The sequence below is a fragment of the Leptopilina heterotoma genome, unplaced genomic scaffold (genome assembly GCF_015476425.1).
Source record: "Leptopilina heterotoma isolate Lh14 unplaced genomic scaffold, ASM1547642v1 Lhet_66, whole genome shotgun sequence".
Taxonomy (NCBI): domain Eukaryota; kingdom Metazoa; phylum Arthropoda; class Insecta; order Hymenoptera; family Figitidae; genus Leptopilina; species Leptopilina heterotoma.
Window position 1 is genome coordinate 1,167,703 of NW_025111153.1, and position 72,089 is coordinate 1,239,791.

The following is a 72,089-nucleotide window of genomic DNA, read 5'->3' on the forward strand; positions in this document are numbered from 1 at the left end:
AAAATTCAAAATGGCGGACACAATATGGCAGATGATTTTTTAAAAATTGATTGTATTTGGCTAAAATATGCCATCTTGAATTCCTTAAATCTGACATCGAATTCGTGTTCAGTAATATTGAAAAACCGCAGAGCTATTTAAAATTTAAATGATTGTAGTTATATTCTTCATTATTATCGAAGTTTTGTCTGTTTCTACTCAGTTTTCGAAGAATTCGCTAAACTCAGAAAATTCAATGAACGATTATTCAGAGACAAATAAAGATTTTTTAAATTTTCAAACTGTATATTAAAGGGAAAGAGATGCACTTTTAGATGCAATATTGAACTTTTAGAGAAAAAATTATCTCTTGATGTTGCAGCACATCAAATATGACTGAAAACATCTTTTTGCACTTTTACGTTTAAATACTACGAAAACCTGATGTGTAGGGTCTATTTCGAGGCCGGATTCGGATTCGGCACGTCGAAAACCTTTGAAAAAGTATTGTCTTATTCTTGGAAAGTAAATCTTGTTGGACTGTGTTATAGAAAACTCAATAAATTAAGCGACATAAAAAATTAAGTTCTATAATAATGTTTTAAACATTTATCTGTATAAAAATTAAATATTGCAAATTACCAATCAATAGAAGTTTTTGATGAATAAATTTTGTGGAATACTCACAAATATAAACACTTTAGAAATTAATTATTTAATTATAAAAACAATTATCCAAAACTACAATAAGAAATCAAAACTTCTATTCCTTAAAAATCTATTATTAATTAATGTAGACATTTTTCGATGACAATTTATTTATTTTTTATCCATTGTGTGCAATAATGGGATCACCACATCACCTTCAGAAATTAAAATTCTTCATGCTTTCGATAAAACATCCATTATTACAATGTGTGTTATAAATATTTATAAGCCTTAAATTAGGATTGTTGCACAAGCTTCTTTTAAAACAAAGCTTGTAACTTATAAATCTAATGTCATCAACAGCATATTTTATAATATTTTCAACTGTTGGGAACGTTTCATGTTTTAACAAGAGGCAACTATTTTTTTCGTCCTTACAGTTTATAAAAAGTACTCTATCTTCAAATGTGTCATATTGTTCGGGATATGCTTTAAACTGAAATAATTATTAATTGTCAAGAAATTTATCAATCCTCCAAGTCAAATATCAAAAACTCAATTTAACGTTTCGACAGCCCTGCTGTCCTCATCAGAAAACTGAAAATATTTATTAAAATTTAAAATATTATTACAAAATTAGAATATAACGTTATAAAAAACATAAATTGATAAAAGAAAAATTTACCGCAAAATAATTTAAATTTTGTGCGAACAACACAACCGGCTTAAGTTGACTGACAAATATTATAAATATAAATGTATAAAAGTACGAACTCGAGGGTCAGTGAACTTATCATAAAACGAAGGTGTCAATCATCGAAGAAATACAATAAGTATCAATGAATACACACACACACACATACACACTTGACACGGAGATCGAGTATTGATTTCTGAAAATTAAAATTTGAATTTTTTAAAAAAAGTATTATAATGTTGATTTAGATTGTTAGTGTCATCTTTTTTATTAAGCGATTTTTTATTCAAGTTAATATGAATCATTTCAGAAATCAATCTCTTTTGCCACACTGGTTCATTGTCGAGAATTTGAAATTTATCATAGTCAAAATCATGTTTAAAACTATTCTTATGTTTGAAAATTACATTTGTTTTTGACTTCATGTGTTCCATTATTCTTTTTTTAATCACTTAATCAATAATTATTAACTGAAAAACATTTATTCTGCAGTTTCTCCATTTCCGCGTATCGCTGAGCTATATGTTGCAATGGCTTGTTACCTTTTCTGAGCATTCTTTTTATCGTAGACATATAATTTTCAAATCGAAAGGAGCTGAATTTTCCTATAATTTCCATATCGTTTTACATCGTCACAAATGTGCAACAACTTGTGCACATTGTATCTACTGGATTCTATTCCATAAATTTTTTCAAAGTCTTGTACGAATAATTGCAACATTTCATGAGCAGCATCATTGTTGCTTAGAGGTCAGGAAGGTGAATGTCACTTGTTAATATGGAAATAGTTGTATGAAGCCACAAAAAATGAGAATTAACTTTATGCGGGAATGCTTCTAAATTTTTAAGTGCATCAATTCCAGTATACAATAAAAATGTGCGAAATTCAGTATCCTTCCAAAATTTGTACTCCCATAACGTCCGCAGCCTTCTGTTGAATTCCTTAGGTGTAGAACTTTTCAGGTGCATTAAAGTTATTAATTTCTTTATAACTCCTAACAATATTAGATGCATATAATTAAGGCGGATACTACTAACACAACCAAACACAGGAAGCTTCCCGTGTTTGGTTGTGTTAGTAAGGACTGTTTCTTTAGATGATGCAGACTTTTGTTAATTATTTGCTAAAAGATCTTTGTCATTTTTTAACAAAAAAGGTCCTGTTCCAGGGAATCTAATCTAACAACCGAGATCAAGCTGGATTTTCCTAAAGAGGGGAAAGTAAGCACCTAGATTAGAAAACCCATTGAACCATACTCCAGCTCGCTCGTTTATAGCAACCCCTTTAGAGTCCTGTTCTTCTCCAAAAGTCCAGTATCTCTTCTATCGAAAGGTTGCTCACCTGATTAGGGTAAAGAATTGCTTGAGTCCAACTAGATAGCCTGATCCTAGCTAACGCTGGGCATTCAGATAATATGTGAGTCGGAGTTTCGTTACTCTTCTCACACAATCTGCACATAGATGAAACTTGTCTACCTATTTTATGCTGATGGTAATTCAATAGTCCATGACCAGACGAACCCAGGAAACCCAGGAAGATTTATTAGGACTGTTTCTGTAGATGATTCAGACTTTTGGTAATTATTAGCTAAAAGATCTTTGTCATTTTTTAACAAAAAAGGTCCTACTCCAGGGAAGCATGCTGTCCCTTTTTGAAACTTGTGGTCTGTAGCATTCTCGACCCTCTATTTGACAGTTAGGACAGCAATTATAGCCAATATGTATATATAGCATACATAGCATATATAGCCTTTTAGATATAAAATGAAGGATTTTGCTGGAGCGTCACAAACTCGAGTAAAACGGGGTGAGAAAGCCAAAACTGCACATTTTGGTTTGCGAGGCAGTTATTTGAATAGGGTTTTTTCAATTTTAATGTCGCGTTAGAAAGCTTGTCATTTTGGCTAAAAAATCTCCATGGAACATTTTGACGTAGGTTGCACTTAAAAATTTCTACAACCCTTTTCCGAAAAGACCACGTTTTTGGCAAACTTGCAAAAACGTGGGGTGAGGCAGCCAACTATTTTAATAGTTAAAAAAACATAACTTAACGTTAAAATTAGTGAAATATAACAAGGTAGGCAGTTCAGATAGAATTTGTTGACAACAGATTGAAGGGGTTTGTCTTATTTCCTATGAGAAGTTTCGATTCGCAACATGTTACAAATACTGAAACTATTTTGGAGAAAGATGTTCTACCATACTTGAACACTTAATCAAAAGAAGGTGGTTGAAGTAAGTGAGATAAGACGAAAGTTGAGAGAACAAGATGAGAAAAATAAAATAAAAAACACGAAAAGGGGAAGGCTGCTGTGGAAAAAAATTTGTCAAGTTGAAACCGTCAAATAAAAGAAAGAAGAAAAATCATTATGCCCGATTTGTGGGTCTTGATCCAGGCTTGATGGCAATACTTGGTGGAGCAGTGTTTAATGGCGATCCGCATATAAAACTTGATAAATAAAAAAAAATTAGGAAGACACAGGACACTTCCATTTACATGAACGCTAAAATGTTCAGATTTCGTGCTGTAGAGTATCGACGAAAAAAGTTGTTGCACAAATACTCAAAAGACATCGAGGTGAGATACAAGAGTTTTTTTTTAAATGAAAATTACAACGATGTCGAGAAAAGATATTCGAGAAAGTATTTACTAATAAGTCACATAAGAAAATTCCACTTAAGGGCTCTAAATTTAAAATTACCTTGTGGACGTCCAGGTTGCCCTAAAATCTTTAAATCGTTTGGATCTCATTTACTCATATTTTCATAGAAAATTTTCTATTTTTGAAAATGGAAATTTTGTTAATATGGACACTGATGATACAAATGTAACAAGTAATGAGTTTTAAAAAATTTGTCCGTTATATTGGATCCGCCATCTTGAATTTATTTTATTTATTAAAAAACAATTTATAAAATACATGTACGTAAATAATTATAATAAAAATGAAAACTTACTCATTGTAAAAGTGCAGTCCCATGCTGGTAGAATATTGGAGTATTGTAATAGATTTGACCAATCAAAATAAGTGTTGAAAAATCCAGTCATCTGATTCGTCAAAACTGTTCCACTATTCTACTATTATACCACCATGGGACTGCACTCTAAGTTATTCAAAATTTTTATTGAGAATGACAATATCTTCGTGCATCGAACTTATCACTATTACATTTCTTACAATACTGACAATAACTTATAATAAAAGTGGTAGTATTTCTTCTGTCTTAATAGAAAAATAAATAATTATATTCATAGAAAAATATTATGTAGAAACCTTTCTTTACTCAATCAGTGAATTTTCATTGTCCAACTTTGATAGGCTGCAACTTTTTGAAAAGTGTTCAGAAAAATTTGACATTTGTACTAAATGAAAGCTTGTATTTTCAGCTTTATGGGCAAAAGAGCATTTAAAGTGGACAGAAGAAAATTGGAAGAAAGTTTTTTTTACCGATGAAACGAAGTGTGAATTGTTTGGTAGTGGTCATCGCAGAGTTAATGTTTGACGCACTAAAGATGAGAAAATGCTGGAGGACTGCGTCGCACCAACAGTTAAAAACGATGAGGGAAGCATAATGTTGTGGGGGTGTTTTGGAAACCATCAAATTGGTGATCTCTTTAAAATTGAGAGAATAATGCGGAGAGAAAATTAGACCCTAAACAAACCTCCAAATTATGTAAAAACTATTTAGGGAAAAAATTAGATGACAAGGTTATTAATCTATATGACCATCCTTCTCAGTCTCCAGATTGCAATCCTATAGAATACTTTTGGGACGAACTTGATCGACAATTGAGGATAACAAAAATAAGAAATCACCAAGATTCATGAAAAGCTGACAAAAGAATTTGGAAAACAATTTCTGCAGATTATCTACAAAAATTGACAGCCAGGATGCCGAGAGTATGTGTAGCTGTCATTAAGGCACGAGGGCCGAAATAGGCTTTTGCCAAAAGAGGCTTTAGTTTTTATGGTCAATTGCATTAATCAGGCGTGGAAAATTCCTGTTGCTTACTATTTGATAGACGGATTGAACCTTTGGCGACTTTAACCTCACATTCACGCATGGCCACGAAAAGGAAGGTGGATCATTCTTATTTTAATAAAAAAAACAAAATTATCAAAACAATATTAATAAACCAAGTGGACCAAGTGCTAAAGAAGAAGAAAGATAGGGTAAGTACATATTTTTTAATTGTTATTATATTAATTTAACAATATTAAGTAATTTTTGATAGTTTGGTTCAAAGAATGTGTACATCAATGTTTTTGAAAATAGGTATATCAAGAATATATTTAAATAATGCATAAAATTATTTTTATAGTCCTTTTTTGTGAGGAATTCAATGATTATAACATAAAATATATCAGAAAATCTTTTGATCTCTTTCATTTTTTGTTTCTTGTTTTTTTCTAAACATTCATAAATTTTGAGATTCATGCGTAATTTTTTTAAAAAAGTTACTGTATCCACAAATATTCCTAAAAAAATTGTTCTCATTCAATTTTTTTATTTGAAAAATTATGTGAATGAAATGAGAATAGAAAATTGTGAAGTAAATTTCAACACTAAAAGATCTCTTCATTTTTAGAAAAAAATAAAAATTCAAAAAGGGTCAAAATGCTTCTCAAAAAAATACAAAAAAAATAATTTCAGAGAATATTTACAATATTTTCTTGATATTAGTTAAAAATGTTGGCATACTCTCTGTTTAAAGCTTTCCATTTTTCTGTACAGATACGAATATTTGAAAGGAAGAGGAACTGTGCAGTTTGTATTTGCTGTACCTAGAGTCATTCACTTTTATTAAGAAACGAGAAAAAAAGTGCTAAGGAGAATTAGAAGATATTCCCAAAGGTAAGGTTTTATTCAATTCAATGATAGCGCGCGGAATGTGGTATTTAATTTATTATTATTCATATTCATATTACAAAATTTTCTATTTTCAAAAATTAATTTTTAAATAATTTCATAATCAAACATGTTTAAAATTTACTTATCAAGTATATAATTAATTAATATTGTTTATATTTTCAAAAATTTTAACACAATTTTTCGCAATAATTTAATTATTTTCATAAATAATAAAATTGTGCAATGCAATTAAATTATTCTCAAATTTTTTGACAATATTCTTTGCAAGAATTTAAGGATTTTCAATACAACAATTTTTTTGAAAATATTTGAAAAGAAAAATTATTTGAAAAGTTAGGAAACAAAAAAGCAAACAACAACTAACTTGAAACTGCGAACAAATTACTGTAACACAAAGATTATTAATTGTGAATTATTATAGGTATAATAATATCAACTTAATAATTTTCTAATAAATGAAAAAGTAACAGGACTTCATATACTTTAGATGCATTGTTTTACAATAAATATTGAAAATATTTAATAATTTTCTTTGTGATCCTAATACCTGTAAAACCATTCCTGCAAAATATTATAATTTTTTAAAATTAGTCGGCGACGACTTTAGTCGAAATTTTTTATAAAAATTTTTTCTTACGAATTTTAATTTGCACCAATATTTGAAAGAAATTAATAAGAAAAAATGATTAAAAACGTTAAAAAAAGTATAACAAACATTACATTGTAGATTCTTCAAATATTATCGTTTGTATTAGTATGATTTAATTTCGAAATTAAATTAATTTTTTGTAATTTCAGGTTACATATACCAAAATGACAAACACAAGTTTGAATCCTGATATATTGCCAGCCATTCTTGTTATCATTCAAATTTCATGTTTACTAAAATTTTTAAAAGCTGAAAAGAAGTCAAGAAGATGGGGTGTACGACCTATAAATCGACGTAGAGATGTTCTTGGCGAATATGAAACTCTTTTCCAAGAAATGCAAGAGGACGAAGATTATTTCTTTAAATACACAAGAATGAGCAAAGAGAGCTACCAATATTTATTAACAGAAGTAACACCGTATCTTCTTAAAAGAAGTCGAAGAAAACCGCTTACTCCTGGACATCGACTTAGCATGACACTCAAGTAAATTATCCAATTTTATATTTTCATTATTAGAGCAATAATAATTATTATTTTTTAAAGTTGAATTATTCTCCATATCTTCAATTATACATTTCCAAAAATTTAAATATTTATAAAAATTATTTTTGATTTTTTAAAGAATCGAATGTATAGTTCAAGATTTTATAAATAATTAAATTTCAGAATGTAATTATTATTACAGGCTTCACAGTCTGTCTCCTGTTTCTTTAAAAGTCCCCTTTTTTTAATTTTGACCCCTAAACGTACCCTATTTTGAAAATTTTCCCTAAATTTCCCCTATTTTTCTCGTCGCAGGAAATTAATTTTTTTTCATTTATTTTGAAGTAATTCTGCAAAAGAATTCTGTTGGAATATTGTATATTCGCGCCTAATATCTCGCTTGACTGTAACAGTAGTTGATTCTACGTCACTGGCGTGTGCGCACGCACTCCTTCTACTTCTCGATATCGCTTCGACCGTGAACGTCTCGATCGTCAACGAGCTCTTAATAAACGACCGATTTCATCCGTATTTGTGTATTATTATTGACTACATCCTGCTCTAAATAATCTACATGCCAACAAATTCAATTATCTTGATAACCAACAAAATTCTCCGCATAAAATCAATTATTTTAAGGATTTTTAATGAAATTCTTTTCCAAAATTCAATTATTTTAATAAATATCAAAATTTTTCTCAAGAATTCAATTATTTTCGAAAATTTTAATTAAATTCTTAGAAAAATTTCAATTAGTTTTATAAATTTTAATGAATATCTCGTCAAGAATTTAATTATTTTTATAAATAGAAAAATTTTTCGCAAAAAATTCAATTATTTTTAAAAATTGAAATAAAATTCTTTGCATCATTTCAATTATTTTTAAAACTTTTTCGCAATTCAATTCTTTTAAAAATTTAGTATTTTCAAAAATTTATCAACAAATTTAATTATAAAAAAACTTGTTGATACAATTTTACGAAAAGATTCAATTATTTTCATAAATAATAAAATTTCATTTACGAATTTAATTATTTCCATCGTATAATTTCAAATATTTTTTATACAATTTTAAATAAATTTCTTGAAAATGCAATTATTATTACAAATTTTATTAAAACTTGAGGAAAGAATTCAATTTTAAGAAACATTCAATTATTCAATAAAACAACAAAATTCGTTGCAATAATTCAAATATTTTCATAAATAACATTTAATTCGCCGCAGAAAATCAATTATTTTCAAAAATTTTTAATTAATTTTGCAAAAGAATTCAAATAGCTTGATAAACAATAAAATTGCATAAATTCTTCCCATAAAATCAATTATTCTAAGGAATTTTAATAAAATATTCTTTTCCAAAATTCAATCAATTATTTTGATAAATATCAATATTCATGGCAAGAATTTAATTCTTTTGAAAAGTAATAAAATACTTTGCAGAAATTAAATTATTTTTAAAATTTTTTGAAAATTCTCGTCAAGAATTAAATTACTTTTATAAATAGATAGGGAAAATCTTCGCAAGAATTAAATTATTGTCAAAAATAATAATAAAATTCTTTTTATGAATTCAATTATTTTCAAAAATTATTATTTAAATTCATTTTTACGAATTCAATTAATTTTAAAAAATTTAATAAAATTCTTCAAAAAGTTTTTAATTACTTTAAAAAATTGTTATAAAATTCTTTAATATAATAAATTTTATTGAAATTTTAATTAAATTCCTGAAAAGAAATGAAATATTTTCAATAGTTGTTAATACAATTCTTCGTAAAAATTAAATTTTAAGAAACATTCAATATTATTTATTTTTGTATTTAAATAATTGATTTCTTGTAAAATTAAATTATTTTTTTTCGTACTTTTAACTAACAATTCTAAAGAATTAATTTTTTTGAAAAAGTTTAATTAAATAATAATTGATGCTATTGATTTAAAGTAGAATTTTAGTTACAAATTCTAGAAAATGTTAATTGAATTGAAATGATACAAATAATTTTGAAGAAATTGCAGTAACAATATTCTTATAATAATAAAATAATGATTTTGTCAGTCGGTCATCTTTATGCTTTATAATAATATTCTTATGAGTTGTTCAGTTTGAAATTTTTGAACATCTTAATTCCAATGGAAAAAAATGTTATTATTAAATATTTATTTTAAATAAAACTATTAATGTTCTCGAATAATTTTACTTTTGAAGAAATTTTCGAGAAATTAGATTAAAAATGTATTAAAAATAATTGAATCACTGTAAAAAAATTTCATTGAATTGAGAAAAGTTTTTGAAAATAATTGAAATTTTTTCAAGAATTTTATTAAAATTTTTTTAAATAATTAAAATATTGCCAAGAATTTTATTAAAATTTTTGAAAATAATTGAATTTTAGAGACAAATTTTAATATTTATGAAAATAATTGAAATTTTGACTATAAATTTTATTAAACTTTTGACCATAATTAAATTTCTGCTAAGAATTTTATTACTTTTGAAAATAATTGAATTCTTGAGAAGAATTTTTTAATAATATTTCCTTTTAAATCCTACCTAAATATTTTTAATACAAAAATAAATAGTTTATTGAATAATTGAATGTTTCTCAAAATTGAATTCTCATAAAGAATTTTATTAACAAATTTTTAAATAATTGAATTCTTTTGACGAATTTTAATCAAATTTCAAGTATAATTACATGTTTCAAGGAATTCGATTAAAATTGTATCAAAAATAATTGAAATTCTGCTATGAGTTTTATTATCTATGAAAATAATAATTCAATCCCTGTAAAAAATTGTATTACATATTTATAAAAATAATTGAATCTCTGTAAAACTAAATTGAATATTTTTGAAAATAATAGAATTATTGCGAAGAAATTTATAAAAAAATTTTAAAATAATTAATTTCTTTTGGAAAATTTTATTAAAATAGTAGATATTGAAAATCATTGAGTGGAGGAGAATTTTTGAAAAAAAATTGAATTTGTTAAAAAGAATTTCATTAAATTTTTTGAAAATAATTGAATTTTGGAGAAAAATTTTAATATTTATAAAGATAATTGAAATTTTGACGATAAATTTTTTAAACTTTTGTCCATAATTGAATTTTTGCAAAGTATTTTATTACTTTTGAAAATAATTGAATTTCTTTGATGAATTTGAATAAAAATTTTAAGAGCAATTATACATTTTTCGAGAAATTCCATTAAAATTATATTAAAAATAATTGAAATTTTGCGATGAGTTTTATTATTTATGAAAATAATTGAATTATTGCGAAGAAAAATTGTAAATGCAACTCTTCTAAAATTGAATTAAGAAATTTGAATTAAGAAAATTAAATTAAAGAAAAATTAAATTTCAAGAATAAGCACAATAACTTTAGAAAACAATAATTTTCCAGGATTCCAATCAAAATTCCTTGACTTTTCCAGATTTTTTCAAGGTTTATAAAAATTCCCTAACATTTCCAGGTTTTCCAGGTTTCCAGGTTGCGTGGCAACCCTGCAAATATTTATGCTACATTTGCATGGCAATATTGATAATTATAATTTTAAGTTATACGTCAAAATGATAAAAATTTCAAAATTAAAAAAATATCATTAAATAATTTAGATCTTAAAATTATATTTTCAAATAAAATTCTTCCTTCATTTTCAATAGTTCTAAAATATATTTATGAATGTTACAGTATATCCAGAAGTTTTTAAAAATATTCACCGAGTCTTCTGAAAGAAATTTATAAATTTTCGTAACTTTTCAACGATTTTAGAATTTTTCTAAATCTTTTAAAATATTTTTGAATTGAAAAAAGTAATAGATATTACAATCATATTATGACAATGTTTATACAGTTCTTTAGTATAGTTTTATTATACATTTTTTACATAAACTTATGCAAATTGAAAATTATTTACATTAGGTATTTATATTAGAACAATTGATTTGGTTTTAACATTAATTTTCCTTTAAATAAAAGTTAAACGAAAGCGTCAAGTAAATTACTTTGCAATTAAAATGACCCTTCGTTAACTCGGTCGTTCTGACAATGTACACTACCTTCGTTTAAAAAGTAGTTCATTAAACATTCTCGAATATTAATAGCACTTAAATTTTGATTGTAAGCATGAGGAAAAGGAGCAAACGCGTCCATGCGAAAGTCGTGCCTCCATGCTCCTCCAATTTCTACCCCTTCTTCGAATCTGTCAACAAAATTTGTGACGCGATCTGAAGAAAGGGACCTTAGAAGCAAATCATTTTAAGGTTGGGTTAGAGTTACTTTTTTCTTGTTTGAAAGTTTCTTTTTACTTATTTCGAATTAAAATCAGTGTTTATTAAATATTTTAGTTTTAATGAAGACTTAAACTTTAATGATTTATATTGACAGTTGATCCTTTTTTTGTATTTTCATTTAAAAAATTGCAAACATAACCTATAATTTTTTGCTTCTAAGGTCCCTTTCTTCAGATCGCGTCACATTTATTGGGCAATAATGTCTGGCATCCTCGGGATTATTCTCCTCTTTAGATCGAAGGTAATTATGCAAGCACGCAGCTGCAAGAACGATCAATTGTATGTGGTACTCCGGCATTTATTGGCAACCGAAAAATTCTCCATTGAGAATATAAAATCCCAAATGCATTTTCTATTGTTCTTCTAGCTCTACTTAATCTGTAATTAAATACTTTTTGATTAAATGGCATGCGACCAGTTGAACGTCCTGGAAACGGACGCATGATGTTCCTATCCAAAGGGAAAGCCTCATCCGCAACAATGTAGTACGGCAAAATTGGACCACTTGGAAAAATCTCAGAAGAAATGGGAAGGTTGAGGCTTCTATTTAAAAGCCTTTTTCCAAAATGACTCTTTTTCAATACTCCTCCATCACTTTCTTTGCCTCTTGCCCCAATTTCTACTGCTATGAATTTGTAATTGGCATCGCAAACTGCCATTAAATTAAGGCTATGTTGTTTTTTATAATTTAAATTAGTAGATCCGCTGTGGGGTTGAGCCTGTTAATAAAAAAATAATTCGTTTTTAAATTTCAATTACCACAATCTAGATTATTTGCATTAGAAATATATACAGATAGTAAAAAAGTGTGCGATTTTCTTATAATCAACATAAATATTCTTTTAACACTTAAAAAATTTTTTTTTTAATTTTACAAAGTGTGCTAAAATCGCTTGAATAATTATACAGGAAAATTTAAGAACTATACAAATTATACAAGATAATAATCTTTTGGACATTATTATTTTCAGATAAATATAATTTTCAAAATTACATTTATTATTATATTTATTATTATGATTACAAGTAATTAATTTAATTAATTTACTGTAATTAATAAATTCTTTTTGAAACAAGAGGAATGAAAATTTTTTTGAAACCAGTGTTTTAGCATTAGAAAGTTCAGAAAAAATTACTTGCAATCAATTATTTTTATAGAATATCTATAGGATATTACATTGATATGACAGCATAACCATTTTTACTGTAGGATTAAGGTTTCTTAAATATCTAATATTTATATTTCAAAATAAAGTGTATGAATTTAAAAAAATACTTGCTTGCATAACAACATGCTTCCCATCCATTGCTCCTATAGTATGAGGAGATTGCCAATTTTCTTCAAAACCTTCTGATATCTTTTTCCATTCTTCTGGAGTTTCTGGAAAACGCATTACCAATGGCTGCAATTTATTCCATAAGACTTCCATAGTCTTATAGACGCATTTAACTGCTGTAGAATTTCCCATTCTGAATTGCATACTGAGCGACGAAAGACTCTCCCCTGTGGCTAGAAATCTGAAATAATAATTTAAAAAATGAGTTTCAACGAAATTTGGACTCGCACTATATCTAGAGATAAAATTTATTTACTATTTGAAAATAAACAGATGATTTGCGATATTGGTCTTCGAAAAGTAAATATATGTTACCTTAATGTTAGCATCAATTTTGTGGAGGGACTAATGATGTCTCTGCGAGTTGGTTGGCTTAATAACTCAAGACCTACTTGTTGAAGAAGCTCTTCATACTGTAATACTGTAAGCCTGGTGTAATTTCTGAATAATACGTCATCCAGCAACGCTGTTTCGATGGCAAAATTGTGAGCACCTGCAAAAATTTAACAACGCATTAAAATAACTCATCATTGTTCAGTTTTCAGTTCCATAAGTATCACATTAAATTTAAAAATATATTTCCAAAATTCTATAAAAATATCTATATAATTTAAACTTTTTTCTGGTCGACTCAACCACAAAGGATGAACATGGAACCTCCTTCTTCTTTGCTTTCTTCGCCGTAGTAGCATAAGCATTAAAATAAGCTTCTTATTATTATCATCATCGGATTCTGACGATGATGAACCACTCAAATCGACATCCATGGCTGTCAAAAAATTAAATAATGAGTAATTCAAAGACACATTTCTTATGTGGGTGATTCTTCTGAAAGTGACATTTTTTATGTCTCGATTAATTTTTAAAAATCTACTATCTAATAATTAATAACAATTTTCATAGTAGAAATTTAGCATTTACTTATCATTAAAAAAAAAATTTTAAACAATTTTATTCAACTGAATTTATATAATACCTAAAATAATTTCATCTCCGAAGCCTTTTTAGCATGTCTCCAATAGGACTTCCAGAGGGAAAATAAAATTTTATGGTATTTTTCAAACTCTTAAAATTTTTTTGAAAATATTGTCAAAAAGTACAATGTTTTTTTTATTATTACATGAATTTTAAAAATTTGTATATTTTGGTTTTGTATATGATAAAAATGTTTAAACTTTGTCTTCAGTTTTAGGTTAAAATTACTTCATGATGATTAATCGTATTTTCACATATTAAAAATACATTGAACGAAATTTTTATGTATATTGAAATAAAGCTGAGAGTCTGCTGTTTACTTTTTTCATATATTACTTTTAAAAAGAAAGAAAAATATTGCTTCTAGAAATAATCTAATTTTCAATGTTGATCCGAGTAAAAATTCAATTTCATCTCCGAAGCCTTCTTTTTTATTAAATAATTTAATATACAACTAAATTTAATGGAATGTTTCGGTGATAATATAAAATTACGGTATCATATTTGTATACTCTACTAACAAATACTTTTTAATTGTGCCCTGACATGAATAAATATTAAAAAAAAAATATTTTTCATCTCCGAAGCTTTTCATCTCCGAAGCTTTTTCCTTGAATGTGCGAGTTTTTCTTCTGTTTTTAATACTTAACCTGCCTTGTTTTGAAAAAATTAACCTAAATAAATGCAAATAACTATCAAACTAGATACGTCAAATGTAAACAATTCGTCAATATTAGTCTTTTAATTGAACTGAATGTAATTGGTAAGTATTACAATGTGCATATTATAATTTTTGTAAATAGTGTGAATCATACGTAAATGACAATAGCGTGTATTTTTTTATAGAAAAACTCCCAAACCAAGTAAAAGTAATAAAATGGAGCAACAAACTCAATCTTCTTCGCAGAAAAAAAAAGCAGAAGATAAATTAAGAAAACGAAGAGAAGCTCAGAGAAAAAGAAGAGAAAAAATAAAAAATGATCCAATAAAATATGAGTTAATTAAGAAAAAAGAAAGGGAAAGATTTGAATTCAGAGTATTGAATGGCAAAATAAAATCAAAGGCTAGTATGACGAAAGAGGAATTAAAGAAACATCGTGGAAAAAATTTGGAAGCAGTTCGTCGTTATCAAAGGAAAAAATCTCAGAATATTGAATCGAGTGAAATAAGAGCGAATAAATCTGAAAATCACGATATAAACTTAAAATCGAAAAGAGGACGGAAAAGAATTAGGAAAAGTCAGGATTCAAAATTGTATAGAAACAATATTCAGTTAACGGAAAAAGTGAAATCTTTAGATAAAAAATTAAAAGCTGTCCAAAAGAGACTATTGAGAGTAAATAATTCAAATAACAATTCAGTACGTAAAAAGAACTCTAAAATATTAAAAAAAATACTAGACAAGGATACAGTTAATTCGACGATTGCAACAAAATTAGTAGAAGGAGAAAAATTCAAAGAAAAACTTAAAACTATTTATACAAATACAAAAAATTATAAGAAAAAACAAGAACTTAGATCTGTGTTTAAAGATAGTGAAAGAAAAAATTCTAATTTGCTGGTCTCCTATAAAGAAAGAATGCGAAAGAAGGTTATGATTCGAAAACAGAAGCAAAAATATCTTGATGAAATTGTGATAAAATTTTACGAAGAAAACAGTCGAATTCGTCCAGGTAAAAGAGATTGTATTACTAAAAATAAAATTAAGAAACAATCGTCCTTTCTTAATTCTCCATTAAAAGATCTTCACAAAAAATTTTGCTTTGAAAACCCGAATGTTAAAATTAGTTATTCACACTTTTCAACTTTACGTCCTTTTTGGATAATTCCGCCAAAAATTAGCAATCGTGATACTTGCTTGTGCATGAAACACGAAAACATGCATTTAATTACAAATTCACTAATAAAAAATAATATTATTGTTGGTAAAAATATCGAAACTGTCATTGATTCCATTGTGTGCCAACCGAAAAGCGAAGATTGTATGCTACGTAGGTGTAAAAAATGTAATCTGAAGAAAATACAATTCAAAGAAAATTTAAATGGAAAGAGTGAAGTAAAATACCAAAAATGGAAAACGAAAAAGGAAAACAGAATTTCGGCAAAAACAAAGAAAGAAATAACAGTTCAAATCACTTGTAAAGAAGAAACTGCAATGACAATTAACGATGTGAAAAAAAACTTTCAATCCAATTTGCTTGTTGATTTTATGGCCCACATTCAACGCATCAATCGACAATTTAATGCGACAAAATGCATCAAAGAAGCACTTTCTGAAACAGAAATTTTTATTTTAATGGACTGGAGTGAAAATTATGATTGTAAATTTGCAGAAGAACCTCAAGCAGTACATTTCGGAGCGTCAAGGGAACAAGTGTCTTTACATACTGGTATGTTTTATGCTCAAAATTTTTCACAGGGTTTCTGTACATTTTCGAAAGACTTACGCCATGATTGTGCAGCAATTTTAGCTCATTTAAATCTAGTAATGGAACACATTTTAAAAAATTTTCCAAATTTGAAGACAATTCATTTTCAAAGTGACGGGCCATCGACTCAGTACCGGAATAAAAGTATGTTTTGGTTACTTTGTACTCAGTTTTCCAGAGCCTACAATTTACAAAACATAATCTATAATTATTCTGAATCTGGCCATGGAAAAGGTCCAGCCGATGGAATTGGTGGTTTCATAAAACGTACGGCAGATTCTATTGTAGCTCATGGCAAAGATGTCCATAATTATGACACTCTTGTAAATGTAATTCAAGAAAAATGTAAGAATATTTTCATCGGTAAAGTTGGTGAAGATGAAATTAATCAAATAAGTGCACTAGTACCAAAAACAATCAAGACATTTAAAGGAACCATGAAAGTTCATCAGTGGAAGTGGAACACATTATACCCAAACTTGATTCGATTCAATGAAATGAGTTGTTATGACTGCAGCGTAAAAGAAAAGTGTAAACATTTCTATTTAGGAGAAATAGAAATTCAAGCTACACCATCAGAAGTTGTTGAAAAACGAAAAAGGCAGAGCAAACAACATAAAACTGCTTCAAAAAAAGTAAAAAAATAAGAAAGTTAAAAAGCAATAATTTTTTTCATTTAATTGTTTAATGTAAAAGTTTATGAATTGTGTAAATAAATTTCGTTTTAACAAAAGTGACTTTTTTTTACTAAAAAATTTGCAATAATAATATAATTTAATCAAAATTTATCAAACTTATTTTCCTTCTTAACCTTAAATTAAAAAATGTGCTATAACTTTAATATTTATAATAATTAATTTTGCGCAACTTGAATTCTTACTCTTGAGTATGAAATAAAGTAAGTTCAATAAAAAAAACCATATAATTTAAAAAAAAAATTAGTTGCAAAATCGAATTTCAAAAGTGGCACTTTCAGAAGAATCACCCATGTAATAAGCTGTTTACATGTGAAAATTTTTTAAGGACATTAAATTAATAACAAAACTATTCGCAAGTAAGTTTAAAGTGATTCCAAGTGAAATAATGAAAGTCAAAAAATTAACTTTCTGAAATGAGTTTAAAACTCTGGTGAATTGTTGTTTTATATGAGATAACAATAAAATTCTAAAATGTGTATTCTGCAGATTTTAAATTTATCAATCATTCTTTTTCCATCAATTAATTTTATTTAAAATTACACTACTAGTGTTATACAATCAACGTATCGAAGAATAATTTGCAAATGAAATTTAAAATTTATTTACGTTAGTAACTTCAATATTCGTTCAAAAATTTTTTTAAACTTTTAAGTTTGTTTTTATTTATTGTTTTAAACATAAAAAATTATATTTCTTTATAAAAATATTGCCACATGCACGTGGCAAATTTCGACTTGAGTTTAAGTTGAGCATAAAAGCACAAATTAAATTTTTTTATTATTACAAATATATAAATTAAACAGAGGAAAATATGTACTTACCATAAAAACCAGGTTTATTTAATTAAAATTATAATAAATTCCTACAGCGAGACGATGAGCTAGACCAGGGAGACCGACACACGTGCAAGCAGGTGAAGGAAAAGAAAGAAGGAAAGAATCACTTTTGAGGTTAGAATACCTCCTTACAAGCATAGAATAATGTTTTAACATTATTCATTATTATTGTTAACAATAAGTAACTGCAATTAAAACTAATAATATTGAAATAATTTTTCTTATTCTCTTTAAGCAATTTTCATCAATAATTTGCATTTAAAAAATATTATATTTTAAACATATTTAAATCGTCCGCCAATTTTCTTTTCAGCAGACAGACGGAAAAGCGAGCTGTGAACGATCGGCTGTCTGTCTGCGCAGACAGACAGACAGCCGAGGTGTGCGAGTACCTTTAGAGTGATTTGACCTAGACCAAAACACAGTTTCAACTGCCGGGCTTGGAGAGCTTCAATGTCGCTCTCTGGTACTCCTAACGCGAGAGTCCAGCCCACAGCCGCAGCTTGGTCTGCTCTCCCCTCGCTTCCCGAATACACCCTCCACGCGGATGTATCCACCCCGGTGTTTTGTCTACCAAGGTTTTTAAGGATTGAAGCCTGGTTCACCCTAGGACCGGGTACCCAAGCCACAACCCTTACCAGCTTGATCAGCTCAGCCGGATCCACCACCTTGATGGCCCCTAACGCCTGACTGAACCTAGGTATACGGCTATTTAGCCATTCCCTAGATTCTGAGTCCAGGCACTCTACTAGGATCGCTCCCCTAGTGAGGCGAACCTCTCCGAAATGAGGATAGGGTCTAACTTCGTCCCCCCCAATCTCCTCATGAATTGCCACCCTTAATTGGTCCAGATTAGCCAATGTCATCTGGACCCTAGGATAGCCTTTCGCGACGATCGCCCCGGCTAATGACGATCTAGTGATCTCCGCAAACGATAAGGTTCCCCCTTGTGGGCCCCTTAACTTTTTTGACGGCATTCTATTGTTAGGGGAAGCCTCCTCCGAGTCCTGCCGTCTTTTTCCCGGCCCGGCCCCCGACGCTCTCCCCCCCTCTCCAGAAGTGTTTTGAGAAGAGCCAGCGGTATGCGATTCGGTCCTCAGAGAGTCCCGAGCTCGCTCCCGCCTTCTCTTTCTTATTGCAGCTCCACTTAGTCCCTTGCCATCAAGGGCAAGGTTACCCAAGTGTTGCTGAACCCTATCTACTTGTTGCAAGGTTTGGTCCTCTGTGGTCCCCACCCCAGCTCCAAGCGTAGTCCCCATGCCAGCATTGAGATCCCCCGAAGAGGGCTCTACAGTGCTCGCATGTCCCGAGCTTTTGTTTTGTGTGTTTGTGTTTGTAGTGTCCATTTTTGGTCCCACGAGAAAAGAGGAAAGAAGGTCCATCCTTGAAGAGCCTCTATTCAAGGATAAGGCTAAATACATCCGAGAGTTCGCCTGGTATCTCGTAGTCTCGTTTAAGATACCTCCATTCGATCCCCACCACGGGGACGGGTCGTCCAGAGGACGGGCCCCTCCTGTAACACAACCGTTCCCGAACTTTACAAGAGCTAAGTAATGCCCAGCGATGGTCGTCCCCCGTCCAATCCCCCCCCCCCCCCACGGAAGAACCCGCCGGATTTGTTAACCCTAGTATCATTCATCCATAGACACGAGTTCATCACGAATTGGGTGGCAGTGACTCGCGCCTCGATCGCCTTGGCACAGCCAACGTAACCATGGAAGGGTTTCTTCTTGGTCAGACTTCCACCAGTAGGAAGTCTTCGGAATGGACCCGCGGTTAAGCCTCTGTCCATCCCGTCTCTCTCGATATCCCTCTAAATCCCCGTGCCCTGGGACACTGACCAGCGAAACACAAAAGATTCGGTTTCTGTAGCGGCCGACCCATTTTGAAGGGTTCGCCCTCCCAGTCCCCACGAGAGATATCGAGAAGCAGCCTCCCACTGGGTAAAGTCCCTCGTGCGCCTCCCACCAACGGCAAGGTCTTGAAACCCCTAGGGAGGGAACATTCTTTAAACAATTTATTTTGTTAATTTTTCAATTTACTGCACTTAAAACTAGATAAAAAAACTATTTATTTATACATATAGTTTTTTTGACTATAAAAAGTTGCTCTACTGAGAAAAAACCAAAAATTTCTAACCCTAAATACAATCAATTGATAAATTGTTAAATAATGATAATTAATAATATAATAAGAAAAAAACTGAATAATAAATAATAATAATAAATATAAATAATAATAAAATTAATTAATTAAAAATATAAACTGTATAAATAATGAATTTTTAGTTTTTCTATTACACTTATAAGTAGGTATTAAAGTTATAATAAATTGCACAATTAACTCTCTAAAGGCCGTAGTAGTATAAGCATGTAAAAAGTGCCCCCTCCTGGATTGGGATCATATTTAGGGAATAATTTTGACCTATCATGAAACTTATTTTCACCAAGTTTCAACTCAAACAAAAATTTTGTTTTTGAGTTAAACAATTTTTTTAAAAAAATAAAAAAAATTCAGAAATTCTTATTTTCTCCAACATGTTTGAACCGATTTTCATGAAAAATTTTTTTTTTGTACAATACGATATGAACAGTTGATAAAAAACTTGTCGTCCAAATTCTTACAAAGAAAGTCAGTAAAAAGTAAGTAATAAAAATTTCTTTAAACATTTTTTTTGCACCACCGCCATTTTTTTCTATAAAATAATTGTCATTTCAAAAGTATCATATTTGTTTTGCAAGATGATTGAAAGGGTACCTTATACTTAAAAGAATAAAAAACCGATTTTTGGTCCGTAAATAGTATTGTTTTCTATATAAACGAGGCATTATTAACTTTTTTATAAATTTAATTTAATTATTAATTAATTTAATTTAATTTTAAAAAATGTAGGCCTCTCGTTTATATAGGAAACTATTATTTAGGGGCCAAAAATCGGTTTTTATTTTTTTAAATATGAAGTACCCTTTCAATTATCTTGCAAAAAAAATATGTTACTTTTAAAATGACAATTATTTTATAGAAAAAAATGGCGGTGGTGCAAACAAAATTTTAACAAAAAAAAATTATTTTTTACTCAGGGTCATTTGGGGTAAATGTAAACAAGGGGTAAATATAAACAGTAGATGTTTTAGCTAAATTTACAAATTTAGAAATAAGTACGACGTCAATATTTTTACCTCAGCTCACCTACAAGATGTTTTGAGTATTGCCAATATTTTATTTTGACAATTGGCAATGCCATAGTGTAAGTTATCTTTTAATGCAAAAAAGATTGAAAATCAAAGTTTTACTGTTTCAGTATTTTGTCTCGCATTTGCATAAAAATAAATTAAAAAATCAAACTAAAATTTGTAATTCTTCCTTATTAATGCCCTAACAAAAATTGACTTTGATTTTTGATTTTCGTCAATTTAGTTAATAAATAATTAAGTGTTTACATTTTAAAAGAAAATAATTAAATAAATTTCCTTCTATTTCACAATTTCATTACTCTGGCAATGTGAAATTACATAGAAAAGGAAATTAGGTCGTCTTTCAAACCTCCTTTGCGTTAGTCAGTTAAGGGGGGAACCTCCTTTATTGCGTCAAAAAAATCGACTTTCTGGAAATAATTTTAATTGATTCTACAACTATTCAAGAATATACCCATCAAATTTTAAGTCGATTTCTGTATTATTGAAGAAGTTACAAAATTTTTAACTATTTTTTTTTCATGTGTCGTCTGGTGAAATGTTTACCAGAGTCCAGAATTTTTTCTGTTTTAGCATTCAATCTGCCTTCTTCTTTCATTCAGAGTACAACTGTCAGTATAATTTGTAATTTCTATGTGACAACCCTTCTTTCATTTGGTTGACATTCAAGTCACTTTTTTAAAAAAAACTTCAAACGCATTTTTCTCGAAACACCATTTTTTAATTTTGTGTACACGATTGAGAACGCCATTTTGAACCAATCGGGCTTTATGATACATCATTTTAAAGATAATTAAATAATCTTCAATATGACATTTAGTGTTTCTTGAAAAAAAAGTTTTTTCATATTTTTTTGGAATTTTAAAGTTAATTTTTATGCACGAAAAATCACTTTTAACTTAAAAGTGGGTAAAAAAAATCAATTCTCGAAATTTTTTTTAAAAAATCGAAATGTCATATAGAAGGTATTATCCTAAAGTTTAAAAAAAACGTTGGTTTCTTTGTTTTAGAAAAAAATTCAAAGCGCTAGAATGTTCAGAGATAAAATGAGGTGCCATGGACGCTGTGTATATTTCCATACTAAAAATGTTTTGTTCTTTCTCCAAAAATTTTTTTAGACTCTCAAGACATGTATTAAAGCACCATATAAATTACAAAACGTTTGGAGTTATTTTACCCGAGAAAAAAGATCCCAAAAATGATGCATTTTTCGATCGTCTAAAGGAGGTTCCCCCCTTAAGTCAATATTGCATAGTTTTTGTTCGACCGCCATATTGGATCTACCATTTTGAAATTTAAAACTTTGATTTTAGATTCTTTTTACTAAGTTGAATGAAAATCTATTAAAATTTGTTCAAGTTATTCAAGTTTTTACATTACTAATTTTGTAATGGTTGATTGTTTATTTTATATGATACATTATCAGTTAACTGGTTGATTTACTATACATCTACGAAGAATTTTTTTCAGGTTTTTCATCCCTTAGAACAGTAGTATACTTGAAATAATTTGTTTCTTAAACCTCGCTTAACTACAGTGGTGTTTACATTTACCCTAAATTTTAGGAAAATTTCAAAATCTCGGGGTAAATGTAAACAATCAATTTTAGGCGATTCCGGTGCATCAATATTTTTTTGTACCTCCTCAAATTTTTCTAGGAAAGTAAAGTAACAAGTTCATGTAAAAGAAATCCGTCCATTTTACCTTTTAACAAAAAAAAACTAATGTTTTTGGTGAAAAATAGATATTCCGTTTACATTTACCCCAAATGACCCTTCTTTTTACTGACTTTCTTTGTAAGAATTTGGTCGACAATTTTTGTTATTTATTTATTTATTTACAACATAAGATCCCACGATCCAAAGTGGATCATAAATGGGTAACGAGAAGTCGTACAATCTAATCGTAACTATATATATGTATATATTTTATTTTATCAAAAAATCAACTATTCATATTCATATTAACTGTTCATATTGTATTGTACAAAAAAAAATTTTCATGAAAATCGGCTTATCTATTTTGAAGGAAATAAAAATGTTTGGATTTTTTTGAATTTTTCAAAAAAATCGTTTAACTCAAAAAGAAAATTTTTTATTGAGTTTCATGATTGGTCAAAATTATTCCCTAAATATGAACCCAATCCAGGAGGGAGCACTTTTTACACGCTTATACTGCTACGGCCTTTGAATCAGTTAAAAATAACTGATTTAGAAGCAAAAACTCAGTCACTAATTCTAATTAGTAATATTTCTACTGACAATTAGTTAAAAAAAACTGATTGTCAGTTAAAAATAACTGATGTTTCAGTAAATTATTATTTACCTGATTCAATTAGTCAAGTTTAACTAATTTTTCAGTCAATTTTTACTGAAAACTAGTTATTTTTTCACTGAAATTCAGTTGGTTTTAACTGATTCAGAAGCAAAAAAGCAGTCACTGATTGTCAGTTAAAACCATGATTTCTAACTGATTCAAATTAAGATAGAAGAAAAAACTATAGAAATTTCTAGGCCTAAGTACAGTTTATGAACAAATAACAACAATTGATAGTTTAAACTATTTAATAAGTTGTTATATTTTTTTCAAACATCAGAAACACTCAAACATTGTTTTAGTACGTTTTTTGATTAATTTTCTTAATTAATGAAACTAAAAAATATTTTGGTTATTGTTTAGAATCACGGCTTTTGCCAATTTTAGAGATAAATGGTTTATTCTTTTTGGATCCAAAAAGAGAAAATCTTGGGAATTTCCTAGGAATAAGTCCCAAGAGTTTCCCAGTAGTGACTTTCGGGAAAGTCCCGGGACTGATTCCAAAAATCAGACAAATTACTATTATTTAATACTTTGTTATATTCTTGTTTAAGTTATAATTCTATATTTTTAATTTCAATCAGTACTTAAATACAATTTGATAATTTCAAAATTAGGGAGAAACTGCATCTTCGTAGGTAAATTCTGTTAACAGTTGGGCCTTTCTTTTTTATTAAGAACTCATGTTTCTAAGTTTTTTTTACAATATTCAAAATAGGAAATATTTGATTAACTTGAGCATCTGTTGGTAGTGTAATACATGCAATGCAGACTGAAAATATATCTCAAAAATTGTTTCACTTAGCTACATCGGCCTCTAATGATATAATGCCTCAACAAAATTTTTATCAAATAATAAAAAATGTAGAAAAAGAATAAATTTTTTTATTTAAAAAAATATAAAAGATTTTGTTCAGTGACTCAAATTTACTAGGTATTAGTTTATGTAAAATTTGAGTAGAATTTACAATATTAGCATAATAGACCCGCGCTGTGAATGAGCTAAACTGTTTGTGCTTTTTATAAACAGGTAAAAGTTGATTTTTGTACGAAGGGTGAGCTTTAAAAAATTGTAATACCTACCAATAAAAAGCACAAAATTATGAAACATTTGTTTTTAAAAATTATTGCGTTTTACAATAGGTGAGGTGCTGGCTGTACGTTTAGCTAGCACCTCATCCTTATAAATAAAAAAAATTATTTATCAATGAGCACAAAATTTTTCAACTAGGCACAAAATTAGCACATACATGGAGAGAAAAATCAAGCGTTTTTAGTATGGACAGTTAACCTTATTTAGTAAAAGAATGCACATGCGCAATAGGCGTAAAATTTCTGCTGTATTTGTATCAATTTCTACAGCCGGCTGAAGCTAGCGGTTGCGCTCAGCACCCTCCCATAGGCGCCAACCACAACTATTTCTAAACTGTGTTCCCACATCAAATTAAGTAATTTTCGATCGTTTGGAAGCAAAACCGAATTGAAAATGAAACTGATATCATCCAATAAAAGTAAAACAATAATAAAAGAAGCAAAAATTAACAGTTAAACAATAAAATTGTTATAAATAATAATAAGTACTTACGAAGATATCTCAGTTTTCTTAGAGTAAATTCGAAATAAGAAAGATTTGAGGGGTAAGAAAACGATTTAACTTTTTAGAATTGTAGTTTATACATCGGTGATCAATTTTAAAAAATTAAACAATCAAAATTGTTATAAACAATGGCCATCACCGAGCAACATTTTTCTAAATTTTGAATTTTTTTAAGTAAATTCGAAATAAAAAGAAATCTGAGGGGTAAGAAAACAATTTAACTTTTTAAAATTGTAGTTTATACATCAGTGATCAATTTTAAAAAATTAAACAATCAAAATTATTATAAACAATGGCCATCACCCAGCAAAATTTTTCTAATTTTTCGTAATTTTTTAAGTAAATTCGAAATAAAAAAAAATCTGTGGGGTAAGAAAACGATTTAACTTTTAGAAATAGTTGTTTAAACATCGGTGATCAATTTTAAAAAATCAAACAATCAAAATTGTTATAAACAATGGCCATCACCCAACATCATTTTTCTAATTTTTTGTAATTTTTTAAGTAAATTCGAAATAAAAAAAAATCTGTGAGGTAAGAAAACGATTTAACTTTTAGAAATTGTTGTTTATACATCGGTGATCAATTTTAAAAAATTAAACAATCAAAATTGTTATAAACAATGGCCATCACCCAGCAACATTTTTCTAATTTTTTGTAATTTTTTAAGTAAATTCGGATTAAAAAAAAATCTGTGGGGTAAGAAAACGATTTAACTTTTAAAAATTTTTGTTTAAACATCGGTGATCAATTTTAAAAAATTAAACAATTAAAATTGTTATAAACAATGGCCATCACCCAGCATCATTTTTCTAATTTTTTGTAATTTTTTAAGGAAATTCGGAATAAAAAAAAATCTGTGGGGTAAGAAATCGATTTAACTCTTAAAAATTGTTGTTTATACATCGGTTATCAATTTTAAAAGATTAAACAATCAAAATTGTTATAAACAAAAAATGGCATCTACAAAAATATCTTAGATTTTTACTTTTTAGAGTAAATTCGAAACAAAAAATTCTTAGTGGGAAAAAAATTATGAGATTTTCTTGTAATCAAAATTTAAATTTAAGCAATTTGAATTGTTTTAAAAATTGTTAGGAAGTAGCTTACTCTTTGTATGACCCAGAACTAACGACGTGGACGTGATAAGCAACTAGTTCCTCTATTTTTTTTTTGTTTTTTATTTTTTTTTGTGTTTTTTTATATTATTTTTTTTTAATATAATGTTTTACATTTTTAGAAAATATTTTTTCTTGGTTCATTTTTATTATTCTAAATTTAAATGTTCTGTTAATTTGATTGAATTTGAGTAAAATAAAAATAAAATTTTTGTGAAACTGCAATGCATTATGTGTAGCATTTGTCATCATAGTCTTTACCTTCTGAATCTTCCGACTCCATGTCCTTTTCGTCATTATCTTCATCATCTGAAACATCAGATTGTATAGTTTGTTCTTTGTAATTTTTAACTTTTATGGTATCGGAATTTATGCTTACGTTCAAATTTGATAATTTCGAATTCAAAACTGTTTTTGTTTTTGTTAAATTATCTTTTTGTTGTTTTGGTTCGTTGTTACTGAATTTGTTTTTAACCTCATTGTATAAATGCTTAATTAATTGTATTGTTGATGTTCCACACTTTTCATTTTCAATTACATCCAACAAATTACTTTTATTAACCGACAGATTAGCTCAGTCGGATAGGTGCCTGGCGTTGGTGGTCGTTTAAGGACCAAGGGTATAAGTACCCTTGGTTCGCGCCCACTTGGCTTGGTATTTTTCCGGCACGTGAGATAATCTGAGCGGGAGGTTTGACGTCGAGGTATAATGATGTGCACCGTCGATTATTGTCCGGTACACACCATTAGAACTCGACTGTCGATAAACCGGTTGTACTCAGAGAGGTTTTCTACAGTTTCCCTCTTCTCTGGCGAGAAAACCCATTGACGGGTGGTCCAGGCGTAATGCGAGTACTCCTAATAAAGTCGGCTGTAGGCGCAAAATTAGGTTAATATATAGAAAATTTCTAAAGTAGAATGGTTATGCTTAATCCAAAAAAGTATTTCTCGGGGACTCTTGTCGAAGTGCGTAAGGCCAATAGGGCAGGAGTATAAACAATAAAAAAAAAAAAAAAAAAAAAACCAATTATTTGATTACACACGGAAAAAAATTAATCTCTAAACTTGAAATAATATTAATTTGAAGTCCAATGAAATATAAGTGTATCTAAATTAAACATTATAGTCACAATTACTGTGATAAGTTGTGTTTGATTCTGTCAAACTTTATACCAGAAAACGCCATAAATTCACATCTCTGATTTAGAGATTTGTTAATTTCACAACTTTTTTATATGAATTAGGTACATTGTGTTTTAAGTTAATCAGTGACAAAAAAGATTTAAACCATTTTAATTAATTAAGTATTAATTTTATCTTCAAATATCCAAATAAAAGCGAAGGTCTGTGAAGGAAGGTCTGTGAAATTTTAAGGTTACAATTGTCGCCCGACAAAATACGGCACTGACTGATTTAAATGACGTGAAATAGGTAAATAAACATTTTTCAACCACTTTTTCTCTAAACACAGACACTTTTTACAAAATAGGCCAACATACAATGGGTAAGAATCTTCTTAATAACCTAAATTCAAAAGATTGTTTAAATTCATGCAGAAACGCGGTTGTCAAGCGGTTGTAAAATGTAAAATTGGAAATGATTGGAAAGTAATGTAATGACAGACAACAAGAAGCGGATTACTGCCAGTCGCCAGAAGAGGGCAGAAGCATGCAGAGAGCACAATGGTCCAGCTGTTATATTCTTAGCATTACATCACTTTCTAATTTTACATTTTACAACCGCGTTTCTGCATGAATTTAAACCATCTTTTGAATTCAGGTAATTAAGAAGATTCCTACTCGTTGTATGTTGGCCTATTTTGTAAAAAGTGTCTGTGTTTAGAGAAAAAGTGGTTGAAAAATGTTTATTTACCTATTTCACGTCATTTAAATCAGTCAGTGTCGTATTTTGTCGGGCGATAATTGTAACCTACAAATTTTACAGACCTTCCAACGCCGTTAAAACAAAAAAATGAAATAAAAATATAAAATTCGTATTGTGTTTTAAAAATATCCAACTACTTTTTTATACTTGTCAATGTATAGTTCATACAGGGAAAACAATATAAATATTTTGTGAATAATTCTCACTCTAAATTGTGATAAATTATAAATTCTTATTACATCGAGTTATTACAAAAATTAGAATTATATAAATATACGACTAAAATTTTTAATATTGTTTATTCAAATAATATATTAGATTTGAATTTATTCAAGTAAGTTGATAGTTTAGAACATATGTTCCATATGTCATAAAATTTGAGATTCCTAATATCATTTTTAGGCATAAGAAATACGTGTTCTTCACAATACTAATATTCGGATTAGATATAATACCAAATTTCAGTTTTAGTGATCTGCTTACATCTTACGTCCGATTCCAGTAATAGTTTATGCCTAAATCTCAGATTTAATCTCTAATTTAGAGATTAATTTTTTTCCGTGCACATAAAAATCTTAATACCAAACTTGTAGAAAATAGAAAATTAAATACTAGAGATTAAATAAATTTGGCAAATCAGCTAGTTTATGCAAAAATAGTGTGAGGAACACTAATTTTTAATCATTTTGAAATTTTCTATTTTTTATGTTTAAGGGTGGAGTCCCATGGCACCGTTTTGCGTTGCGTTTTGTAACTAGGCCATGAGTGCAAATATAGCAAACATATATCTTCATCTCTCTCACACTCATTGCCTAGTTACAAAACGCAACGCAAAACGCTGCCATGGGACTGCACCCTTAAAATAAAATTCTGGAAACATTTTGTTGAGCATTAATTTTATGCTTTTGAGATCCCTTAGTTGCCTTTGTTTTTTTGGGAGGCGGCGATTCTATTGGAGAAGTTCGAATTTCCAAAATGTCATGGTCGCTTGCTGGTGTTACTTCTTCTTTGACGGTTTCCATATCTTCGGATTTTGTTTCCAGAAACGAAACTAATGCCGATGCACCCTGTTCTGTCTGCTCAATTTGTTTGGATGTTAAAACTGAAAAAAAATGTAAATAAAGATTTTATAATATACAATGCGATATTGTTAGAGTATTTTATAGATTGCTTACCTTCACACTGTTCAGAAGACTCTTGAAATTGGAGAACATCGTCGATTGAAAGAAGTTTTTGATTTGGTGAGAATTCTTCCAGCAAACCGGGTGGAAAAATAGGACTATCTTTTAAGGGGATCCCACTTATCGACATTGCAGATCTAAAATGATTAAAAATCTGCAACGACCGTTTCTTGGAAAATATAAGATATTATTACCTATAAATTTGGAAAACTCATTTTTTATCATGAATACACAGGATGAGTATTTTATTTGTTGTAATTATTTGAAAAAAATTATTGTTAGAAAGTTAAATATGGGCAGTTTCCCTGTAACACATCTTTGACTACTAGCTCAAACTGCAACGACCATTTCTCGAAAACAACGAAACAAAATAATTTTTCCATTTGGGAAATTTAATTTTGTAGGAAAATACGGAGGATGAGACTCATTTGCCATTCAGGAATAAATAAAAACTTTATTTTTTGTAAAGTGTATATGTGACAGCTGTTCGGTGGCACTTGATATTTAATTTACTAGCATTAACTTTTCTTTAACAATTTGAACAAAATAAATCTCTCTCATTGTGTGTCTTCATCACGAATGAATTTTTACTCAAAAAGAAAACATTATATTTTATTGTTGTTAATTTAAAGCTAAAAATAATCAAAATTTGTCAGTTTTGGAACCTTTGGCGTCATCTCTTGGTTCTATGAACTACTAAAAGCTGTCACATGTGTTCTTCTTGTTGTAAATTGCTATACAAAACAGTTTACATAAATTAAAGTTTTTTATTGTTGTTTTCATATGTAATGAATCTTATTATGTGTATTTTTTATTAAAATTAAGTTTGCTAAATGGAAAAATTATTTTGTTTTGTTGTTTTCAAGAAAAGGTCGTTGCAGTTTGGGCTCTTTGAAACTGACCATATTTAATTTTCTAACAATATATTTTTTTTAATAATTACAACAAATAAAATACTCATCCTATGTATTTATAATAAAAAATGACTTTCACAAATTTATAGGTCATAATTCCTTATATTTTTCAAGAAACGGTCGTTGCAGATTTTTAACCATTTTTGATCTGCATTGTCGGTATGTAGGATCCCCTTAAGCTTTGATTCATAACCGCCGGGGCTATCGATGACTCTGAATTCTCCATTGAAATTATTTTATTACCCACTTGGTCAAAGAAGATAGCTTCATTATTAAATCCTGCCAAAGATTGTGACTTTTCTTTTTTTTTTCTTACTCTTTCTTTTTCTTGCAGCTGGTATTGGCACATACTTTTCTGGATCTTGTGCCTGCTCTTCATAAGCTTTACGTCGTTGTTCCGTTCTACGTTTACTTTGACTTGGCTTCTTAACTTTAATATTACCTTTATCCTTTTCAGCATCCATAATACACACGCAATTGTATATAATTATACCAACAATGTGAATAAGTGCAATCGGAAAATAACTGATTCGTTTTACGTTCGATGAAAAGACTAGAACTACTGAAATTAATAAAGAGGTTAAAGTGTGGCGCAGAGAAATTGTTAGTATTTGCCGCTAGGAGAGAAATCTACTTTACCTTGCAACCAAGTAAACATTGAAGGCGCGAATTTCAAATTGAAAAAGGAAACTGCATATTTAAATATATTTTAAATACTTAATAAAAAGAATCGAAATGAAATATAAAATCAAATTCATATTGATAGTAACACAGCCCCACAAAAAAGAAAAATACCCTGCGCGAAAGTCCACAGTACCATACTCCTATGTATTTTGATGCGCTAAACTCGAATCCGAAGTCAGATTTGCTCCATCACGTCAGGATTTTTTTCTAACCTCAAAAAACATGTGAGATTTTATGTAATTTATGTAAAATACAAAATTTTTTGAAAATTGATTAGATTTGTCTCAAACTTGTTTCTCGGGGGTTTTTAAGATCGCTGATTACGAATCTGCAGTCAGTTTTTAAAAATTCAAAATGGCGGATGCAATATTGCGGACAAATTTAAAAAATTTGTTGGAATTTCACTTTACTTGGTATATAGGGGTTTACGGGGTCGCTGATTACAAATTTGCAGTCAGATTTTAAAAATTCAATATGGCGGATCCAATATGGCGGTCATTTTTTCAAAAATTGATTTATTTTGCATTAAAATGGGTATTCAGTGGTTTTTCGGATCACTGATCACAAATTTTAAATCAGACTTTAAAAATTTTTAACAACTGGTCCAATATGATTTGATATGCAAGCATTTTGGGAGTCGGTGAATTTAAAAGTTTCGAAAAGTTTGTTGGTAAACATTTATGCAGCAGGAAATGCAGTTTGTTGGTAACCTGAATGCCTAAATTAAAAGGTATTTATCGAGACGACATCTAGGAACATATCTAGAGAATTAGGCATAATTTCTGGATGAAGTTCAATTCAACAATTGCAGAATTCCTGTCTATCGTAGTAACGAAGCCAGCGAAGGCGCGCTGCCTTGCAGGGGGACGTTAGGGTGTGAGGATGATACATAGTGTGTCCGACGACGAGTTGACAATGTCCTTGTCAAAGTCGGAAAGCTCTCATACTTAGGCCTAGGGAGGTATGAGAGTTATCACCCCTAGGACGATGGACTCGCCTGCGATCGGACCAGGATCCCTAGCGTGCAGGCATTTTCCTAAATATCATGGCTTTCAAATATCAAAACAATACAAAACTTCAAACGCTTCAAAAGTTATTTTTGGAGTGTCAACGTCACAACATACATTTGACAGCAATGCAAATATATTTTGTTACGTATGCAGACAATTTGTTATCCCGAAAAATTGCAAATTAATTAATAAAAACATTAAAGAAATTTACAAAGATTGTTTTTATTTTGAGATAGTCAATCAGAATGAAAAATGGGTTCCACATATAATCTGCAGTTCCTGCTACACAATGTTAACTCGTTGGAATGATACGAAAGAGGATAAACACCTGAAGTTTAAAAAACCAACATTGTGGAAAAAACCATTGAATCGAGAAGATTCAAAATTTTTTTTTTTTTTTTGACTTTTGCATGACCAATGTAAAGGGCTATAATAAAAATAATAAAAAGAATATAATTTACGCATGTGTAGTATCTGTGACAAAACCCGAAATTTAAAGTCATTTAACTCTTTCTTCTGCAAATATAAAAATCGACAGTTCACGATTAGAGTATGTACTTTCCGATATAAGTGATGAGATTAGCAATATTGTAGAAGATAATGATGATATTTATATTCCAGATGGTTATTAGGAAGAAAAGGTTAAAGAAGGCTTTACGCAAGAAGAGCTTAGCAACCTCATCAGAGATTTGAAATTACCTAAAGATGGAGCAGAATATCAAGCTTCAATTTAAAAAAAGAAAAATTTGTTATCTAAAGGCACCACAGCATACTTTTATTGTGACAGAGAAAAGGAATTTTGGAAATATTTTTACAAAAGACGATGAACTTTCATTAGCATATTGTTCTGACATTAAAGGACTAATAAATGAATAGAAACCAAACGTATATGAAGATCAACATTGGAGGTTATTCATTAACTCTTCTAAAATAAGTCTAAAGGCAGTGCTAATTCATAACACTAATGTTTTTGCTTCAATTCCCGTAGCCCATTCCACTGAACTTAAAGAAGATTATGAAACTGTCAAATTAGTTTTGGAGAAAATTAAATATAAAGAACACAATTGGCAAATTTGTGGAGATTTTAAAATTATAAGTATCATGTTGGGCCAACAAGCAGGTTTTACGAAAACACCTTGCTTTTTATGTTTGTGGGACAGTAGAGATCGAAAAAAACATTACGTACAAAAAGAATGGCCCAAAAGAACATCCTTTACACCAGGTTTCAAAAATATTATAAAAAACCTCTAGTTGAACCTACAAAGGTAATTCCACCACCTTTACATATTAAACTAGGGGTAATGAAACAGTTTGTAAAGTCTTTAGATAAAGAAGGGAAATGTTTCAAGTACCTGGAACAAAAATTTCCAGAGATATCTGATGCGAAATTAAAGGAATAAATTTTTGTTGGGCCTCAAATTCGCAAACTAGTAAAAGATGAAAAATTTATCACAGTAATGAGTAAAAAGGAGAAAGCTGCATGGCTTAGTTTTAAGGGAGTTATTGAAACTTTCTTGGCAACCATAAAAGTGAGAATTGGGAACTAATAGTGAATTGTATGATCAAAAACTTTCAAAAATTGGGATGCTTGATGAGTTTGAAGCTCCATTTCCTACATTCACATCTAAGTTACTTTCCCAAAAATTTAGGAGACTACAGCGAGGAACAGGGAGAACGGTTTCATCAAGATATTAATGAAATGGAGAGCAAATATTAAGGCAGATGGGACGTAAATATGATGGCTGACTATTGTTGGATGCTAAAAAGGGATATTGTTCTAGGAAGAGTAAACTTAAAAAGAAAACCACAGCACAGATCTTTCGAAGACAAACGAGTCCGTTACCATAAACAGACATAAATAAAAATTACATTATTTTTAAATGGACATATTGATTTTTCAAAATCTAATTGAAGATTTGTTATCAGTGATCCGAAAAACCACTGAGTACCCATTTTAAAGCAAAATAAATCAATTTTCGAAAAAATGACCGTCATATTGGATCCGCCATGTTGAATTTTTAAAATCTGACTGCAAATTTGTAATCAGCGACCCCGAAAACCCCTATATACCAAGTAAAGTGAAAATCCAACAAATTTTTTTAATTTGTCCGCCATATTGGATCCGTCATCTTGAATTTTTAAAAACTAACTGCAGATTCGTAATCAGCGATATTAAAAACCTTCGAGAAACAAGTTTGAGACAAATCTAATCATTTTTTATAAAATTTTGTATTTTACATAAATTACGTAAAATCTGACATGTTTTTTGAGGTTAGAAAAAAATCTTGACGTGATGGAGCAAATCTGACTTACGATTTGTGTTCAGCGCATCAAAATATATAGGGGTATGGTACTGTGGACTTTCGCGCAGGGTACTTTTCTTTTTTTGTGGGGCTGTGTAATTTAACAAAAAATCATAAGAAAACTTTTTTAGAGCGTTAAATTTCCTATAAGAATACATATTTTTCATTGATGTAAAATGAAATATTTAACGAATAAAAAATTAATTTGTAAACAGTAGAAAAATCCCATGTATTTTAAATGGGAAATGTATCGTCTTTGGGGCAAGGTTTATTATGAATATTAAGGGTTTATTTTGGTCTGACATTTTGTTTTAGATGGTAAACTAATAATTTAGGGGGCGTCGCAAGAAATATAAACAACTTGGTAAATAACGGACACCCTAATATTTGTATTTCTGTCACTCCGTATGCGTATGACCGGTATTTATTTCCAGTAATAAATGCAAGGAAGCACATTCCTCGTTGGACAAATACGAAGTAATATCTCGTCAGTGATCCCGAAGTTTGGAAATCAGGAACTCGCAGTGTTAATGTTTCATGAAATAATAAATTGAAGTATCAGTCTTCTTATGATAAATCATTTGCTCTGACAAGCGATCTGACAGGTTCGCAAAAATTTCAAGATTTAATAAAAGAATATTTCTCGGAAGGAGAAAATAATCAGTAATTTCCGATTGGGCGTGATTATTATAAAAATTTAAAGTCTATTATTGACAAAGAAAGTTAACTTGTACGCGGCCAATAAAATGCCGCGTTACAGTACATTGTTTTTGATGATTGGGAAGCTAATAATCCGTTTGGTGCCCATGCAGGAACACAAAAAATAGGTTCGGTATATTTTTCAATGTTATGTATACCTCCAGAGTTTAGATCGAAATTGGAGAACATTTGCACCAGTAATTCATCAGTTTTAGAAAAAAAACCAATTATTGTAACAGAAAATTTGTTAGAAATATATGTTTGTTTCAAAATATTAATAGCTGATAATTTAGGAGTCAATCTAGCTGCAGGGTACATAATCTGAATCTAAATGATCCTTCAAAAACTGGTATTGCAGACAGATGTGTTTTTAACGAATTAAATTCTGTCCATGTTTTAAAAAATCTCGTATATGACATCATGCACGATATCGAAGAAGGAGTAATACCATTTAATATGTCAGATATTATTCTTAATTTAATTAATGACAAGTTCTTTACATTACAACAATTAAATAACAGACTAGGTGAGTTTGATTTTGGTATTGTTGATAGTGGAAATCGTCAAAAAAATTAAGTAAAGATAAATTATACGAAGGAAGATTAGGCTTCTCAGCCTCCGAAAATTTAACATTTTTTCAATACTTTGGTTTATTAATTGGAGACAAGGTGGAAGAAAATAATAAGTTTCGGAACTTATATAAATGTTTATATAGTATAATTAAAATATTATTCTCTCCGTCTTTCACTGAAGAGGATTTAAATTTTTTTAAAACGCCAATTACCGAGCATCATACGCTTTCTTTGAATTTATTTTAAAAAAACCTTTTAAGCCAAAACACCATTTTATGGAACATTACCCACGAGTCATGCGAGCAGTAGGTCCTCTGATTCATATTTGGTGCATGAGGTATGAGGCCAAACATGAAGAAGGTAAAATTGGTGCCCTTATCACAACATCAAGGGTTAATTTGCCTTTGACACTAGCAAAAAGGCACCAATTAAAATTATGCGACAGGTTTCTGAATAACAGCGGATTTTTTGATAAAATTACATTTGGAAAGGATATTACAGAAAATCTTGCGAATTCTTCTTTTTTAGAATATAACTCATTTTTGCCGGAATCATATTTATCAATTTCGTGGATAAAAATTAAAGGAATTAAATATAGTAAAAATATTATAATTGATGTTTCAGATGTACAAATTCCTCATGAGCCTAAGTTTTTTAAAATTGAAGTTGTGTTCACAGATAGAAAAAACCAACCTTGTTTTATTGACAAATCTTTGAGTATTAGAGAATTTTCTTCTCATGTAAATGCGTTTAATGTTAATGATACAGATCAATGTCTGTGTTTAATGTATAAAAATTTAATTAGTGTTAAAGTCTCTTGCGTATTAAAAGACATATATGGACGCCAATTTGTAGCATGGTATTGAGTGCAAATTATTTACCTATAAGCTACGAACGAATTTGTTTTATTTCGTTTTTAAGTAAAAATAATATAAAATATTATATCGTCACGTTCAAATCACGAGTTTTCTTTTATTTCAGTTTGAAGATTATATAAAACTATTTAAGTAGACATAAGATTTTGATACTTTAAAGGATAAAAACTGCTGCTTCATATATGCAAATAAGCTTTCTGTAAGACTGATTCTTGTAGACAAATTATAGTTTAATTAAGGAAGTACCCTCGGAAATAGAATTAACAGCGATTTTTTGATGAAACTTGGAATGATGGTAGATGTTGGTTTAAAAATATGTAGTTAAATTTTTAGAGGTCTGCACAATGTATAAGAAAAGTTATAAACAATTTTATACATCTCCGGCGTATTATGGTCACTTTATCTACCTGTACAGGCGCGTACTAAGTTCCCCCTTATAACACAGCAGTCAATAAAGTAACCATTATAGCCCTAGGGAGATAAAGGGTATATTATTGACCGCTCCCAGGTCAATAAAGTACCCTTTATCTCCCTAGGGCTATAATGATTACTTTATTGACCAGCTGAGTTATATGGGAGAACTTTTAACATGCACCGGTACAGGTAGCATAGAGTAACCATAATACGCCTTTGTTGTATAAAGCAAAGTATGGAACAAGGGAGGTAACCTCGTTTATGACCTCGCACAATATTGAAAAACTCGGACGTACCTACCTTGTTGCATAATGTACTATTATGTTTTCACATTTTACATTGTGTCTTATGGGAAAATGCACTTTCATGATCTTTAAAATTCAAATGTGAGAAAAATGACAGCGAGATATTGATGTAACTTTTTACAGTTAAAGCTAAAGAACTTAAAAAAATTAATTATTAAAAAAATTAATTAAAAAAAATTAATTATTTTGTATAAAAAACACCTTTTTTATCAATCAGAAGTTACTAAGCACGACACTTGGCAACGTTGCTCCTTAGAGGCACTTATATAGGATATAGGTTATGGTAAAAAAAGCGGGAGAGGCGAAACATTTAAAATTTTAAATAGATAGATTTTTTACAATTTTAACAATATTATTATTAAATATTATTAATATTAATTTAATTTTTTGATTATGGAAAGTTTAGAAAAATTAAAAGTAACACCGAATTAATAATTTAATCTAAATAAAAAGAAATAAATTTTAAAAATTACAAATAGTTTTAAAAAAATTTCATTTGAATTATTATATACTATTTGAATAATAAATTTGATAATGAAACTTTTTGTAAGAACTCAATTTAACGATGTTGTGCAATTTCATACAGTGTGGTCGACTTTTAAAACTAACTGCTTGAACGCGAAACGTAATTCTAAAAGGATTTTTCTCCCTATTTGGACAGTTATTAAAAATGAGAAAAAATATCAGATATTAAATGAATTTTTGTTCTGTCATTTTATGCACAAGAAATTGAAAATCCAAAATAATACACGACGTCAGGAAGTAAAATGAGAAAATTTGATGTGCCCATCAGGTGCTGCCCTCTGGCGGTAATTTTATGTACCGCACATTTGTTTAACTTTTTTCTATTATTTTACTTTCTGTCGTTGTAAATGAAAATAAATCTTTTACTTTTTGTGGCAAATGAAACATAAAATATTCAGGATATCTAGTATTTTTTCCGATTTTGCAAAAACTGTCTGCATTAAAAGAAAAATCATTTTCAATTTTCAAATCAAGATTTCTCGATAAAGTGCAACTAACAGTCATCACCCAACAAATACGGCACTGACCGGTTTAAATGACGTGAAATTGGTAAATATTCATTTCTAACAAATTTTTCTCTGTTTACAGGCACTTTTTACAAAATATGACAACCTACAATCGTCACAAATGTTTTTAATTATCTGAATTCAAAAGATTTTGTTAATCCATGCAGAAACACGGTTGCAGCATTGGAATTACCGTAGCAATGTAATGCGAATTATTTTGACAGCTGAGCCTTTTCGCTTCCTGCATGCTTCTGCCCTCCACTAGCAAAATTGCTGTAACACACTTCTTGCCGCCTGTCATTACATTACTTTTGTATTTCTAATCCTGCAACCGCGTTTCTGCATGGATTGACAAAATCTTTTGAATTCAGACAATTAAAAACATTTGTGTCAATTGTATGTTGTCAGATTTTGTAAAAAGTGCCTGTGTGCAGAAAAAAACTCTTTCGAAAGCAATTGTTTACTAATTTCACGTCATTTAAACGATGCAATGCCGTTTCTCTTGGGCGATAACTGTAAGTCGCACATAACCTACAGATTGCAGAGACCATCGAACGCTCAGAACATTTAAATTAAAATTCCAAAAGTATTTTTTTAAAGACTATCAGAATTTTCTGAAATATTATCTAACATGGTTAATAGCAATAACAGACGACGCGAAATGAGACCGGAGGAAGCATATTACAATGTTGCCAAGCGTTGCATTAGTACTACGTGAGTAAATTGAAAACTTAAATGGTAATTGCATTGACTCACAATGCAGAGAGGGTTTTTCCTTAAGCATTGATTTAAAAAAGTTAATACAAAAATATCTGTGTTTTATATGTAAAAGCTCCTTATTAGCATAAATTTTATAAATAAATTGAAGTTGTTTCTTTATAGACTAGAAATATTAACCATCCTTTATCGACAAATGTTTGGTAATAGAGAATTTTCTTACCAATTAAATATGCTTAATATTAATTATTCGAATCAAAGGCTATGTACAATCTGCAAAAATTTAGTCTGTGTTAAAGTATTTTGTGAACTGAAAAACTACTTGTATAATTCTTTTTCATTTAATTATTTCTTTAATAAAGTTAAAAATACAACAAAATTTGTATGATTAATTTTTTTCAATTCATTTTAATTTTTAATAAAATCATAAATTAATGTGTTTTTCTAGTAATGTTTTAAATGATTTTGAAGAATACATGAAATCAATTATGATATTGTTTAATTATTTTAACAAATATTATTCATTTGTTTATAATTAAATTTTTTCAAAATTAAAATCACATATAAAAAAATTTGATTTAAATTCATATTCTATTATTATTTTTGTTTCTTGAGAATAAATAATGTATTTCTTTAAAATTTAAATCAAATAAATAAAAAGAAATTTTACAAAAATTTAATTAATTTATATACAATAAATTATTGAAGACTTATTAATTTATTAATAATTTATTAAATTTGTTAACGTTCTTATATTTAATTTTTTTTAATTTATTAATTTTAAAAATTTCATTTCTTTAACAACTATAAATTTAAATTATTTTAATTTAATTTTAATTTAATTCATAATATTTAATTACTGTTGCAGGAGAAGAAGGTCCTAATAAAAACGAAAAAGATCAAAATAATGAGAAGAGGGAAAAGCATATATCTCATCATGATAATGTAAGGAAAACAAAATCAACAACTGGTGGGAGCAGACAGATTTATGACGTACGACCAGGTCATTCTAAATCATCTGAATGGGTTAACAAAAATTTTAATCAAAATAAATATTTTTTTAATCATAACCGAAATCATAGGCATTATCACCACTATAAAAATGTTTTATCCAAATGGAGAAAAAGTAAGTATCATCCTCATACTAATATATAGTAGCATAATTTATTTGATAATAATTTTTTTTAATTAAGTTAAATGAAAATTCATTATAAATTCATAATATTATCTATTTTAGATAATAAACGTGGAAGCAAATGGGGGTGGAAACATTGGAATCTGAGGAAGCAAACAAAAGTTGAAAATAATTTGAAAACAATGTTTTCGGCTATGCTAAAAGCCGCAAAACAAAATTAAATAAATATAATCTAAAAAATGTATTATCCATTAATAAATAAAAATATTTATCAATTGTATAAATTTTTATTTTTAAATTTTCAATTATTTATAATCGACTTTTAAGTTTGAATCAAACATAAAATTTTTAAACATATTTTTATTTAAATCAAAACAGAAAATATGTTTATATTAAACATAATTATTTAAACAAAAAATATTTTCGAATCAAAGCAATAAATGTTTTTTGTATATTAGGATTAAATTTACAAACTAATTTTAGTTAAACAAAATCAGTTAAAATTATTTTTCTTTTTGATTTAAGAATCAAATATGTTAGCTAGGCAAAAAAGAAGATATTTAAAAAAATCCATTTTTTCCCCACTTAATTCACATCAATATCAAACATCGGAAAAAACCTCGATACATCAAAAATATCGAAATTAAAACATCGAGGTTATAAACATCAATGTTTCCGATGTCGATGTCCCATCATTACAGAAAATCCTATTAGTAAGAAAAGAATAGACGTATCTTCATCCTTTTCTTAGTAATTATTTAGAAAATCAGGCTAACATTCAAAACCTAACCTTCTAAGTTTAACCCTCCATTTTTCTCCGTGTACAAATAAATATTTAGTTATTTAAGAAAATTATTTTATTGATGCAAATAAATATTTATTTTAATTAAATACTATCCATTATTGAAGCAAGTAATTTTCATAATTGATTTAAAGCAATATTTATTAGATTAAATTATTCCATTTAATTGACTTAAGTAATTTGTATTTGGTTCAAATATCTATTTATTTGATACCATAAATTAAAATATTTATGTCCAGTAAATATTTACTTAGTTCAAATAAATAAAAATAAATAAGTTTAAATACAACCGAACGACCGTTAGCGAGTTAGGTATATGTCGCTAGTTAATAATTAATATTATTAACCACTTCAGCGGAATTAAAATAGTAACTGGAGCAAAAGTAGAATAAAACACTTGAGAGTAAAAACAGGTTAAAATTATTGTGTATTTTCTTGATAATTAATTATATTAATGCTTAAAAAATATTAACGCAATAGTAAAAAAGAAGACTTATTTTATTATAATTAATATTTTACATTCATAAAATAGGTACTAAAAAGTATGAGTACTTTTGTCGCATATATCAAAAGACTCTTTTGAGCTGACTTCTCACGGGCTCAATCTCCCTAATTTCCTCTAGTTCTTTCCGTTGCAGTTATGACTTGCCCAGTAAAAAGGCATTTAGAATAGGGAATGTATTTCCTTCTTACAATCGGCATTTTTATACTTTAGGTTACTCACGCATAAATATTCTTAACTTTGCTTAGAAATCTTTAATTCGAATGTTTTAAAAAAATGTATCCCCGGTAAGCAAAATGTATTCACCCTGATCTCCCAATACATGCTCTTTCGATCAGTGATTTTAGAAAATCACCATCTCTTAAATATATCTTGGTTTTAATGGTACTACATATCATTTGGAAATATAAAAACGGTTTTCTATTCAGTTTTTACCTAAATAGCACAGCATTATTTATTTAATCACTGTATACTTGTAGTCATCTATGCAACACGTTCTTCCGATGAAGGCATCGATGACCACAAGTGTACAAGATTAAGTATATTTTCATGTACACGATCGTATACTTGAAACAGACATGATCATGTACCAGTTTTTCTTTAGCTGAAACGAAATTATTCCATTGTGAAAGTTGTACATGTTCATTTTCCTATACCACATTTTGTACACCTAAAATAATATTTTTTTAAACTTTGATGTTATTTAATAAAAAATTAAGTTATTTTTAACAAGTGTGATAAAACTTAAATATTCATAAACATTAGTGTAAACTTCAGGATCTCCTGTACTGCAACGAGGAGGACCCCAAGAGACGATACCTATTATTTCTTTTCTGGATACTAATGGACTTCCACTTATTCCCTGAAAAGTAAAATCATGAGTATTACAAAATTTCTAGACATAAGGACATTTTTTAGACATAATTAAATATATATGACAGGCACTATAAATGTAACCTCCGGATTAAGCCAATTGTGGGTTATAACATTTGCTTCTTTATTGAAAAAAAGTTACTAGAACGTGTATTTATTATTTATATTTATTTGAATTTACTTTTAATCTTCAAATTTACCACTCTTTATAGATACTTTCTGTAGGTATCGGTGCAATCGGTACCACGCTCAATTCAGTGCGCACCCGTCACATTTACAAATTTACACCCGTCACTTTTTTTACAAAATTTCATATTTCACGTTCATATTAGGATAATATATGATAATTATTGTAATATTATTATAATAATATCTACCTATATTACAAAAAGATATCGCCGTCGCCGCTGTTTCAAGATTCTGTAAGGGCGCCCTATCCCAAAGGGGCCGTCAAAACTTATGTCAAAATTGACCTATTTTTTGACCTATAGGTCAAAAAGAGGATAAATAACGGCCTCACATTACGTCAAACTCCTTGTCTAATTTGACCTATTTTTTGACCTGTAGGTCAAAAAGAGGATAAATAACGGCCTCACATTACGTTAATATAGGTCAATTTTGAGGGCAGTTTTGACCTAGGCGTCAAAATTTGACAAAGAATTCCCGCTACTCTCAAAATTTAGGTCAATTTTGAGGGCAGTTTTGACCTAGACGTCAAAATTTGACAAACAATTTCCGCTACTTTCAAAATTTAGGTCAATTTTAAGGGCAGGTTTGACCTACGCATCAAAAATTGACAAACAATTTCCACTACCCTCAAAATTTAGGTTAATTTTGAGGGCAGTTTTGACCCAGACGTCAAAATTTGACAAAGAATTTCCGCTTCCCTCAAAATTTAGGTCAATTTTGAGGGCACTTTTGACCTAGACGTGAAAGTTTGACAAACAATTTCCGTTACCCTCAAAATTTAGGTCAATTTTAAGGGCAGTTTTGACCTACACATCAAAATTTGACAAAGAATTCCCGCTACCCTCAAAATTTAGGTCAAGTTTGAGGGCAGCTTTGACATAGACGTCAAAATTTGTCAAACAATTTCCGCGCGCAGACTTAATGATGAGGTGAAGTTTGGCATCTGACCTAACAATGCAAGGTTATTTAAAAATTGTGTTTGCTCTTACACCTATCATTTTGACCTAATTTTGACGTTTTATTTTTACTCCCTCATTTAGTTACGTCATAATCTATGTGTAATTTGACTTTTATTTAACTACAACTTAAAAAGGGACAATAAAGGACAATAAACGTATCTATGATACGTCAAAATCTATGTAAAATTTGACGCCTTTTTAACCTATAGGTTAAAATGGGTCAAAATATATGTCAAAGTTTAATCTAATTCTTGACATATAGATAAAAAAGGTCTATAACGATTGTTACATTACGTCAAAATCTATGTGTATTTTGTCATGTATTGTATGCAATTTATTAAGATGCATTGATATTAAGAAAAAATTACTTTAAATTTATAAAAATTAAAATAAATATAAAAATAGAGATAGGGGGTTGGCGCGCGAAGCGCGCAGGGGGCCAAAGCCCCCCTAGTAGGATAACAATAATATAAGGATGTTCTAAAGACATCCCTGGTTCCAGTGTCCAGAGGGTATTATATCATATATGAAGGGTGGCATAACAAAAAGGGTCAAACGCCAATTTTATGATCAAGGCAACAAATTATTATAAACGATACCCAAAAAAATTTATTTTGAGCAAACAAATAAAATAAACAATAACAGAAATTAAATTTTATAAATACCAGATATTATATATTTCACAAAATAAAAGATAAATATCGAATTTAAGCCAAAGTTTTGTACATAATAGAATTGAAAGGAAAGAGATGAGAATACTATAAATATTTCTCAACTCAGAAAGTTTGTTGAGCACCAGTCCTTTCTTGGGACATTTTCTAATTAAAGAAATTTAAAATTAAACAAAATTTAAAGAACCTTATTCTGAGGAAACAAAACCACTAGGTTAATCCCTCAGCAGTCAGAATTTAAAATATTAATAAAATTTAAAGCTTAGACTCTGGAAAAACGAGAGCTTGGTTCGGGTCATTCTTTTTTGCGATGTTCCTTGCTGTTACAGTTCCAACACCCTTTACGACAGTTGAGCCGTAACCACTTGAGAACCTATTCGGGTACCTCGCGTGATCGAGGCGGGTGACGATGACTTTCGAGGTGTCCTTTTGAAACGATTAGAACCAATGACAGTTTTTCTGAGGATAGAGTGAAGATCACAAGAGTAAGGTTCGGTTAGGAGAGGGGAGGATGCGCTGGGGTATAGGTCTGAGGAAAAGTCAGGGTTTGCTTGAGGTGTAGTGTTGGGCTTTGTGGTAACTGGGGTGTTTTTAAAAGACAATATTTCCTCGTGTTCGTCGTCCGAAATATCTAGGTAGAGCGATGGTGAGGGTTCACGTCGTAGGTCTTCTCATGAGTTTTGTTGAAGATCTGACGTCTGTGTACTGACGTGTCGTGAGGTGGTAGGTTTATTGTTGTTGTGTTCTAGTGTGAAGGTGAGGTCGACCTGTTTGGTTCTAGCTTCAATCTGATGAGAGTGTGAATTAACTCGTAAATGGGTCATTTTCGATGTCGAGTGAAGCGTCACAGATTTCGGTGATCTGTTGAGAAGTGAGACGGGCGAGTGGGAGTAAGGATAGACTACGACTACGTGGTGGCTTTTGGAGTGGAGACAATAAATGTGAGCTGTTTTTGTAGGAATATGAATATGTATAAGTGTTCGTGAATGAGTAAATCTGCTTATGTGTAGATGTGTATGGCTTTGCTGTATATGTGAATATGTTTTTTTATGCGCGTGTGTTTCGTGTATATGCAAGTGTATGTATGATAGATAGGATTTAATATTTTTTAGGATACAAAAAATTTATTTTTTGATAACTTACCCTACATGGACCCTGTGTAGCTTTATGAATAGCACATAATTGTCCCTTTTTCAGTTTATAATAACCATAAGGCATACAATGATTGCTATGTATGATTTTTGGATTGAATTTTTGTATGTAGCAACTCAATTCCTTCTCTTCGTAATTTTCATATCCCCATCCTGCAACTACGGCTGTAGTATTGTCAATGAAATCTGAACTTGGTAAATTTATTTTATTTTGGTATTCATTAAAAATCATAGGCTCGCATAACTAAAATGATAGTTAGAGTTGACAATAAAAAGCGATTTTTTTAGATATATTTAAAAAAATGTTATTCAGTATCTTAAAGAATTGGAATTTTTGTTAAATATATTAATTGCGATATAGTTACCGTCAATACAGCAATATCATCTGGCTTGGAACCAACTTTATTGCGTTCATATCCAGGATAGAAAGTACCTCTGCAAACTTTGTGTATCGTTCCACCCTGATACATCTGATCCGATCCAGTTACTACAGTTAATTGTCGAATTACATTTGACTTAATACTTCTATCAACACAGTGAGCAGCAGTTAAAATGGTCAATTCATCTATGATAGCTCCACCACAATTATATATTCCATTTTTTCGTATTGAAACAACATAAGAAAATTCTCTTTCCCATTGGTGTCTTTCTCTTTCCAGATAGTTTTGAATCGGAGAAGCATTTACTGTAAAACAACTTCATATTTATAAATAGATATCATAATAACATTTTATAAGGCATGATCTTACTATAATATTAAAATGTTCACTGCATGGTAATATTACATGTAACATCACCTTAATTTTAAAATAAAAATTGGCGAAATGATACGTAATAGTAATATTAACATAACAGTATGATATAAATAATAATATATAATAATGTTAATAAAGAGCTAGAAACAAAAATTATCTAGATCGATTTAAGTGATGAATGGCTTAAAAGATTCCAACATTCATGTACTTTAATGTACCAGTGGGCGGTGTAAATAATTAAGTGGAGAATCTATTACGGCTGTTAAAAGTCAAAAAAATTCGGACAGTTAAAAACATTTTCATAAATTAAAAACTAAAATCGACTTAAGGCTATGTCCAAGTTGTGAAATGTAAACAAACCAAGTACTAAAATCGCACTTTTGTAACAGCCATTTCTCTCACAAAAATTAACTTTTTTACACTTTCTTCACGAAAATGAAAAATTAGAGTGTCAAAGTTTCCAATGAAATCATTTTTTACTATGAGCAATAAAAAGCAATTAGTAAAATAACAAATTAAAATGACCTGTAAAATAGCATTTTTGACGCGTCGCGAAAAATAAACTGTTTGAGTATATCAACCGCACTGACGATGAAGAAGTCCCATGTCAGCGATTGGACCTTCAACATGTGGAAGGGAAAATTTTTCCCTTTTCTCCTTGTAATTACAAGAGAAAGGGTAAAAACTTCTTCATCATCCGTGCGGTTAATATAGTCTCTCTTGTAAATGTGTCTTATTTGAGCGTCATAGATTAGAAACATAATCTCTTAAATGTACGCATTTTAGTAGGCTAATTAGACGCTAATAAACGTCTTAAAATTGACAACGTAAATGTCCTAAACGTAGACCCTCTCTTTACAGTGATACGGATATTTTTAACTATGTCAAGAATATATGATTTGAGGTTATGCACGTGCAAAATATAACTTATAATTTAATATATCATCTACCAAAAAAAGTAACTAAAAAAATCCTACACTATCAGCTGGATTTATACATATATTTATTTTCTACTTATTTTATATTGATGCAATAGATATAGAAACAAACTTTTTCTAATTTCACAGCTCTTAGACGCACAAAAAAATTAATTCTTTAAACAAATTATTAGCGATTTTTATTTTTTTACGTCATTTGTTTTCACTAACCTTATACTACTAAACTTTTTTTGATGTAAAATATAAATAATTATTCATTTTATTAAAATTATAATATGATGATTTCACTATGACGATTCTGTTATTCCCTGTGCAACCTACCTGCTTTTAATATAGGGGAGAGCGGGGTTGAAAGTGCCGTTAATTATATCTCAGAAACAAAAAAATATTTTTAAAAAATTCAAATGAGGAAAGTATTGTTTGGCGCCTGTGCAATACTTCCCTCATTGAAATTTTTTAAAAATCTTTTTTTGTTTTTGAGACATAATTAACTGCACTTTCAAACCCGCTCTTCCCTACATATAAAAAACAATTTTTTTTTAAATATTAGAAATAAATTTTTTTTACAAGTATTTTGTTTTTCTTAATTCTACTAATTTAGACAATAGAAAAATGTAATATTCATTATATTTATAACTATATTTTAGTAAAAATATAAATTTTTTATATGAAATGGTAATGGGGACTGATTTATACCACAACGTTTTGGCACCTTAAAACATTTATTTCATATCTATTACTCTATTACTCTATTATTATTATTATTATTATTATTATTATTATTATTATTATCATTATTATTATTTTTCAGTAATAATAATAAGTTTAAAAATCAAGAATTTTTTTCCAGATTCTTATTAAGAAATGAAAAGAATATAAATTAGTTCAAATCTTTATCGCAAAATGGCTATATGGTGATACATCTGTTAATTTTTAAATATTCCTGTTAGTAGTTTGTATTTAAAAATTTTGGTACTGTTTACTTTCAAAAGTACACATTTATTTAACAATTTTCTTGAAAACAAACAACTTTTTTAATGCAGACTTTTTTTTGCAATAAAATCGACAATTCAGTATTAAAAACAAATTTCTCAGTTTTTCTTAAACTGTGTATTTATTTAACAATTAATTTTATAAGAAAATATGCGCATTTGACGTAATCCCAAAATGGTCCACTTTTACTTATTTTTCTCACTAATATGTAGATTTATCTTCATAAACTGTATTTCCACTGGCAAAGCGCAATAATATTTCGAAACCGTTTAAGTAGACTTCTTCTGAAATGATCAGGGGAATTTTTAAATGTATTTTCGTTTCCTGTGAAATCATGAAATTATTATTTTCCCCCTTTTGTCATGCCAACATTCATTTCTAATATAATTTACTGTCATCATAATTCGATTTTTGTCGAACGAAACGAGTCGAACAGAAACAAAGAAAAATCAAAAATATCGTTTCCTTGAAGTTCGTTTCAAACGAGAACATTCGAACGATGTCGAGCATTTATCGGTTCGACGTGCATCACTAATAGTTTCAACCCTGTAAAATGCAGAGACCTTTTACTGAAGCAGATGAAGATAAAACAGTGATATTTGTGTCGTTCAACGGCGCAGCGCCAGCGTTACGTACAGTAACGCGGGTGTACCACTAAGTTTGTTTTTAATTTTCTTCTACACTTATGGCCATTCCACTATAAGATTTACATAGTTTTTAAAAAAAATGTTAGCTTTCCAATAAAAATAAAAAAAATTCTTTAAATTCATGAAACAAAAATTAAAATCGATAAAGTTTTATAAAAGTTATATCCCAAAGAATCAAGCCAATCCCAAGACTTTGTTACGTCAAAACAAAAAACTTTTGAGTATTACCTGTCCTTACTAATACAAATGCCCTCTTATAAGTATATATTGAACACTAACTCTGTATTGAAGGAAGCAGACGAAAATATAATGAAATTATGACTTTCAACATTTAATTGAGGCTCGGGATCTTAAAAAGGCACTTGCAGCATTGATTTTAAATGATAAAAGTATCCTTTTAAGATCCGGAGTCTCAATTGCAAAAAAACAGAACGGTCAAATTACCATTTTCTTGAAAATAATTATTTACAATTTTGTTAGGTTTTTAGTAGTAGTTTTTGAATAAAATGTATAATCAACTTTTGCTAATATAGTCCCAATAAAGAGTCCCACACAACTTTGGCATTAATTATCTTTTTTCCGTACGGGAAAATTCTTCAAACTTTACAAATAGAAGGATAACCCTATGAAGAATGTATAAAGGAGGTTTTTTTTTAAAAAATCAATTGGATACACTTCAAATCTGTTTCTACGGTTTTCTTTGGTCTCTAATTACGAATACGTAATCAGTTTTTTAAAATAGGTACGAAATGCTATTTTAAATTCGTATCTTAAAAAACTGACAACATATTCGTAATCAGCGACCATAAAAACCTACTAGAAACAATTTCCAAGTGTAGCCGATTGTTTTAAAAAACCGTCCACCATATTGGATCAGCCATTTGCATTTTTAAAAACCAAAAAACCCCCTAGAAACAACCTGAAACCCACGAGTAATAAGTTTCAAGAGAATTTGATTGATTTTTAAAAATAAGTCCGCCATTTTTAATTTTGGAAAACTAAGGTCATATTTGTAATCAGTGACCCCAAAAACCTCTAAATGACCAGTTTCAATGGAATATGATTGATTTTAAAATCATGACTTTCACATTTTGTCAAAGTATGTCTGACAATATGTAAGACATAATCTTTTGCTGATACCTTTTTACGTCCTTTTCTAACAGCATTTGACAAAATGTGAAACTCATAAAGTGTAAAATCAAAAATTAGAAACGTTGTAAAAGAGGACATACTGCTCTTAAGATTCTTGTTAAATAAGGACGTTTCTAATACGTCAGCAATTATGAGCCATATTGGATCCACCATTTTGATCTGTCATTTTGAGTTTTCAAAAAATAAGGTCATATTCGTTATTAGCGACCCAAAAACACCTAAGTAACAAGTTTTAAGGAAAATAAACTATTTTTTTAAATTTCTTCCAGTTGTTTATAACATTGGTTAAAAAAAGTAAGTTTAGTCGCCATTTTGTGTCAGCCATTTAAAAATTTAATTCTCAAAATAGCTTGTAGCCTATACTATACACTGTAAAAAATTTATAAAGTTAACGGACTCGGGTGTTGGAAGTGAAATTTTTCGAGTTAGAAATCAACTCGAAAAGAAAGTTAATTTACTAACTCCTTTCATCAACACCCGCGCAAGTTATTTATTCCTTGGGTAGTTAGCATAGGGGTGTAAAGTTTTAACTCTCTTTATCCAACTCCCTTGGTATTAACTCCCCAATGAGTGCGAATTTTATAGAATCCCCTGGGTAGTTAAAATTTAACTCCCTTTTTACAGTGTATTATAACATTTGTCTTGAATTTGTCTGCAGTGATGCGTAATCGTTATTTCCTCATTAGACTTATGTTTCTTGAACCATACACGTGTTGAAATTTGCGTAACACCGATTATTGTCAATGGGATTTCCGTATCTCGCTTGTTTTTCCAGGGGTTTCGCCGAGTGTTGTTTACATCGTTTGGTAGATTGCTCGATGTTTTTTTTTTCATTGCTGCTCTATGACCTACTCCTAGTTGATGCGCAATCGTTATTCCTTTGACATTATTTTTAAATATTTTTCTTTCTTGGATTTATTATAAGAAACACATAATAACAATTATAATATTTGTTAGAAAATATACTGAATATAGTGCAATAATATAAGAAAATTGTATAAATAACAAATATAATAATAGAAAATATAAAAAGTTGTATTTAAAACACATAGAAAGTATATACTAACAATTACAATATTTGTTAGAAAATATACTAAACATAATGCAATAATATATGAAAATTGAATTAATATGAAATACAATATGTTGATAGTAGATACATGCATTAACAAAATAAAGATTAAATGCAAAGTTTTGAAAAGAAATACATAAGTAAATATTGTAGAAAATATATAGTAAATTAAGCATACTATTAAGAAGTTACCGAAGTAACAACTTTTAATTTTTGGCTGTGACATTTTAGAAAGAATGCACCATATTATATATATATATATGTAACGCGATCTGAAGAAAGGGACCTTAGAAGCAAAAAATTATAGGTTATGTTTGCAATTTTTTAAATGAAAATACAATAAAAGGATCAACTGTCAATATAAATCATTAAAGTTTAAGTCTTCATTAAAACTAAAATATTTAATAAACACTGATTTTAATTCGAAATAAGTAAAAAGAAACTTTCAAACAAGAAAAAAGTAACTCTAACCCAACCTTAAAATGATTTGCTTCTAAGGTCCCTTTCTTCAGATCGCGTCACATATATATATATATATATATATATATATATAAACTAACTAATTTATATTTTCTTTCTTACTAAGGATCAGGAACAAAAATTCTGAATTTTTAAACTTATTATTATTACAGAATAATAATAGAGTAATAAATATTTATTTATTTAAGAAACATAACGGGACATGCCCTTTCGTACAAAAGTACTCCTAAATCTAATATAACAATAAATTTATAATATCAATTCAATACTATGTATATATAAATAATAAATACAATTTTACGAAATATGTAAATAATAATTTACAATTTATAAAAAAAAAATTTATATGTAAAATTTTAATAAACAATTTAAAACGTAAGTTGATCCGACTATGAGCTACATAGTTGCACAGTGGGACGATATCACCTAAACGTGGCCAAAATGGAAAAAACTTTTTTTATTTTCTACTGTAAATGGTGTGATTTGCTGCCGTGATTATCCAAACTTTAATACCGAGAAGGACGATTTTATGTAAGGTTTGATTTAGCTAGTAGTTTATCGCAAAGTTAGCATTTGTTCCGCGTCCACACGACGCGTTGCACTAGTTGTGATATTAAGAACTTTAAAAGTGTAGTGAAACAAAGAAAATTGGTCTTTTTAAATCGCTCTCAAAATGGAAAATCTTCCTGAAGGTATACATAAACATTTTATATAATGTTAATATTAATCCACGTTTACGTAAGTGCAAATAAATATACGTATGTCTATAAATAGTGATTGAATAAAAGTCTATTTTAAAAAATGTTTTTATAAAAACTTACACAAACTTATGCTTTTATTCTACTTGGGATTTGTACCTTATAGTATTTCTTTTGACATATTTTAAAGACAGCTGCCATAAACTGCCTAACAAAGTTTAATAAGCAATTTTCTACCCGAGCGAAGTGGAAACATAATAACAAATAAATAGTTAAAATCTAAAAGCGGTTTCAAAATCAAATTAAACTTATTACTCAGAGGATTTTAATGTCGCAGATTACAAATCTGAAATCAAAAATTAAAAAAAACAAAATGGCGGATCCAAAATGGCGACAATTTTTTAAAAAAATTTATTAAAATTTTTAAAAAATACTTGTTAAGGAGAATTTTGGGTCGCAGGTTACGAATCTGAAATAAAAAATTATATTAAAATTAAAAACAAATACATGTTAAAGGGGGGTAAGGTATTTTTTTCTATATTAATGTATGATATGTCTTAACCCCTTGGCTGACAACAAGATTCCCACTGTTTGGGCCAAAAGTGTGTTGAAAAATTTTTTAATGGATTTTTATGAAACTTGGTACCCCAAGGTTTCTGGGGTAGTTGATTACGAATCTGAGATTAGTTTCTCGAAATTCAAAATGGCGGATTTAAGATGGCGGAAATTTGTTCAAAATTCATCGAATTTTCTTGAAACTGGTTACTCGGGGGTTTTAAGGGTCGCTGATTACGAATCAAATATTAGTTTTCAAAAATTCAAAAGTGCGGAACCAATTTGGTGGACGACAAAATAAAAAAAATTAATTATAATGGCTTGAAACTGAATACTCGGGGGTTTTTAGGATCGCTGATTACGAATTTGACATTAGTTTTTTAAAATTCAAAATTGCTGATCCAATATGTCGGAAATTTTTTTTAATTGGTCAAATTCGCTTGAAAATGGTTACTTGGGTGTTTTCAGGATCGCTAATAACGATTCTAACATTAATTTTTTAAAATTCAAAATGGCGGATCCAATATGGCGGACAACGAAATAAAAATTGATCAGATTGACTTGAAACTAAATACTTGGGAAAATTTATTGAATTTGTTTGAAACTGGTTAATCTGAGATCAGTATGATAATTATTGGCAAAAAACGCGTCGTTGCATGCAGCTACGTAATACTAAAACCCTTAAATAACTTTCAAGCCAATTCAATTAATTTCTTATTTTGTCGTCCGCCATACTGTATCAGCCATTTTGGATTTTTAAAAACTGATTTCAGTTTCGTAATCAGCAACTCTGATAATCACCGAGTATTCAGTTTTAAATCAATCTGATCAATTTTTTATTTGGTCTTCCGCCATATTGGATCCGCTATTTTGAATTTTGGAAAAATAATGTCAGATTTGTAATCAGCGACATAAAAAACCCCCAAGTATTCAGTTTCAAGTCAATTCAATCAATTTTTTTATTTTGTTGTCCGACATATTGGATCCGCCATTTTTAATTTTGAAAAAATAATGTCAGATTCGTAATCAGCGACCCTAATAACCCCCGAGTAATAAGTTACAATTGATTTGAAACACGTTTTCATATTTTGACCAGGATTTAGTGATTCTGTCGCACTGTGAGTTGGGCCAACTTTGGCTGTTCCCGTTGGTACGACCATTGTCACGATGGTCTTGACTTCGGCAACTGCTGTTGGGTCAACTTTGTCTGCCATCAAAGCCACCTTGGTCGGGACAACTTTGGTCAATATAGTTGGCCCAACCATGGCTGTCGGCCATCGTACATTTAGCTTTCGCTAAATGTACGATAATTTACTCATGATTGCAAATATATATTATTTATTTTTATACATTAATGCAAACGGTCGACAAACCTTTAACAACCAAAGTTGTGCCGACTGTGGTTGCCAAAGTCATGCCGATCAAAGTCATGTTCATGGTCGCTTAACTGTCAAGCTAGGCCCGAGCATGTTTCCATAATTGACCAAACTATTTAACCATTGGTCAGCCAGCGTTATCTATTCAATAGTTGGCCCAAATCATTGAAATCTAACATTGAGTCTAAATTTTATGGTTACACTTAGAAATATATTTTAAAAAAATAAAAAAACTTTTAACGGAAATAAAATATTTTAAAATTTATAAAATATTTTAATTAAATTTAAATTATTTTTTAAATGATATTATTTCATTTTTGATTAGAAAAAGGTAAAGAAGCGAATAAATACCTATAGTTTTTTTATTAAAATTAGTAATGATTTAAAAGTTAAGAAGGTGAATTAAAAAATATTCAAAAAATAATTGCTTTTAATATTATCAAAGATTGATGGACACCATAAATTTCCAATTTTAGAAGTTTAATATTTTTTTCAGAACTTTTTATAAAATTTACTAAATTTTCCATGATTTAAGAAATAGTAAGAGTTTATCACTTAGTACAAAAATACTGATGAATGTTGAGAATTAAAATTATTTACATTTATTTTCTAATTTTAATTCCTTTTTTTTAAGAAGATGTTTTTAATAAAAAGCCTTAATTAAAATGTTATTCACTCAAATCCTTAATATAATTTTTGTATTTCACTTAAAAAATGTATAAATATCTACACTGTAAAAAGTATTTCGGAAATTAATAAATCTGAAATGTTGTATATAATTTGTAAAATTGCTTAATGTTGTTACTTTATTAAGATTTATATGTAGTTAAAAGAATTATTTCTTAAAAGTTGCAGAAAAATAAATAGATTTACTATTTTTATAAATTTTGTAAAATCAACTATTTAAAATTGTTTGTAATGGCAAATTTTTTTGATAAATTAATTTGGCAAAGAATTTTTGGAAACTCCATTTATTTAAATGAAAAGCTACACTGGGGTCAAAAAGTTTCAGTACATTCGTACTGTTTACTTTTAAATGCTCGCTTCACTTCAAATTCAAATATTTCTGTAAAAATAGTTTTAAGAGCTATCAAACTATAATAATTTTAAAGTTCAATTAATTTAGAGTCAAATAGACTAATATATAACCAATTTAATAATATGTGACGCTCCACGAGAAAAGGTACCTTATTTACTCTTGTCATAAGGTCCCTTTTCTCGTGGAGCGTCACATATAAATATTAAAAAATAATTCTTTAAAGTTAGAGATTTTTTGTGAAAATTGCGATTTTGAAATCTGGAGTACAAGCGAACGCCAATTGTTCTTGGTCTTGTTTAAAAGATGATAAAATTCTGCACAACGCCACTGCTTTTGTTTTTAAAAAAAATTTCTATTGTTTATTTAATTTTAAAGTTTAACAAAAATTTTTTTCCACCTTAAAATCAAGATAACTTTTTTAAAAAAGGGATTATTACATCAGCAAAAGCCAAAATTTTTAAAGTATACTAACCTAGAAACATATTCTAATTGTTTATAATTTTTTTTAAATCGTTCATAATTGTTATTAACAATTTAGTCGATTAATTATAAGTAGTTTGTTTTTTTAACTTTCAGTAATTGAAATCCACCTAATCTTTTGTATTTGAGACCCAAAATACCAGTTAAAATAATTATTGTAACTCATTATTTATAATTTGTTTAAAAAATTTTAATGATTTCAGTTCCTATTAGCGAAATTTATGAATTAATGGGTACAATGTGCATTATTGTTAGTCAGAATAAACGACTATTACTTATTGTAGTTAATATTTACACATAGCATTATTAAAACAATTCTTAATTAAGGGGGGGGTAAGGTCTTAACGTTGAAAAAAGCATGTTTTTAAGAATGTTTTTTTGGCGATACGCAGAAAGTTAATTTATTTTATCGCTTTGCATATAATATTTCAACAATTAAACAATATTTCTCTAAATTTTAATTAAAAAATATTAAGAATTGAGCGAGATAATGAGATTTTCCTCAGACCACTCAAAAAAAAAATTAATTTGCGGTGTATGCTCTAACTCGCAACAGAATCATCCAAATAGAAAAAATCAAAGTGCATTTGTCAAAGGAGATGTTTTTTGAGGTAACACTAGGAGCTTTTTTTTAAAATTACCAATTTTACAATAACAAATTAATCGATTTTTTTATATCGAAAATCGACTTTTTGGCTATCAAGTGCTACAAAACATCGAAAAATAAAAAAAACTCCTCCCAGCGTTACCCCCAAAAACATATCCTTTAACAAATGCACTTTGATTTTTTTGTTTTAGATGATTCTATTGCGAGTTAGAGTGTACACCGCAAATAAATTTTTTTGGAGGCGCCTGAGGAAAATCTCATTATCTCGCTCAATTCTTAATATTTTGTAATTAAAATTAAAAATAGACTTACGTTGCTCAAAACTTTAACATTCAAGCATAAATTTTCTTGTAAAGTAACAAAATCACCATTAGCTTTAAAAAAACTGTACCTCTGAAAATGAATTATAATTTGTCAAATTTCTTTGATCAACTTCAAAATCTGTCATACATATATTTGGAGAAAATTATCTCATTATAATAGCTATTTAATATTTATATTACTAATGAAATATGTCAAAGAACATTAAAACACATAAATTATTTAAAAAGTCATTTTAATTTTAAATATTTATTAATGACTTTAATTTTATAATTATCATCATCATCATCAAATCGTTTTTATTACCAAACAAACTAACGAATAAAGTATTTTTTCTATTAAAAATAAAAAATAATTAAATTAAATAATAATTTCAGTTGACGCAAAATCACCACATTTTGATTTATATTGTTTTAATAAAGTAATAAGCCAACCCGGTTCCAATGAATATGGTTGAAATGACACCGGCAATAAAAATTACACTTTTGCAGAATCCAAGACGCACTACCCTACTTTCGTACCGTTTTAACAGAAGGTTCACATTTTAAAAAATTTATTTTACACAAATATATAACAATAATTGTTAATTTTCTATCTTACCAATAATGTTGAAATATACGACGAGAAATAAACTCCTGAAACGTATTTGATGATTCATGTTGTTTCGTGAGCTACCAGATTCGAACTGAGATAAAAAAGAGACCATCAACTTTTATATATTATGAATTGAAGAAGGTTTTATAAATGCAATTGTGTCTGCGATTACGTGATTTTAATATTAAATTTACAATAAGAAAGGTAAAAATATTATCTTCAGAAGATTAAATTTGTCTCGCATACCCAACATGAGTAGTAAACTTAGTTGGGATTCAAGAAATTAATTTTTAAACAAAAACTGATAATATTCTCAGACCTTTCACTTGGAGACTCTGCATGAATATAACCAACAGGAACGTCACCAGTTACTAAATTTACATGAATTTACACATATGAATTGTTCAACTATTTTCTAAAATATTATAAATAAACCATTCTTAAACTTTTTTTCAAAAAAATAATAGTTTTATTTAATAATAACCGGATTCAAAAAATAAAAAACGTACAAATCAAACTTTTACGAGTTTTTTTTTTAGTCATGAATGAACACAATTCATCATGGAAATTTTTTTTGTAAGGAAAATATTAAAGAAGTTTTAAGTCTCAATATTTTTTTAATATAAATACTAAATGTTGATTTATATAAATGTCTTCTTAAGAAAAAATTACATATTGTAATATAATTAGAGAACAATTTTTTAACTTTAGAATTCAGTCATATTTTATATCTTCATTTGATATATTTTTATTTCGATGTAAATTTAATAATAGATTTAAAAAGCGTATCTTTTTACACCTCAAAATGTTTTTTTGCAAACTCAACTACTAATTTTTATTTTTAAAGCTTTGCAGTACGAATTATAAATTATAATTTGTTAATCTTTGTTTAGAAAACCCTTCTCTCTACCCTTTTATTGTTACAAAAGAAATCTTATAACTTGTACTCTAAGACATAGATTTAATTATTTAAATAAAATCCGCCTTTTAATGCATCAAATCTCTAGTTTATGATATACCTATCATTAGCCCAAATATGAACAGTAAAATCCATTTTTTTTAAATCAAATCGATTAGAAAATTATAAATGAAATACAATAAAAAAACTTTAACTAACAGCATCCTACTTGTATATGTCATAATACTTTAAGATAAATGAAAAACAAATAAATTAGGTAGATGGAAAAAAGCGTTAATTATTTATAATATTTATCTCCATTTTATTTAATGACAGCACAGTAAAATCAGCATAGCTGTATTTTTCATGATTCTCAATAATTAAATGTTAATTGACATTTTACAAACAGAATAGAAAAGAAATAATTAACTACAATTTTGATTAAAAAAATCTCTTGTTTATTTTTAAACAGAATTTTAAAACCATTAAATAAAATTTTTAAATTATAAAATAATAGTAATATCAATAAAAATAAATAATTAAAATTTATTTTCGTTAACAATAAAATATTAAAGTATAATAATTCAATAAAAAATAATTTTATTTGCATTAACGTAAAAATTGTTTTAACGAAACTTTCAATAATCTACTAAAAATAATTAATTTTACAATTAGTTTTTAGATGCATAAGAATTCATAACTTTTGAGCCACATATCACACTCGTAGAAACAAATAATATTAATAAATTATATTATTTGCACTCTATTTTATTATTGTTTGTTTAGCATTATATTTTCTTAAAAAATATTTCTTTAAACGTAATGTAAATTAAACGCAGTGATTTAAAGAATATTTTACTTTTAGTGAAATCCAATTATATATTATACAATAGTTCCTGGAAATTGTATAATGATTCATCTGTCACCTCAGAAAATTATTTTACCGATCAATTGTTTAGATTACAATAAAATACTTCACACTTCCCACGTTTTAAAAAAAATAATGAAAATAGAAGAATCAGAATTTAGTAAAGTATATTCGTCACTTTAAAGTAACTAAAAATTGAATAATTAAATTTTTTACAAATAATACTTGTAGGTACATAATAAACATACTCTTATATTTTTTTAATTCTTAAATAAACATATAATAAGGATTTCTGATTATTTAGGTCACGTGATTTTTATATGTAAATATTCACAGTAGATTTTCTTTTAGAACGCTTTTAATGAATTGATTTTCAATAATTTTGTAGAAAAGTTTTAACATTACAGATGATTTTATTTAGAAAAGTTCCATTAAATTCAATAACAATAATAATACAAAATAATATAAAACCAACTTTTTAATGTAATTCATATTGAAAGAAAGTAGAATTAAAAAGTTGTACGGAAATTAAAAATTTTTATCAAAATAATAATAAATAAAAAAAATAACTGATTTTTAACTTACTGTCATTAATAATTTTTTTGCAACTGGAAACAGTCTTTGTATTCTAGCCTATTACCGTCGACTATTTTTAAATAAATATTCACTTGTATCAATAATTAATTTTTCATGTGTATTTAAAAAATTAGTAAAGGAGGAGGGTCTATAAGGCCTATTTTCGGCCCACTTCAAATTTTTATTTAAAAGCTTAAAATAAATTTTCCGCCAAAGAAAAATGATAATTATGATGATTGAAGGTTAAATGAGGGAGTTTGGAGAATATTAACCCTTAAATAAGAAGGGTTTTCGAATAAAAAATGGGTAAAAAATAAGGGTAAAAAAATTTTCAATTATGAATTAATTGGCTCGAAACTTGTTACTCAGGGGTTTTTGGGGTCGCTGATTACGAATCTGGTGTTAGTTTTTCAAAAATCAAAATGGCGGATCCAATATGGCGGACGACTTTTTTAAAACATGAATTAATTCGCTTGAAAATCATTACTCGGGGGTTTTTAGGGTCGCTGATTACGAATATGATGTTAGTTTTTCAAAATTCAAAATGGTGTACGACTTTTTTAAAAAATGAATTAATTGTCATTAAAATTGTCACTCGGGGGTTTTTGGGTCCTGGATTACGAATCTGATGTTAGTTTTTCAAAATTAACATCATATTCGTAATCAGCGACCCTAAAAACCCCCGAGTAATGATTTTCAAGCGAATTAATTCATATTTTAAAAAAGTCATCCGCCATATTGGATCCGCCATTTTGAATTTTGGAAAACTAATACCAGATTCGTAATCAGCGACCCCAAAAACCCCTGAGTAACGAGTTTCAAGCCAATTAATTCATAATTGAAAATTTTTTTACCCTTATTTATACCCATTTTTTATTCGAAAACCCTTATTATTTAGGGGTTAATATTCTTCAAATACCCTCATTTAACCTTCAATCATCATAATTATAATTTTTCTTTGGCGGAAAATTTATTTCAAGCTTTTAAATAAAAATTTGAAGTGGGCCGAAAATAGGCCTTATAGACCCTCCTCCTTTTTGTAATATTTATTTTCATATAAAAAATATCTTATTTCTTAAAGTTGTTCATCGTTTTGTTTCCCCCTATCATCCCTACCAAGTAAGAAGCGAGAAATTAAAAATAATTTAGAAGTTTAATTCTTTTAAATTGATGAATTTCCAAAATCATCAAATTTCCCCATGTTTTTAGGGTTCCGTACCCTGGTAGGAACCCTATTGGAACGGTTACAAAAATGACCATGTACCCCCCCCCCTAGCACTCACAGTTTTACACCTAGAGAGCTAAAATTTCGTACACGTATGTATTTTCACGCGTAGATTACAGGAAAAATATAGCGAACGTGATTGGGATTGATCTTCATAGAGTTTTCGACGAAAAACTTCAAATTTTGGCCATTTTTCGCAAAAAAAGGCATGTACCCCCCCCCCCCCCCTAGCGCTCACAGTTTTTTACCTAGAAAGTTGAAAATTGGTATGCATATGTATTTTCAAAAATGGATTAAAGGAAAAATATAGCGAACACATTTGGTATTGATCTTCATTCTGTTTTTATCGAAAAAGTCAAAAATTTTGAAAATTTCGAAAAAAATCCATATACCCCTCCCTGGCGCCTACATTTTTTTACCTGGAGAGCTGAAAATTGGCATACTTATTCGTTTTTACGCATAGATTACAGGAAAAATATAGCGGAAGTGATTAGAATTTATTTTCATGTTGTTTTCATCGAAAAACTAAAATCTCTTTTTGCAAGCTCGAAAATTCTTTAATCCTTGCTGGTTCTCTCAATTCTTAATCTAGTCCCGTGTAGAAAAATTTTGGGGCAGTCTGGAGTCCAGAGATTGCCCCAACTAGACGCATCTGGACGGTCTAATCTGGACGGTCTAACTGTGTGCTATATGGGATTTTTCTGGACGGTCTAATTTAGACTTTCTAACTGTATGCTACATGGGATTTTTCTGGACGGTCTAATTTAGACTTTCTAACTGTATGCTATATGGGATTTTTCTGGACGGTCTAATTTAGACTGTCTAACTGTATGCTATATGGGACTTCATTGGCATCACTAGAATTCAAAATTTTTAAAGTACAAATCAAAGTACAATCAAGACTTTAGTGCCCGATTTGTCGGTCTTCTTTGAATTTATACATGGATTGTCACTTCAAAATTCAATGGAATAATTTAGTATCTAAAGAATCGTTCAAAAATAAATATTGTTGGTTTATATGAATTATTATAAATAAAATTTTCAATGAGTTTAATTAAAAATTCTAAAGATCTTAGATTTTTGAAAAATGCCTAATAATTCAAATTCTCCTGAAATTAGATAAATTTTTTAACATATTGTATTTGATTAATTATTAAAAATAATTTATCTGTAGAAGAATTTTAGTTAAAAACACTATAAGCAATTGAGTGTTGGAGAAGTTACAGATTATTGTAGAAATTTAATTATTTTCAAAAGTAACAAAATTCTACACAGAAATTCAATTATGTTCAAAAATTTGTTTAAATTCTCATCAAAATTTCAATTATCTTTATAAATAATAAAATCGTTCTCTGAAATTCAATTATTTTCCAAATTTTTAACAAGATTCTTGGCAAAATAAAATGTAAGCAAACATTTAATTACTTTCATAAATAAAAAACCTTTCACAAAAATTCAATAAGGATTTACAAATTTTTTATAAGTTTCTTCTCAATAATTCAATTATTTTTATAAATAATAAAATTCTCAAAATTTTTTTATTATTCAAAATTTCTTAGTTAATCTCAGAATTTCTTAATTATTTTTAATACAATTTTAATCGAATTCTTCGAAAAGTGTATAATTATACTTAAGAATTCTATTGAAATTCGCCATAAGAATTCAATTATTTAAAATTTTTTTGATAAAACTGAAAGTAATTCACTAAAAAATGGTTAATGATTATAATTGTAGTAAGAATTATTTATTTAAATATTCATATATAATAATTAAAATAATTCGGGATTATTATGTGTAATAATTTTAGTCATAGTTTTCACTTCGTCCTTATAAGCAACAGAATATATGACACTGGCATTGATATAGTAAATTAGGAGAGTTCACACCCAGACTTCAGTGGCCGTGCGGTTTAAATGCTTCGAGTCGGGTCGTCAAGGGTGGGGGGCGTGAGTTCGATCCCACATGCGAGCGGATATTTTTTCATTGTAAGTGTTATATAAAATAATAAAATTACTATATTTAATCTGTATAAGTGTTATAAATTAAAATTGTAAACATGTTTGTAAATAATGTTAAAGGCCTGTTAAAGAATGAATTTAAAAAATGTACCAATTAACGCAAATTGTTTTTTTATTAAAATTATCTTTCAATATTACTCTTTTAAATAATATTTACTGCTAGTGCATGCAGTATATTATTTTTTTGAAAATAATATAATTATTATAATAATAAGTTATTGTCATTAGATACATATACACACATATATATGAATAACAATAATATTTATTATTTTTAATAATTCATATTTTCACAGTACATTGAATAATCGTGAGAACCGAGTAAATTTGGGTAAATTATTTAAAATTAAAAAACTGAAATATTGAAATCGAACCTAAAATTTGAAATATTAGTACTGCTCATTAGCCCTGATTAGCTCGTCCAGTCTGGACCAACGCGTGGTTCGATCGTCACTGGTCTGATTAGCCCATGGTCAGACAGTCTTTTCAGCGCCCAGTTAGAGAATAGACTGTCTTTCTGGCACCACACTAGAACCCAACAATTTTTCTACACGGGGTGGACTGGCGTTATACATTTTTATTTATTTTTTCGTGTAGATTTCAACAAACATACAGAAAGAATTATTGGAGTTCATCTTCATATTTTTTTTGCGAAAAACTAAAAATTTTTTTCGTTTTAGAAAAAAAGAGTTCCCCCCCTTGGTTTTCACAATTCTTGGTCTATTGGACTATAGTTTTGCTTATTTTATGAATTTTCATGTGTACACGGAGAGAAATCTGCTGCTAATATTACTCGAAAGAGCACATTACTTAAATTGCTTAACGTTTCTCTTATATTTTTAGCATGGATTCATATACTTATTGTAAAAATACTTTCAATGCAATAAGCATAAGAGACAGTAGCTAATTTTGCACGAAATCTTTATTATAAATACAAAGAGAACGTGCTATAAAAGTATTAGATTCTTCTTATAAGAATCGCTCGAACTCCGACTGATTTTCAGGCGGACTTTATACAACACAATCTTACCTGTGTATACGCACATATAACTCACACACACACATATATATTTCTCTGGACAGTTTTGTCGTCTGGTAAAACATTATATATTATATGTAGTATTTAATACTTGTTGCTGTTATAAAAAGATAATATTTATTTAATAGTAAGTATATTATTTAAAAATTATTGCATTTTTATTCGTGTTTGAATATATAAGCAACATGTGAAAATTGTTAGGTTATGTTATTGCAAACGTCACCGCTTTGTACGCGTTCCGTTCCTCTAAACCATCCAGAGAAATATATGTGTGTGTGAGTTATATGTGCGTACACGCAAGTAAGATTGTGTTGTATAAAGTCCGCCTGAAAATCAGTCGGAGTTCGAGCGATTCTTATAAGAAGAATCTACTTAATACTTTTATAGCACGTTCTCTTTATATTTATAATAAAGATTTCGTGCAAAATTAGCAGCTGCTTTTTGTTTTTATTGCATCGAACTCTCCATTACATGAAATAGATGATTTCGTATATAAATTATTATAACCTCAAGCTAAAATTCTATTCAGCAGTGACTAATAAAATTTGTAAAGATTCTGCAAGCAATAATAGCAACAGATTTCTCTCCGTGTAGATTTCAGGAAAAATAGACCGAACATGATTGGATTTTATCTTCATATTTTTTTAGCGAAAAACTCAAAGTTTTTAAAAATTTCGTCAGAAATGCGTGTTTTTTACCCTAGCGCCCACAGTTTTTTATCTGAAGAGATGAAAATTGGTTATTTATTTATTTTCACCTGTAGATTACAGAAAAAATACAGCGAAAAATATTAAAGTTGATCTTTATATTTTTTCATCAAAAAAGTAAAAGTTTTAAACGTGGGTACGGAACCCTCGGTTTTAGTACGAGTTCTACTCGCACTTGTCCGGTTTTTTAATTGACTTGACATATTATGTATAAAATTCTCGTAAATTTTTTAATGGTCCCAGCAAACACGTTATATAAGTATTCTATAACAATGAGGTTACAGTGTTATAGAACATTTGTTCCTAACTAGTTATAGATCTGTGACAGAACCTGATTGTAACAGAGTTCTAGAACATAGTTACAAGTTAGTTACAGAATAGTTCTGTATTATGCTTATGTCACAGTTCTATCACAATGTGATGTAAGAGTTACATAACTTTAATGTCGCAAATTTTCTGTAACTGTTGTTCCAACCTTGTTCTATAACTGTGTATGAACATTGTTGTGTAATTGGTCTAAACATCTGTTGCAATGCAGTTCTGTAATATACAGTTTAACATTGTCCAAACAATGTTAAACTCTTCTAACAAATTTGGTGTAGTTCATATTATTTTTAATATAATATAATATAATTCGTAATAATTTATAAAAAATACCTATATGGGTGATTCTTCATTAAGTGGTCACTTTTGCTTCCCCTCTGTTTCCTATTTAATAACTTGAAAAATTGTTATCTAATCTACTTCAAACTTTTGCATAATTAATCTTCAATATGTTTTTTAGTAATATCATAATCGAAAAATTTTTTTTAATTAAAACAAAAGTTGTAATTCAATTGCAAATGTTCAAAAAATGCACATTTGTCGTTTCTCCACACATGAATCATGAAGTTTAATATGTTTTATTTTGCACAAACTTTATTTTAAACGTTTTTTTATTTATTCTATTCGAAAGTTCATCTCAAAAACTAAGTTTTAGTTTGTCGTTTTCTAATTTCCATTAAAAAATCTGTGTTAAAATATTTTTTTAATATTTTCCCCAATCTTTTTTTATTTAGAACTGGAGTTTACAATTTCATTGATTTTCATTAATTTTATTCCCTTTTTTAGTGCGATTTTATTTGCCATTAATATTATTAAGTTAATAAGTTGTATTTATGTTAAATTTGCAAAAAGAAATATAATTTTTAGATTTAAAACTACAAAAGTTACTATTATTTTATAGCGTATTTTAATGGTATGTAACTCCATACCCGACAAAATTGCCGAATTCTAAATGTATAAAAAAAATAAAAATAATAGTGATTTAGAGTAAGCAAATCTCTTTAATAATCTGCAAAAATTGTTTATTTTTATGAATTTTTACGGTTTCAATGAATTTTTTTCTTTGATTTGTAAACTCCAGTTCCTGTAAACTCCAGTTCCTAATTTCGTTTCGCGTAATGGAAGTGTTTTGTTTTCTTGAATAAATATTATTAACCTCGATTAACCTGTATCAAAACAAGTAATTTCAATAACAGGTATGAGTAAAAATATTATTTATTTATTTATTGAAGCAGTTTAAAGTAATTATTTGCTTATTTACACTATTTATAATTATTCACAGTCGAAAATTAACTTTTTCAAATAAATTATTTAACCTTTAAATTACAAATTTTTAAATTGTTTGTATATAAAACTAAAGAAAGAATTAAACTCAAATATCTATAAAATAATCATTTTCAAGCTTTATTAAAAAGATCTAAATAAAAAATTTCCAAAAAATTTAATTAAAAAAGAAAATTTTAACATATTCAAAAGTTACCACTTTGTGGAGAATCACTCATATAGTAATTATTGACAACAAATTGCTTTCTTATTTCTTTTATACTACTATCAGTAGCATTTTTTACTCTATCTTTAAATTTTCTTCAGTTTTATTATTCTTCTAGTGACTATTTAAACAATATTATTATGTATAAAAGTCTCATAAATGTTTTAAAGGTGCATGTAATGTAATCGAGAATGTAATTATTCGTTAATTGTTTGACATTATTATTATTCGTAATAGCAAATTTTTTTGATAAATTAATTTCACAAAGAATTTTGTAAAATCTATTTATATTTAAATGAAAAATTATAGAATATAAATTTGTTATAAAAATGTAGAAATTTCATTAATTAAGCTTAAATTTATTGCTTTAATCTTTCATTTAAAAAGTAATTTTTAAGCCTTTCCTTATGCTTGTAACTTTGAAAATTTACATTTTTTAATTAACATTATTAAATATAATGTATATTATACATAACATAATTATACTATTGTTGCAAATACAGTATCCTTTTTCAAGTTACAAAGCACATTTTCATAGTTCCTTCGTTATATGACGGGTTCCACGTTAAGTGACCCAGGTCAAAATTTTAAATGTTTGGGATCGGGTAAAAATTTTGCAAAAACAGTAGTCCTATTAGATACAATTAAAAATACCAAATATTATTAATTTATTTAAACAAATATAAAAACTGGAGGGGGTCAAAGTTTAAATTTTTGGTCTAACATGGAATATTTGAAAAATTTGTAGTTTCTTTAAAACAAAACGAAAATACGTTTTCTATTTTGGGTTTTTCTGCTGTTTTTCAACACTTTCTAACGGTGTAAACAAATGTAGAGAAAAAAAATGTTTGACCTTGAAAAATTAAATTAAAAAATAAAATTTCATTTTTTCATCAAATGGACAGTTTTTATTTTAAAAAAAAAAATTTTATCATAAAGGTGAGGTTTTTTCCTAAAAAAAATGTATAGGTCAAAACGTGGGACAAGAACTTTTAACTGGTCAAAATAAACATTTACTTCTGCAATCCACCGCCCCTGCTCGTTGTTGGGCTATATATTGTTTATAACAATTGAAATAAATTATTTTATGCTTTATTAATTATCTGGTGGTCATATTGGATGAATTTAAATTTATTTAGATCATGTGCATCAACGGAATAAGAAAATAAACCTCCTTTTTTAAAAAAGTGTATTAATTTGTTAACTTTGATTTAAAAAAAATTATAAATAATTAAAATCTCCAAAATCGGCCTCGAAGGATGTCTTAAGAATTTATTCCCCTTTAATTTAAGACAAAGAACACTCAAATCGGTTAAAAATTGTAAGCTATAGACATTTTTTAATAGTAAATTGTAAAAAAAATTCCACTGTGGGACGGTGCACGGCAGAAGTAAATGCTTAATTTGACCAGTTAAAAGTTCTTGTCCCACGTTTTGACCTATACATTTTTTTTAGGAAAAAACCTCACCTTTATGATAAAATTTTTTTTTTTTAAATAAAAACTGTCCATTTGATGAAAAAATGAAATTTTATTTTTTAATTTAATTTTTCAAGGTCAAATAATTTTTTTTCTCTACATTTGTTCACACTATTAGAAAGTGTTGAAAAACAGCAGCAAAACCCAAAATAGAAAACGTATTTTCGTTTTGTTTTACAGAAATTACAAATTTTTCAAATATTCCATGTAAATTTTTGACCTGGGTCACTTGACGTGGAACCCGTCATATATGTAAATTCTAAACTTCCTTTCATGAGCCTCCGTGGCGCAGTTGGTAGAGCGTTTGATTTATAATCCACTCCTAGCTGCGTCTTGCGTTCGAGACCTCGTGGTTGTAAATATTTAAATAAATAGCAAAACAAATTTTCTTCGACATGTATAAATATTCCGGGTATGTATGACATGCGAGAACAGCGTGGAATATTTTTTTAATTTTAATTAAAATATTTTTTAATGACAGATATGAGTAACAGAAATTTGTAACTGTTCTAGAACTGTGACAAGTATCTTCGTCACCATGTTACAGATCTGTTACTTAACTGTGACAACCTTCTGACTACGACATTTTGCGTACCCAGTGAGTCCCCTGTGAGTCACCAGTTACATCACATGTTCTTCAATTATTTGTCACAGTTCTGTAACAGATCTGTAACAGTGTTTGCTGGGTATACCCTTAAAACTCAAACACAATTGTCAACCATAAACTAAGAGAGATAACCCCAAAGATGTCATAAAAAACTGTCTTTCAATTCTCAAGTAGACCCTCTTTGGAGGTAAAACCATAAAACACATCGGTTGACCAACGTACATTTTATCCTTTTTCTCAGGATAAAATCACGTACTGGAAAAACCCAGTTTTCAATACTTTTTAGAAATGTTAATTATTCCACTACTTTTATAAATAATTGTAATTTGCATATTACATTATTTCTATCAATCTAACATCTAATCAATTATTATAATATAATTGATAATGAATTAAGACTTGTAAATAAACTACATTCAAGCTTTATAGTTAAACAATTAATTTGTTATAACTATCATGACCATCAACTATGTATAATTCTATATAATATTTACTATATTTGTAACACGTATGTGTCATGTACAGGTGTAAATATAATTATAATAAATATAAATATTATTATTAGAATGTATGCATGTGTATATATATATTGAAATAATTATCATGTGATAATTATTGGAATCATAATGTTATGATGAATGTGTATGTATCAACATCGACAAGTATGACGTATGAGTCAGTATTAGTATTAGTGAAGTGCATAAATGTATCTACTATATAGTGGGGATACTACTATACTATACTATACTACTGTATAGTGGGGGATGCGCGTCATTTAGAACATGCGCATTTCCTCCAACATGGACTAACAGCGGAGAACAAGTCCGCTGGATTGTAACTACAGATTAGATTTAAGTTGACTATTGACTAGAAAGGTTGCTTCTAAGCTTCCTTAGTCATAACTTGTATTCTTGAACTTTCGGTAAATAAATTATTTGGGTTTACTCTCAAGAAGACTGATTTCCTTCAATAATTAATGTTATTAATTATTGAATGATTTATTCTACTTGTGAGCTTTTTCCCTCCGTTTTAACGGAATATTCACGTTTATTATTTGAAATTTCCCGGTTCCTATCAAGGATTTAACCAAATTCTGAACTCAACGAATCACCGAGCAGTAATCGCGTTTGCGTGAGTAATTTACATTTGTGCTCGTAACACATGAGCCTCCGTGGCGCAGTTGTTAGAGCGTGCGATTTCTAATCCGATTCTAGTGACGTCTTGCGTTCGAGACCTCGTGATCAAAACCAGATAATAATATTATAACAAAAGAAATTTGACACAAACATTTAATATCTAATAAATTCTCAACTTATTGTAAAAACACAAAATCACAACGAATTACAAATGTATCATGCAAAAAACAAAATAGTAAATTAGATAAAATTCTTTCTTCCTTTATGACACATATGCAGGTCTTCATGAATACGCAATTATTTGAAATCAGACAAGCTGTAACCACCAACTCGAACAGAATAGATTTATTATTCAAAACTTTAAAAACAGAAAATGTATTCTTAAATAATAAAGAATAATAATAACAATAATGTAAATAATAGAAACATCAATGGAGATAATATTAATAACAAATCTAATAAACATACAAACAAAAAATATAGAAATTTAATAAATTAAAAATGTCATTAATCAATGTCAGATAGTATCAAACGCCAGGACATATAACTTATCGCACTTTATGAATAAAAATTATATTGCCATAGCCCTTATTAACGAAACCAAGTTAAAAAAAGAAACTTAAGACGTTTTTGGTGCCTAACACTAAAAATGTCTCAAAATAAGACGCCTCTTTTTGCAGTAAATTTATCCAACCTAATTGCCAAGTAAATATTAAAACATTAGAAGTTTTAATAATAATCAACTCATCATTATCAAATAATGTTATTTATTTAATCAAAGTTATTTATTAAAAGTGCATATGGGGCATTCCAGGCCAAATCGGAAATTATTTTGCTTTTGCATCTCAAATTTCTTTTAAACATTTTTTTTCTTTTAGTACTCTTTGAAATGAGCTAGCTTGATTTTTTTTAAATTTTTTCATAAAGCGGTTCAGGAGATACAGATTTTTGGAAAATGACGTTTTTTACGTAAACTTTTGTTTTAAATGCTTATAACTCGGTCAAAAATTGATCAAATTGGACGTTATTATAATTAAAAGTTTTGTTTTCACGCGTAGTTTTTAATAAAAATATTTTTTAAAAAATTTAAAGTAATTTACGATAAGATTTTAAAATTTTTTAAATAAAATTTCATTTTTAAAAATGTATGTATCGATCAATTTTTTTCAAAATTTTTTGTAAGAAACTAGCACTAAATTAACAATTTTTAAGCCTTGTCCGCTCGTGGGTAAACGATGGGTTTTATTTTTTTTTAATTTTTTAATTAGGGGAGAGTAGTCAAGGTTGGATCAGGTTCAGATTGTTTTCTATAACTTCTCCTGTCTACCGAATTTGACGATTTCCTCTTATATTATTGGAAAGTTCTACTAAAATGCAATGTTTTTGCTAAACATTGTAAAAAAGTTGGTGTCGCTATGTGATAAAACGAAATAAGCGCCATTATCCAACCTTGACCACCTATCCAACCTTGACCACTCTCCCCTATTATATACGCAGTGGTGGCCAATGACTAACTTGCCATTTGAGAAAATCACACAAATTTTTCACAGCAAATGTGTTTTCAGACTGAGTATCTCCAAACTTAACCTTCTTTCTGTGTAAAATTGTGATTTGGTCAAATGACAAGTTAGGCCTACCGTTTTCACTGTGTACCTATATAAAAATAAAAAATTTGTAAATAAATAGATCCCATCGTTTGCCCACGATCAGACAAGGCTTAAAAATTGTTAATTTAGTGCTTTTTTATAAAAGAAAAAAAATGTTTAAAAAAAATTTGAGATGCAAAAGCAAAATAATTTCCGATTTGGCCTGGAATGCCCCATATGCACCAGGTAATATTAGAGCAAATTTTACGAATGATCTAAACGAGTTATTTTATTAATGAAAATTACAAAACCCCGCAAATCTCTACCAACATGGCTAGGGATCTAAAAGCCAAACGTACGGAATGGCACGATAACATAACAAATAATTGAGGTAGATGTTTATATAATTGGCTGCAAGGTAAACAAATTGAATTCAGGACAACACTGGAAGGCTCGCTTCACCCCACATACCTATTTGCCAATTCATACTTAGACTTGATTATTGTGATGCAGGCGTCGAGGTCATCAACAATATTAATAATAAAATACCAGTACTACCCTTTGACAGCGACCATAATGCGTTATACGCATAAATAAAAATAAAAAATTCAGAAACGCTCTTTAAGATGGTGAAAACCAAAAAGTCATAAGTTGATTAGAAGTTTTAAAAATTTTTTTTAAAGTCAAAAGAAACAAGAGTAAAAATACGAAAAAACTGATTTTTTTGTTATTATACAAATTAAAGTAATGAAGACGATAATTTTTTATTATTTAGAAAAGTTGACAGTTTCTTTGACAACTGTCAACAGTTAAAATTCAAATTTGATATCATATTCGTAATCGGCGACCTCAAAAACCTTATTAGTTTTTTTTTAAAACGATCTCTTTTTACAGAAGTTGACAGCTGTCAAATTGTCAATTTAACATCATATTCGTAATCAGCGGCCTCGAAAACTCTTACAAACATGTGTCACTTAGTTATACTAATTGTTGCTATTTAGAAAACTTAGATTATTTTTTTTGTGTTTGGGGAGTTTGTTATTAATTTATATAAACAATTATTAAGAAATTTTTTTTATTACTTGTATGTTTTTTATTTTGTTACTGTGGTCCACGGTGAAGAAAATAAGCCTAACTTGTTTAAAAAATATTCATATTTAAAAAAGTTACAAGGGTTTTTCTAAGTTAAACATTAAATGCTGTTTTCTCGAAAACTTGTTTTCGCACGTAAGGTCCCTTTTAATAGTCCAGGTGTTATGGTTTTTTCTGTTAGGGAGAGTCCAATTCTGGATGCTCTCGTTGTTTCTCGTTATTCTTCGCCTTTTTGGCCTCTTGTTCATTATGTCTGGGATTGGTCGATCGCTCTCGTGACGTGTCAAAGGTTCCGCCCAGATCCTGTCCCCCTCTTTTTCCGATGTCGGTGCCAAACT

General features: G+C 28.5%; 2 protein-coding genes across 2 annotated transcripts; both read right to left on the minus strand.

Moving 5' to 3' along the window:
* Positions 1-11,841: 11,841 nt before the first annotated feature.
* Positions 11,842-13,993, minus strand: LOC122510097. The gene is made up of 3 exons (XM_043624510.1): positions 13,284-13,993; positions 12,912-13,149; positions 11,842-12,350 (listed from the first exon to the last, which is right to left on the minus strand). Exons 1-3 carry the CDS (start codon positions 13,295-13,297, stop codon positions 11,877-11,879), a joined length of 726 nt encoding a protein of 241 aa, XP_043480445.1. The 5' UTR covers positions 13,298-13,993; the 3' UTR covers positions 11,842-11,876.
* Positions 13,994-41,137: 27,144 nt separating this feature from the next.
* Positions 41,138-57,032, minus strand: LOC122510060 (chymotrypsin-1-like). Its single transcript, XM_043624456.1, has 4 exons — positions 56,716-57,032; positions 45,368-45,687; positions 44,995-45,246; positions 41,138-42,021 (listed from the first exon to the last, which is right to left on the minus strand). Exons 1-4 carry the CDS (start codon positions 56,819-56,821, stop codon positions 41,863-41,865), a joined length of 837 nt encoding a protein of 278 aa, XP_043480391.1. The 5' UTR covers positions 56,822-57,032; the 3' UTR covers positions 41,138-41,862.
* Between the last annotated feature and the right edge of the window lie 15,057 nt (positions 57,033-72,089).

What these genes read in the sequence shown, in the direction of transcription:
- LOC122510097 (XM_043624510.1), bottom strand. An exon ending in GGAAGCATGTTGTTATGCAA is followed by an intron (nt 12,351 to 12,911) that starts GCAAGTATTTTT and finishes TTTTATTAACAG; the next exon opens with GCTCAACCCCACAGCGGATC.
- LOC122510060 (XM_043624456.1), bottom strand. Translation starts at nt 56,821, where the DNA reads ATGGTCTCTTTTTTATCTCAGTTCGAATCTGGTAGCTCACGAAACAAC. An exon ending in CGTATATTTCAACATTATTG is followed by an intron (nt 45,688 to 56,715) that starts GTAAGATAGAAA and finishes GTTGTTTTACAG; the next exon opens with TAAATGCTTCTCCGATTCAA. An exon ending in CTACACAGGGTCCATGTAGG is followed by an intron (nt 42,022 to 44,994) that starts GTAAGTTATCAA and finishes TTTACTTTTCAG; the next exon opens with GGAATAAGTGGAAGTCCATT.